Source organism: Cryptomeria japonica, chromosome 9, assembly GCF_030272615.1.
Source record: "Cryptomeria japonica chromosome 9, Sugi_1.0, whole genome shotgun sequence".
Taxonomy (NCBI): domain Eukaryota; kingdom Viridiplantae; phylum Streptophyta; class Pinopsida; order Cupressales; family Cupressaceae; genus Cryptomeria; species Cryptomeria japonica.
The window spans coordinates 400,764,707-400,836,795 of record NC_081413.1 but is presented as its reverse complement, the minus strand read 5'-3'; positions in this window follow the sequence as shown (position 1 = coordinate 400,836,795).

Below are 72,089 nucleotides of genomic sequence, written 5' to 3'. Positions count from 1 at the left end.
GGTGTATCAAACAATGTATGAACTTCAGGAACAAGATTTAAATGTGACTTACTTTCATGCTTGTGCTTAGGTTTTCATGATGAGGGAGTGGTTCTAGTTTCTACATTTATTTTTGTCCCATTTCTCTATGGATCTCCATGAAGCTCTTCCAACTTCTCTTTAGGATGCAGCCTCATGTAACCTCTGGTGTTCTTCGCTTTACTCATAGTGATAAAATCCTTCAAAATTTTGTTAGAATTATTCAAAAATATACACACCAACGTAGAGACCTCTGATTCGCCACTCAAATCACTTTGGAATACCAAATAATATTCTACTTGGTAATCTTTGAAAGAAATTTGTGAAGCGTTCTCACAAACAGGAATGTCTTTCTCACAAAAATGTAGAACACCTTTTACATAGAAAATCATGAGCCGGAAACACCAAACTATGGGCTCAACCGTCAAATCACAGAAACACCATGAAAATTCAATGCATTTTTTTCCAAATGGATGACAAGACTAACTGCAATTATGTGTTAGTTACAACTCAATTCTTTACCAAAGATTCTAGACAACTAGTCCCCAACAGAATCGCCATTTTTGTTGGTGCCCAAAAATAGGTTTACACTGCGGGAGGTAGAAACCATGATGATTCCTCAAAATACCTATGGAAAGCCACTTACAACTATCAATATCCTTCTTACTTGAAACAACTGTGACAAGGATCTGCAAATCCTTCTGCAAGACCCGGGGGGGTGATCCCTTAGCAAATTTGTGATCTCTATACCACACTCATGAATTATGCTAAAACAAATCAGATAACCTCATATATAGACTCAACAACATGGAGAATGCTTAAGAATGGTGAATTCTTCAGTGATCCTCAACCTTATCTGGAGCATGAGATAATAGGACACCTCAAACATATATAAAAACCTGGAAATATGTCTTGATTATAATGATTTATGACAAACCATAAGTGAAATAGATAAGAAATTGATAACCTAATGACCTTTGCTATCTTATACCAGTGTGTTACTCCATTAGGCTTTATGTTTTTGAAACATCACTAAAAACTTGATAGAAATTTATCCAATAGCTGATTTAATCTTAAATGATAATGCATTACAATATCATTTCATTTGCAATTTCTCATCCAAACTACTTATCAAATCCTAGTACAAGCTCTATCCCTCTGTAATTTCATTCAAGCATTTTAATTAACCCCTTGGATTATAGCATGAGATGAAAAACTAAATACATCATAACAATGCAACAAGAAAATGAAACCCTTGATCCCATTGACTCAAAAGAAGATAAAATCATACACAGGAGAGTAAAGATTTGAAATTATTTTTGTATTAATTCCAAAGCTACCTTCTATCAAATGACAGACTATATTTCATTTAGAAGATGACCCAACTGAAATCTGAAACTGGTCACTATCTTCTATTTTTCTGTACAAAATGAAATTACAATTCTTTGCTATTTTCTCATGACTTCTCAAAATTGGAACCTAATCCTGCAGACTAGACCTACACAAAGAGACCCTATTCAAAGATTTTGGAAACCTTTCTAACAACCCTAATTTCCCTTTTATAGAAAACAAGGGAGCAAACAAGCTTTAGTTCAATAGACACATGTCATCAGGATAATTAAACATACCTGAAGTTTGTTACAACAATATTCCATTCTTAGGAAAGTTATAACCAATATCAAAATCTATGGTTGCTTCTCTAAAATTCATGATGTATTTTACAGCCATCGTTGTTGTTTTGGTTCAAAAAGATATCTGCCACTAGAAGAGAAAAATAGTTATATCAAACTATTTATAACCCTTATTCATCATTCAAATACATCCTACTCCATCCATTGTACTCTTCATCTGATGGTCAACCATAACTCATGACTTCATCAGCTTTATCTCTATATGAAGTGTATTTAATAGCTACTTGACTTGCCTCTCTTTCAAAAGATTCAAAAAATGACCCCATGGCAATTATTTTTCTCATGCTATCCTCCAACATATTCATGTTCAACCCTTCACATATTAACTCTACTTGGGTACTAATGACTCTCTTTGGCTCCTCTTTCCAAAATTGTAGAGGCTTGATTGCCCCATTTTCATCATCAATATCTGGCAAATGAGTTTCACTCAACTCACTAAAATTTCTCATCAGCTCCCTTATCTTTCTTTCTATATTTTCTGGCAAAATTTGGGCCTCTTGCATTGATTTTACCAACAAATAAGTTGGTTGGAGTCTAGGTGGTCTCTCACCATGATATTTGGAAGCCATAGACAATATTCTAAGTTTGTTTCCCCCTTGTAACCATTTTGTGAACAAGGGAATTTCCATCTCTTTATCATCATCAAATTTCTGAATAGCATTAAATAATAAAGAATACAAGGCATGAATGTTGTTAAGTCTACTATTAACCTTTTCATTTAAATGAGTTAGAATTGAGCTAACTATATCCTTTTGTTGCCAGGATGATCAATCTTTTGATTCCTTCAACTTATTTTCTAATTCAATAATCTTCTCCAAGAGCTAAGATTGAGTTGGATCAGTAGATCTAGTGGCTTTGGGCTCATCGTCATCATCATATGGCACCAATGATATATTGGGGACATTAACCTTGATGTTAGATTGAACTACTTCTTCTTCATGGGTAACATGTGATGACCTGGATGTTGATGGTATTGATGTCCCCATAAATGCAGAAGAGGAGACTCTTATCTGTCCTTGCTCAAGGAGTTGCACTCTCATTTACAACTGTACACACCTCTATTGAACTGCATTGTAATCATTGAAAAGCTTGTCAAATTTTATCATTAACTCTGCCTTTTCCAAGGCTTCTCTCTTTGAAGTTTCATGAGCCAATTTGGCAACATCATCATTCAAATTTGTAGCCTCCACACTTGATGTGTCATATGCTCTCTTTACAATAAGGCCTCCCCTTAAGTTGGGATTTATGTCACTAATGTTAGGCTTTCTAGGTCATTCCTCTAATGCCCATATTGCCAAGGTTTCATAATCATCTAAAAAATTTGATCCTTGCAATGCCAACCTTGCTTCTTCCTCTGAACTAAATTGTCAACCCTTTGATTTCCTAATTGTATGAAAGACCACTGCATCTGCTATATCCCATTCTTGTAAAATTAGAACTCTAGCATGACTTCAAATCATCCTACCCTCATCTGCAGTGATTCTCTTGAACTCTTCCATAATCTCACTCTTAACTTCTTCCTGATTTTCATGTTCAGACCTATCTGGCCTTTGAGATTTTCTCTCTGTAGTTCTCTTATTAAATTCTTCAATTTTCATCTTCCACATTAATTGCAAAAAGTCTAGGCTTCTCATAAAAGCATCATCCTCAAGAAAATTATCACATGCCTCCTTCCTTACATCCCTGAAAGCTCTACCCTGAATATCTAAGGGAGTGAATTCCAACTCCAAACTAGGGGGAAAGGAGGAATACCAATTTGCATCTCTCCACTTGTTACTACAAGTGTACCTTCCTCTATTTGTTCTTCAACCTGCCTTAAAGGTGAAGAGGGAACAGGTGGTGGAAAAGGACTTCTATCTAAATCTTCTAGATCAATTATTTTGACTCCTTTAAAAGGTTTGACTTGTACCTTTGGGGAAGGCTCTGTCTTCATTATCCTTTTACCTTTTCTCCTCACCAATTCTCCAATGTTGTTGTTGCTCTCTTCTTCACCACTTATTTCTTCTCTTGCTCTCTTTTGAGAGGGCTCACAAATAGGTCTATATTCTCTTAGGTTATCTATTCTTTGAGGTAGAGGAGGTAGTGGGCCTATCTGTTGCATTCTTATTTGATGAATCAAAGATGATCCCTTCGGTATGATAGGCATTGGATGTCGTACACCTCTTCTTTCAACTTGTTGGCCATGGACTTCTTCAAGTTTGGCTCTCTTCTCCTTTAATGCAAGAATCAATTCATCAAAATTGACTTAAGAACAAAATGGAGTAAAATCTTTTGTTGGATTGTATTTTGGATCAATTTTTTGAATTATTGCCCATAACTTCCTAAAAACAATCCATTTCTCTTTCCTCCAATCTCAAGTCATGAAATTAAACTCATTTCTAATTATATCCTTAGGAAAATTATGCTCATGAGGCAATAGACCTCCTTTTATTCTTGTCTTGAATATGTTGTAAAACCCATCTAGGTCACTATGTCTGGTTGTGCTAACCCCTAAGTGGTATAGTGCAAAAAAATTGTCGAAATGTTCATGTCCTCCTTTCAAAATCACAAAATGGAATGACAGTTTAATCAGGGAAAATTGTTCTTTTTCCTTTTCCCTTTAATTCCTTATCATGGATGCACCATATCTGCCATATTACTTTAGCAAAACCTATTCTTAAAGGAACATTAAAAGACAATACATGTGGCTGACCATAAAAACCATAAATTATAATAACAGTGCTAATAAGATAAGGGATGAAATCCCCCAAATTATGCTCAATCTTCAGAAGTGGAAACCTCTCTTTAGGTCTTACAAAATCATGTAGCTCCTTGGGGATCCTTGGTGGGTTCACTGTCAATCTTTGTCTCAACCTAGAAGCAAAGTTGTTATCAAATCTCACAAAACTAGCCTCCTGTCTGTCCAAAGACATATCCATGCTCCAAAGTTGCACTGGATTTTCATTGTTTTCAATTGTTCTCTTGAGGTTCATAGTACCTTCAAAGTAATCTACATTTTGATATAAGAAAATGTGCATGAGAAAGGAATACCAATAGAAATGAGTGCCAACCACTTCATTTTCAATATCCTGCAATCGCTCATGGATCTTCTCTTCAAGGTATGGGGCAAAATAAAAAAATCACTGTATAATCTAGATGTTGAATTTGCATAGCCATATATATGAAATCAAGTGGCATAACTGTATTTGGATTGAAACCCAAGATCTGACATAGAGAGAAAACAATAGCCTAAAAATAAGGAGCAAAAGCACCAATGGGGAATGGCTCCTCTGAACTAGGGCCAATGTAGTATGTTGCCTCTCCTACTCTAGCCAAATGTATTGGAAGAAAACTAGTTCTAATGAAATATTTCATTCTATAAAACTGTAACTGGATTGAAACCCAAGATCTGACATAGAGAGAAAAAGTAGCCTGAAAATAAGGAGCAAAAGAACCAATGGGGAATGGCTCCTCTGAACTAGGGCCAATGTAGTATGTTGTCTCTCCTTCTCTAACCAAATGCATTGGAAGAAAAATAGTTCTAATGAAATCTTTCATTCTATAATAGTCTGCCTTTAACTCATTTAAATCTACTTGTACCAAGTTAGCAGATGGTTCATATAAGTCAAAAATCTCTTGGAATTGCTCTCTTCTGATTCTCAGCAGAGTCTCTCCTTAATTTCCCCTTATAACCCTCGAGACAGGGTCCTCTTTGTTTGCAACATCCTTAAGAAGGTCAACATCCATGAACACACTCGACACCACTAATTTACCCAAATCATATTGCCAGGGACTTGAGACTAGAGAATGTAAATTTCTCTGTCCATACCATAACCTGAACATATCTATCCTAGTCATCGGTACCCTAGCATCCGCCAAGTGGTATTCTTTATCTGTCAACCCTTCTCCCACGGTTTTACCATGAACAAATTTATGCCCTTGGTACTTATCATTTGTTGAGGGCTTTAATTGATCAAGAAAATTATCAAAAATATTTCTCTTCAAATATTCAGTTTGCCCTGAATATTTTTCGTAGGGGAGCCATCCTACCAGACTAGGGTTTCTATCACTAAACCACAAAAGGAAAAAGAAACTAGGATTCAACACAAAAACCTTAAGAGCATCACAGGAAAATGCGAATTCTTATCAAATTTTAAATCCTAGAATAATTTGTGAGATTTTTCCTACAATTACTAACACAATTCACAGTTTAACCATTCAGGGAACACAAAACGGGTGTTTATCAACTTATTGCTTCACAAATACCAGGTGAACTGCAATTCTGCACTATAAGAACCCATCTTAATCTTCTTTAGCTCAGGGGATACCTTCTGAAATGCTATGAATCACTTTATGAATTGAAAACAACTCTGAGAATGCTTTTATTATATCTCTGGAATGAAAAACCCCTGTCTCATCCACCATTACTACCCACACGAGTGGAAAAATGACTCAAAATTGCATTTGCAATTTTAAAATTGAATTGTCGATCTTCTTCCATAATGGCACATCTTACGATCATCTTTAGTCAGCCTAAAATCGACCGTTATATATGGCAAGCGGGTCCACCCAAAACATGACACAACATAGCCAACTCACCGCTTACTTCACCTCAGTCGGCGACCTCACCGTCGACTTTTATTGGCCCGCCTTTGATATGTGGCATCATCTCGCGATATCATAGTCCATAATCTCCTTGCATCTCTTGATCGCAGGGTTACAAGAGCCATTGGATTTGTTCTCTGTTTACTTTCCAGCCGCAATGATCACTTAACAATGGATGCTAACTCCCAAGCACTTCTTTGACCAGGATTAAAACATCATCGTTCAATACAAGAATGTGCAAATTGATGAACCATTAGTAACTCAGACTTTGTTAGGACCCGGAGGCAACTGAGAGGGGGGGGTGAATCAGTTGTTTATTAATTTCAACCCAAATAAGACTTAACCAAACTTAGTACATAATATCGGTAAACCAAACTTTATGTCGGTAGACAGTTTAACAATTAATTGCAATACCGGTAAAGATTAATGCATGAAACAGAAAGAGAAATAACATACACAACACAACATAGTTTTTTGTACGTGGAAACCTTGTAAGGGGAAAAACCATGGTGGGAAACCTTACCCACAATTAGATGATACTACTACAAATAGTATGTGTGTACAATATGGGGTCTGCACATGCAGAAAGGCCAACTGCCTAGAGCTCATTGCTCAATCACAAAATGAGAGTCACACTGACTACAATTGGATGGTTAAATCCAATGATAATGTACTGCTCAAAATAGCATCTTCATATGCTGGATTCAGTACCGGTTAAGCTCTGATTGCCTTCTTTATACCTTCCTTGAATCTTCAAATGATGTCTATGTGTATAGCTCTGCTTATATTCACATATACCTTATTACAATCCTTTTCGCACTCTACATAATCTCATAAATGAGATCTTACATATACCAAAACCTAAGACCAAATGTGTAGGTCAGCTTACAAAGAATATTACAATTAAATCAATTACAAATGAATCAATATGTGATGCATGATGTCATCTTAATGCATTTACAATAATAACAAATTATCTCCATAACGTGTCATGTTGATCTAGAATAGATAACGCTTGTCGGTCCATAACCTAGACCTATTTGCCGATAACAGTGAATATGCAAACTCGATTGTACCAATAATTAAATCACCAAAACCAAGTGTCCAAACAATGTCTTCGACATAACCAAGTAATCTCCAGATGATAACAAATCATCCTCAGTGTCGGTGAACAATATGACCTGTCAGTGAACCAGATACCGGTGATTGTGCATAAGTCACTGAACATGCTGGTCAACATAGCCAAAGATCTCCAGAAGGATAAGTGTTGACAAGTGTTGACATCAATGACAAAACCAATGCAACACATCCAAAATACCAACAATCTCTCCCTTTGGCATTGATGGCAACACAAGATGGAAAAACCATCTAAGTGCCAAAGCAGAAATGCCAAAAACCAAAAACCAACAATCTCCCAAAGAGATCATTATCCAGAAATCAAAATACAGATACAGAGAGTAATAGTCTCTCTCCCAATGAATAATCTCTCCCAAAAAGATAATATGTTTTTCCATATATATCTCTCCCCCTTTGCCATCAAATGCCAAAGGGGGAGATTGTTGGTATTTTGGATGTGTTGCATTGGTTTTGTCATTTATGTCAACACTTATCCTTCTGGAGATCTTTGGCTATGTTCACCGGCATGTTCAGTGACTGCATAGTCACTGAACATGCCAGTGAACATAGCCAAAGATCTCCAGAAGGATAAGTGTTGACAAGTGTTGACATCAATGACAAAACCAATGCAACACATCCAAAATACCAACAGACTTTACCTGCTGGGAATGGGTAACATCAAAGGTTTGAAAGGTCAAACCACTAGTGCACCTTACCCTCTTAGGACATGTGGTATCATCTCATGATGTCGTGATCCTTATCTTCCTTGAACCTTCGACTACAAGGAAGAATGGACTATCAAATCTGTTTTGTCTTTATCCACTGACCAAAGTATTAAAATTTTAGACTTAGAAAAAATTTATAAGCGCCAGGGCATGAATATTAAAAAGGGACTGAACATAAGGAAATATTTCGTGTAGACTAAGGAAAATATAAAGGGGCTAGCCGAAAACAACTTAATGCTTAGGAAATACAATGGCCCCATAAACAGTAACCGACCCTTGGCTTAAGTGAAAAAAGGTAATGACATAATATAACAGGCTTAGGGTTTTTCTTTTACAAGACAATAAAAAATTCATAAACCCTAAACCCTAAACCTTGAACCTTGATAAAGGGCAAAATAAATCCAGAATGACCAATATTTTGACTCAAGCATGGAAATTTTTGTGCAGTCATTTTTTAGGACTATCATGACCACCAAAAAAGAAAAAATATCAAAAATAAAAGAGAAATAATTTTCCCTATGTGAAAAATTAACAAATAAACACTTGGTAAGGACCATGGTAAAAACCTAGCAAATAGGCACCATGCAAAGAGATCATAGCTCCATCATTTATTAGGATTTTATTTGGTCATGCCTATCCATCTCCTATTCTCATCCTACCATCCACAATAAAACCTAGTAACATATCCGTCATGGCTTGAGGTTCATTGTCTTCGATGTCAAAAACCAACTACCTCACCGAGTTAGTCCAACTCCCCCATCATTGTGCTACATTTTCCTAGTCCTAATTGGGGGCAAAACCCATAATTGTTACGAAAAATCATGAAAATTAGATAATTTTCTAAAAAAATCCCTAAAAATCAAATAATAACTTGAAAATATCCATAAAAATCAAATAATGTCCTAAAAATATCATAAAAAAAAATGTCTTGAAAAAATTCCATAAAAATCAGATAATATCCTGAAAAAAATCCTTAAAAATCATATAAAGTTTTGAAGAAAGACTGAAAAATTATATAATTAAAAAATCAAAAGCAATAAACGATCCCTTGCAACAATAAATGTATAAGCAGATATGTAGCATGTCAAATCAATCAAATCAAACAACAACAAATGAATTATCAATCAAATCGATCATGTCTCTTCAATCAATTAATGGACCCCTATGAATCAATCATCACCTTGTCTTACATTGGGAAAGGTACACTAAAAAATAAACAGATTGGTCATGCATAGGTTATTATGTCTCTAGAACTAGACATCGCTATCTTCATCACAATCAATCATCATATCAATCAATCAACATTAACATAGATCAGTATGGTTGCTGGCTTGTTTGTCTGGTCAATCTTATATTTTATCAAATTGTCTCAAGTCATGCTCCTATGCTACTCAAGGATGTCCACAAGTGACTAGAGTAGTTAGGATGATTCATGATTATTTTTCTTTGTTTGCTATTTGTGTTGTGTTTCTATGAAGTTTTGGGGTATAATTATTTTGGGTGTCTATGTTGGTATGTTCATTCAACAAGTATCTTATTTAAAAAATTAAAGACAAAGTTAACTATGCTTGTGATAATCACACATACCTCGACCCTTACAACAACCCTAGAATGGATGGATTCACTCCTTGTTTTCTACATGTCTATTACTACAATGGGTAAGAGCCTACACCATGGTCTTTCATACCTTGGTGTACAAACTTCCATTGATTCATAATAAGGCTTGATGATAAAATTGTTGCACTACCTATAGAGAAAAATAATTCATGATAGTTCATCTCTACACATCAACTATTCTAACCATCAACCAATCCTATTCTTTCATCATTACTCATTTCATGTTAATCCATTTTCCTCACTAACAATTATAACATTAAAGTCCATGGTCATGTTGGCATAGTACTCTAGCATGCAAAAAAAATCATCATGCATCCATACACATGTTAGAGTATAAGCATATCATAATACCATCATAGCATAAAATTTGCATTGCATTCCATCACATCATCATATATAAATAGAAGAAAGACATATCATTTGTGCATATAATAATTTGTACCCATCATAAAAATCTAAGGCATCTACAATATAGGTTGCATATCGTATGAAAGCATGAGAGTAAAACATCATAGAATGCATACATTTTGTTGGATCTCAAATCAACGGATTGGATAGGTTCTAAGGAAATGCCAACTCCTATGATCAAACCTTCCAATTGACTTGGCCAACTTATAAAGTGAACCTATTCGGTTACTAACTCTCTCACTTTAGGCTCTGCAAGACCTAGGTGGGTATGCCTATTCACTAGTGGCTTTTGATGACTAATGCGTTTTATAGAAAATTCAGTATCTTGGTCTAAATTCTTCCTTGCCTCAGAATGGTGTGGCTTTCTGGGAGAGGTGATTTTAGATGAGTTCAAGATTGTTGTTGTAGAAGCTATTTGATCTTTATACTTGAAAGCTATGTGTATGTATACTATTTCTAAATGGTCTTGTGAATCCTACTCACTTATCCTATAATTTTAATACAAAGGTAATTAATATGGTAACGGTTGTGATTTGTGAATGACTAGTGTCTTATCTGTTATTTGGGATACAGAGTCTTATATTTCTTTAGGACTTAATGTATGATTTGTGAGATAGTTTTTAAACCTACCCCCTTTGGTAAATCTGTTAGTTACTGTTTCTTATTAGATCTCCTAAATGTTTATATCATAAACTGCTTGAATGAATTTAACCTTAACCTTAAAGGACCATTCAAGGAAGAACTACAAGGAACAATACAATTCGCAAGTAGATCCTTTTAATACAAGTTTATAACATAGAAACATAAAATTCACTGTAAGAATACAAATAACCTTATCTCCTTTAGATAATATCACAAACAACTGCCTACAGAAAATGAGATAATCCATAGCACATATGCAGAGAAAAATGGTTGATTCTATTAAAGCTTCAAAATGGTATAATAGTATGCCAGAGGCTATAGTATTTGTTTAGTATCTTATATTCTAATAATATCTTCATTTTACAAAATTTGCTCATATAAATAAGTGAGCAACACCTATTCTATGAGAAGCTATGTCCCTTCATCATTAACAACCTGATTACAATTGCTTAACAAAGTGAAAGATAAAGAGATTAAGCATGCCAAGATGATTTATATAACTGTCACTCTTATAACATCTAATGGCCACACTCTTTCTTTTCATATCTATCTCCAATGAAAAGAGATCAAACACTGCCTAGTTGACATGTGGGGCTACATCTTCATCCTGGTTAAATCTAGCCACGAATTTCTCCTTAATCTGTGCAAATTCCTTTTTCTATTGCTCTAATGGAGCCAATTCACCTTCCTTGTAGACAACTGGTATTGTTGCAACATAGTCCTCGTCCAATATTTGGAGATCTTTATTCAAAGTGTTTGTGTATTTGTCATGCTCCATCAGGTATTGGTCCCCTTGAACTCTTTCTTTTGCAATCATGGCCTCATTGTCCTTCAATACATCTTGCAATCTTGTCTTTAATCTCTCATGCTCTTTTAGAGCTTTCACAGTCCCTGTGTATACTTTCTAATATTGGTTAGCATGTGGCAACATAGCTTTGAACCTATGCTCAATGGCATCATTTTCCAATTTTTTCATCTTCCGTTGGGCATTGGTCAATTGCTTTTCCAACTTTTTCAGCCTTTATCCTCTAGTAGGCAGCATCTAAGACCCTTAGGTCAGGTTGAAAACCCATATCTAGTTCATATCCCCCCATAATAGGAGTCTTTTGTGACAACTATCATTGTGGCCTCTAGATTTCTTCAGTAGCCTTCTCATACAAGCCTCTGTAAGTGTTGTTCTCTTTGACCAAAAACTCTATTTGTTCTTGATTCAATTTTGCTACATCCACATTCAATTTGGTTGTGATCCTGGGATCAGTTTTTCAAACTTGCTGGATCATCAAGTGGCCAAAAACTTGATCTGTGTCAACAAGTACGGGTCTCTTCTTCTTTGAATACAAGGGCCATATTATGAGAGCCTTTTAATCTAGATCATAGCCTGAGCCCATAAAGATCTTGTCTATCTCCTCTGGTATGATCTGCTTGTTGGGATCTTGCTTCTTGAGGAAACCGTCAAACAGTCTTGCAGACCTCATGTCCCACCCTGAGTAGATTAGTACACAAGCATCCTTGAGTAACTACCTTCCTTTCTCAGGTGTCATTTCTTTCTTAGCAAGGTCCACCTCTTCTTGTAACCTTTGGGCTTGTTCCTCCTTTGTTTTCTCTTTCATAGTATTCCTATTTTGTATTCCTTTGTGTTGATATAAAAATGTATCAAACTCTTCAAAGGAAATGAAATCATCATCAGCAATGAACCTTCATGTTCAAACATCCTTATATCTCCAACATATTGAACATTGTATTGTCCCATCATCAGATCCATTTGCACACCACCCTCAAATCCAGGAGGATACTCTTCCCTAGGGGATTCAACTGGAAAAACATTAGAAATAGATGGAGGGGACAATTGGGCCAAGGGCTTTGTATCCCTGATAGTTTTGATGTGCTTCCCATAGACATAAGCAGGAACTCCCTCAAGCAACTCTAGATCATGCTCCATAAGTTTATTTTCTTGATCTAAGGGATCTTTGATGTTTTGAAGCATGTCCTCATTTATTCTCCCTCAAAAGAGCTTGCATTTGTAGGCTTCTAACACTCGCTCATACTTAGCTCTTTTTTCATTAGTTTCTTCCCTTCTTATGTTTCTGATGACATCATCAGGTATGAGTGATACATGCTCTCTAGCCTTAAGTTTCTAGGATAACCTCGCTGCCCCTATGTATCCCTCTGGATCAAAGTTTGGCCTAGGGTCTCCTTCTACCATCTTGTAATAATCCAATTTATTCTGCAACAAACCATAACTCTTTGAACTCTTGACAATAAAATCTGAAAAGACCAGTAATCTAGGCACGATGGATTGTTTTCCATGATCAATTAAGTGATGGGCGCTTACTATTGACAACTGCCTAATAATCTCTAGGCATGCCACTCTATTAGGAACAGTGATAGGCAATACATATGGTTTTCCCTCAAATCCATACACTCTTATTTGAGTGCAATCCAAAAAGCAGTCAAAATCTCCCCAGTTGTACTTAATTGTAGTGTCTTCGCCATAATCCTTTGGCCTTAAGAATCTCTAAATTTCAGGAGACAAAGCATGATCACATGAGTGTCCCAATAATCTGTGTAGTGTCTTAACAATGTATTCCTCAAAGTGCTAGTATTGGTTGTTGTTGTATCTTTGGTCCCATGAAGATATCCATAGTTGCACAGGCTTTCTTATCCCAACCTTATCATATGCCCTGATGTGTAATTCATCTGACCATAGCCCTTTGTCTTGTCCAACATACAACAACATGTGCATAAGAACATAATAGTACTTGTAATGCACATTAATCACATCTCCTTTTAGCTTTTCTAGTCCATGATTGATGGCATCAACAAGATAAGTAGAAAAATCAAATAACCGGGGATCTTTAGATTGCAAATCTGCATAGATGACCATGGCCACTACATCCATCAAGGGATGAGCCTCTATTCCTAGAACCTGAGAAATGCAGTAGTATGTATACTTGAAGTAGGGATGAAACAAATTGACATCATATAGAGCTTTGTCATCTTTACCAAATGGTACTAGCGATCCTGCAACCTTGGGTCTATGGATAGGGAGTCTCCACCTTTTATAGATGTCCTCTAGGTTGAAGTACTCTTGTGCCAATTTCTTAGTATCAATTTTCTCTTCGAATCCCCAATCCAAATCAAACACAGTGTCAATAATTTCCTTGGTAATTTATAGTATTGGTCTCCCCATATAATCATATATAGTCCTGGTCTTAGGGTCATAGTTGTTGGCTAGGGATTTCATGAGTTCAACATTCACAAAGACATTAGCCACTGCCAATTTCCCCAAATTCAACCTCCACAAGTTATTCACAGGCTCAGGTGCACTCCTTCACATATACCCCAAAATAAACAATTCATGACCCCTTATCTCTGTCCATGTATCTCCTAGGCCTTCAAATATATCCTCCAAACCTTCCTCATCTTTTTTAATTTTCTTAGACCTAAGGCTTGACGCAAGACATTGGTCAATTAGGTCTTGGGCCAAAGAGTGCCCTTCCTTTTTTTGCCTCTTAGGTTTGTCTTCTTGGGGTTGGGTCTCTTTAGATTTCCTATCCCTATTCCTTTTAGAAGATGACCCCTCCATTATCACTATAGAGCTCTGAGAGTGAAAAAACTTACTTGAACTCTAGGTATACCACTCATGAATTTGATCTCGAATCATCTTGAATCTCTGAGGCTCGTTGCGAATTCTTCAAGTATTGCTCAAAAGTGTTTCCTCTTTTGTCAATTTATCGAGCAATCATGGCGACTTTATCAGTTACCATTACCAATTGCACAACGGTCACAGAGGCATTTATTTGAATTTATGATGAAGTGACTTTATTAAGATTTGTATTGATCCTCACGGTAGAAAGTAATCATTCATCTAGAAGCACTTCATATTATCCATCGATGCTCATCAATTTTATGGATGCACCCTTTTTCGATGGAATCATGTACTTCGGTGGCTTAACATTATCTTCCCTCAAAATTTTATGTTTCATTGATGCCTCCTAATTTTTGATGAAACTACTGTCATCGTTAAGGAGCTTTGTGGCTTCATCGATCTCTTCATTTTCATCGAAGGGCTCTACCTCACGTCTTTATGTTGATGTAATCCTCCATTGACTCATTGAAGCCCTGTTTTTGGTGAGAATCCTTTCATCGCCATGTTTTGCAATTGTCTTATCATTTTTGAGTATGTCATTAACGGTCCCTCATTATCTGGCTTTTGTGCGGGTCATTGATGAACATTTTCTATGTCGGTGAAAGAAGAATATCCTCCTTCGACTTTTCATTTTTCGATGAAACTGTGATTGTCGGCCAATAACTTTTGTACCTCTTCAACACCTTCCTTTTCTCGAAAAGTCTTATCGATGAGAACTTCTCGTGGTTTCCTCTACATACCACCTATCGATGAAAATAATGTTTTTGATGAGCCCCTTTTGGAACTCATTGAGGCCCAAGTCTGTTCGATAAGTCATTTTGTCGATGAAACAGTGATAGATTTCTTCGATACAATAGGTGTACCATTTTGGTCAAGCTAGATATTTCGGTGAAGGATTAGTATGTATATCCAATGGTCTTGGTTTGAGCGATAATTTTTAGGATTCTAATGTCGATGGAAATGCCAAGTGTTCTATCAAAATTCTTAAGGGCATGCTTGATCTCAATTTTTTTAAGAAGACTTCTGTAGCTTCAATTGAAACCATAGAATTCTATTGATTTAAATTCAATGCTCAACACATCCATCATAAAGCATATAAGGCATCACATAACTATCTTAACTCATCTGTCGCATAATAAAAACCAAAAAGAGAGCAATGGTGCATATAGGAAATATTAAAAACATCATATAAAATAAACACAAAAACTACATCTCGTGCGTGCGCATGTGTGTGTGTGTGTGTGTGTGTGTGTGTGTGTGTGTGTGTGTGTGTGTGTGTGTGTGTGTGTGTGTGTGTGTGTGTGTGTGTGTGTGTGTGTGTGTGTGTGTGTACATGTACATGTATATGTTGTTGCAAATGTGAAGTTAATTGATGTATCAATATGGTTGTCATTGATGTCAATGTACTAATTGTGTCTTAGTGTTTGGTTTTTTCTTCAGATATTCTAAACTATTGCATATATATTCATGATAAGCTAACATGTTGTTGGAAGGTGGTCTTGAGATTCTTCTCTTGTGGTTTGGTGGTTTAGAATATGTGCTTTGGATGTCTATGCAGTAATGATAATGAATGTTTGAAAAAGTTTGTAGAGCTTTACATCTTCATTTCTCCTATTGCATTTTTGGATTTATGTTTCTCATGAATATATCTTTGTTATTCTAATTTGGCATGTGTTGATGTTCTTTGTAATTATTCTTTTGACCATGTTCTTACCTAGTCTAGTTAACCCCAGATGCTCTATCTTTTGGTTTGATGATTGTAGCATTTGGATAATGTGTATTTGCATTGTGGTTTGGTCAAATTCTCATTCCTTTCCATTGTGGGAATGCTTAGTGAAGACCTATTTCTAATTATGTTTTATTATCTCCTTGGCCGACTTGGAAAATCTATTTTGAAGATAAGTATATATAAGGAATGGTTGTAATGAAACAAGGGTAAGCAAGGAAGAATTCATAGAAGGGAGTTGATTGTAAAAAGAAGATTTATTATTGATGTGAAGTGGTCGATCAGTGTGCTTGTGTGTTGATGCTATTTGGTACCAGTGGTAGTGACCCTAAGGTTTCTTTTGACATTGCAATAGAGTGGTAGTTGTTCCTTTTTGGTGGATTCTTTCTTTCTTCCTCTGGGTAGTGAGTTGTCCTTTTTTTGGCGGTTTTAGCTAGGTAGTGAGCCCACCTACAGTTAGAAATTCTAGCAGTGAGCCATCTTGTAAAAATCACCTTAATCAATGTCACCCTAACAACTGTTTTCTTATTGAGAAGTAACATTCTCTGTGGTTTTCCCTTCTTGGGTTTTCCATGTCATATCCAGTGTTTTATGTGTGTATTCTTTCATGTTATTATCTATTCATCATTAAGTAATCTGAAGTTTAAAATATCGAATCTGTTGTCCCATGGAAAAGTAATATAATTTTTAATTTACAACTAATTCACCCCTCCTCTTAGTTGTTCGAAACATTCAACATATATATATATATATATATACATGTATATAAATATATACATATACATATACATACAGATATATATATATATATATATATATATGTATATGTATATGTATATATATTAAAAAGATGTGTTAGAATACGTCATAATACAATAAGGCCCATATGCTCAACCAAAATGTATAAATGTCTATAACAAATGAGTGACAACTAGTGCTCTCCCTATCCTCAGCATGTGTGGCCCTAACCTAACCATTTCTACCTACCTCTAGATGTCCTGAAGGTGGTGGAGGTCTAGGCGGTGGACCCATGATACCCCCACTATTGGAATTCACCCTTAATTGTGTCTAACTTTGTGACTAGATTTGAGATCAAAAAGCCCTATAACTTGGGGCCCTTTGATCTATGGGTACCACACTCTCATACAATCTCCTCCAATAGGATACCTCCTATGCAGACTCGTAGAAACGATCAACCACAACTCTTGTGCTAAGATTTGATCCATCTACAAGATTCCTTTGATAAGTATCGACGGTCTACTATGCTCTCACTACTGCAACATTTCACTATGCCATCAAGATGTTTCTCCCTACCCGCCACTCACTTTGCATATAAATCCATAAGGCCCTATAAATTGATCTTGTAAGGTCTGTAATTATGCCCTAACAACCTGAGGGTCTAGAATCTATGTGACATCGTTGCCCACATGAATGTCCTAGAATCCAACATCATACACCTATACATTTGATAGGACATCATCACCCTGATCTTGCTCATCCTCATCATCATCATTCAAATCAAAGCTGTTAGAACTAAAAGACCTTGAAGAAGTACCATCACTATTACCAGTGTCCTCCATTGTCTCCCATACCTCCTATATCTCAACATCCATCCCCTCATCACCTCCCAGTACTAGTTATGGGTCAATATATGGGGAAGACTATCCTCTTTCATCTCCACGTACATCTTTGCCTTTGTCTCTTCCTACACCCTCACCTCCTCCCACTACCTATGTCGACAATATCACAGGGGCAACCTAATCTCCATCTCTATCCTCATCATCATTGTCTCCCCTCCCTCTCCCTCTCCCTCTCCCTCTATTGCCCTAGCTTCGATCATCCCCATCAGATCTACCTTCATCTCCATCATGTCCCTCATCCTCCCCATCTCATCTCTACATCATTTGACAACCAATCCCACCAACAATAGGAAGTGTCAAGTTTGTCAATGGAGTAGGCCTATGAGTCATCCACCATAGATCATACTATGGTGTGGTGCCTACATCAATAATTGTCAACCCCCATCCCCCGTGCATTGGATGTAGATTGTCAAACTCGAGATAGGCAACTTGTGGGCTAATACAAGGCTCCCAATCTAAAACCTCTTTAGTAGATCGAGTAAAGAAATCTATGCTCTGTGGCACTCCATATACCTCCTCAAAATTCCTAATAACCCAATCTAGTAATTACACATAAATGATCCTCTGCAATCTAATGGTCCACCCTATCAAATACCTCTACTACCTGTAGTATGGAAGATGTTGAGCATCATCATCCCATCCAGGACAATCTCTGTACAACCTCCAGATAAAGTACTTAAGAATATCAATATCATGCCACTAGTATTTGGTGTGACCCATATGTCTCTCGTAGACAACACCTAAATACATGTATGTGTAAGGCTTCCCATCCTCTAACTGTGTGTATACAAAGCAAGTATGAATACTACTATATGCTCCCAAGGTCACACCTATAGGAGCGTAATACCAAAGCTTATCGATTGAGAGCCTATATATACTGTTGAATGCAACTAATAGTATAACATAGCCAATACACATGGTCCCCAAGCATAAACTCAACTACCAAACACTATGCTCTCTAGTACTCAGCCCCAACCGATAGGAAAACCATGATTCTATTTGTTCAGAACCAATGTACCAACAATAAAACTACATATAACAGTGATAAATGTGTCATATGATCTAATCATTGTGTGTGTGAAAAAGTGAAAAGAAGTTTGATAGCTACAGGCACAACACTTCAATTAAGTCATTACATGCATGGTTAGACATATATAATCATGAATAATAAAACCATAAGAAAGCGACTAATTGCCTTCTAAAAGATGCGAGTATAAGATTGCTCTCAGATTTTTATAAGCAATATCAATGACTAGACTATACCAAGACGAAGGATTTAATCTATATGAGCATGAGATTAAGCTATATGGATGCAAGATGGATGAATAATTCAAGCAATAATGATTCAAGCAATATGGATTCAAGCAAATGATGAATAAACTAAATATGCAAAAAGCTAAACTAAGATGCAATAATCTCAAAAAAAAGCAAGCACAATATCTTCAATGACTCCAGAGAAAAATAAGCATAATGATAATCTCCAAGGTGTTTCTCAAGTATCTCTGGGGTGATTTGAATGAGAGCTGAAGGCTGAATTTATAGAAATTCACAAGAGAGATCAAGAAAAAGCACAATTTAGAATTAATTGAAATAATTGAGAAATCAGGTTCAGTTAACCTTGAGATAGATTCCAATTATAGTTTAATTGAAATGCATTCAGATAAGAAGTTCAAGTTGCATTAGAAATAAGAATTAATTAATTCCATGCACTTTGTGATAAAAATAGGCAATTCTTTGATTTATTCAAGAAAAGAGTCTTTTCAATGCAACTAAACTTCTTTTTCTCAAAAGCTTTGAGTTCCAATTTTAGAGAAAGCAATTAATAATTCAATTTAATTACTTTTCTGATTTCAAGTTCTCAATTTAGAAAAAGAAATAATATCTCAAGTTTGATTTCTCTCTCAATTTAATTCTTTTATTTTATTTTCAATTTAACTCTTGCTTTATGATTAATTCCTCTTTTGTAATAAACTAATTCCTTTTTTGCATGATTAAATGGCAAATTTATTAATTAATTAAATATGCTAGGATATTTACTAAATTAAACAGGATAATTGACTAAAATGATATTCTTGAAATGATTTAATTAATTAAATAAATATTTAATTAATATTGAGTAATTTACTTGCCATGTAATATTTGATGATTAAAGAATTAATTAATGTGCTCAAGATTTATTTAATTGCCTTTGGTTAGGAGCTTGGTGATATTGTCGAGATTAGGGGCCCATGGTTTAGATGACCAATTTTAGGGTATTACAATCATATTTTCACAATTGATCTCATAAAGATCCTCTATGCCTAACTCATTTATGTTGCACTTGTATAATTTGGATAGTGCTACAATCCCTCAAGCGGTGATCAAATGCCACTCTCTCACCATGGATCAAAATATGTAAAATGCACCACATGTCCTCCAAAGTCACAAATGCCTCTCTAGTGGGTAAATGAATATAGCTCATCTTGGAATTTCATCTCTCCTTAAGTGTAGTAATCAGGCCTATGTTGGTTGTAACCTTGGGCATGTAATAAATTAGATACAAGCCAATGTTGCAAAGATAATCTCTCTCCTCCTCATCTAGATGGTGGAATCATGCAAGGCCCTTAGGCGTATTGGCCTAAGCCCCAAGGACTGGAAGTATGGCTTGCAAATCCCTCTTACTCTTAGCCTAAATATATCATAAGAACCTAATTGACCAATTCAAATGCCAAATAAAAATCACAAATGAAAAAAATCCCTAATCTCACAATTGCAAAAATCTAAATTAGCAAATGTGAAACATTTAGACAATTGCAAAACTCTATAATCAAATGCAAAATACAATCAACAATTGCAAAGCCAATTAAACAAATGCGATAAATTTAAACATCAAATGCAAAAATTAGCAATAACATGTGGAACAATTAACAATTGTGAAAGGTAAATAACAAAAGTGAAAATTAACAATAAATGCAAAAAAATTATAGTAAAAATGCAAAACACTTAAAAACATGACTTTGGGTAATAAATTTTTAATGAGAAAAATTGATAAGGTGGTACGATGTACTTTCATATTAGTTTGATCTCACTAGTCTGTCAAATGATCTGACTTTCTTTGACATGTGTTGCCTCTACTTGATGCTTGCCATAGCTCCTCAAATGCTCAAACTAAGCTCCAAATCCGCTTTGAAATATCCAAGCTCCAAGAGTGCAAATGATCAAAATGAAGCCCTAAAATCCTATTTAGAATCAAAATGGATCCCTAATTAGGATTTCCTAACCTATTGGTTGTGGTCATTTTTTACTTCAAATGCCTTGTAGGTCATCCATATGAGCCCAAAACTTTTCCAAACTACATATTTGTGATTCTAACCACACGATCATCAAATTGGTCTTCACATCATAATTTTTTTTGACCAATTTCTCAAGGGGGCATCATTACACCCTATTGTCACTAGAGCATATTGGGCAAAGATTTTCTTGATTATTCTTTGAAACAATGCGTTAAAATGCATTGTCTTAAAGAGGGGCAAAATGTAGACACTTAGAATTGTTTCACACCTACAAACGCCAAATTTACTAATTATTCCTCTTTCTTAATTAAATAATTTTAATTATTTAATTAATATCATTTTATTCTTTTGAATTAATATTCCCCTTTTATTTTAATTCAATTATTCAATTTCCCTCTTAAAAATTTATTCAATTGACCATTCCCCCTTTAGATTAATTGAATAACTTTATTAATCTCAATTATTCACTTTAATTAAATTATCTTTATTGTTTAATTAAAATCAATTTCTACCTTCCTATAATTAAATAATTTCTTTAAATTATTTAATTATCTAATAATGTCTTCTCATTAAATAAATTTCATAAATTTATTTAATCACATATGATCTTTATTTCAAATAAATCTAATTTCCCTCCAAATTCAATTCAAATTAATTTCCCTCTCATTTTAATTTCATTTGACATTTTTGAAAACCCAAATTCAATCCAAATTATATTTGATCCTAAATTTCTTATATCACATGTGGAAATTGCTAACTAGGGCTGAGACTTAGTTCTAACCAGTGACTCAACAATCAATTTTTCTAACTAGTCAGTTACTCCCCCCTTTTTCGAAATCAACTTTTTCTAACTACTCAATCAATTCAATTCCACTCCTAATCATGTCTCTTGACTAGCTAGTCAAGTGAGTTAATCTCTCAATCATATCCAGTCAGAATGAGTAATTGTCTCTCACTAACCTGTCTCATTGAATCTCAACCATCTATTGATTTAATCTTCAAATCAATCCCAGCCATCAAATCAAGCCTCTGAAAATCTATAAATAGAACAACAATATTCCTTTTTCAACAACCATAATCTTCATAATTATTGTGCTTATATCTTGCATGTATTTCCAAATTGCAACTTTGAGAGCCAACTTTCCCCACAAGAAGGACAATGGAGAACAAGCTTATTGAAGTGATGTTGGTAAATAGATTTGTCACTGTGGTCGTTTATCTGAAACTAACCCTGTTTGCCTGATGAGTAGTGACAAACGTTCCAACAGTTGGAGAGATTGGAGTAAAATCACAATCTTCCTCTGTGTTGGAGAGGGGCAACTCCCTCGTATGATAGGGGTACTTAGGATTTTTGTGTACTTTTAACCTAAAAGTACATAAAGGAGAAAATATAGAACTTAAACAAGATTAATAACATAAACCCTACTAGAAGACATACAAATACCAAGTAGGATTCCATAAATGATAAGAATCACAAAAGGGGTTACCACCAAATAGGTTAGTCATACAACAATGATGAAAGTAGTACAATAAACCTCGACACACGAAGAGATAGGTTGCACTAGCACATGCTAGTTAAGATACCATGAAATGATGTGTTTCATCAACCGATTTGGCTAATACATAAAGGGATTACTAATTCAACATACGAGAAATTAGTAACGATAACTCATGAATACATTCAAGACACATGAACTCAATGCATTCTTCATTATTCTTTTTGAAAATATACAAGTTCAAAAACCCCCTAGTACAAAGGTATGAACATTAAAAGTTCTCATTTAGTTCCTCTATAAAATTCTGCAGAGTTTTCCCCCTCTGTAAGAGTCCCCCCTTTTACAATGCAAAAGCCTTGTATTTATAGGCCTGTAGGATAACTGCCTTATAACCAACTTCAATCCTGGGTTAATAACTAACTCTTTTCTACATAAATTTCAATGAGTTAATAACTTACACTTTCATGCATAGAAGAAGTCAACTTTCTAACCTTTGGTTACAATAAGTGACATAAGTCACTTTTTACAAAAAGAATTTCAAACCCATTACATTGAAGAAATAACTCGTTGTCGATTTTGTCGAGGTGGCCTCCATGACTTCATCTGCATCTTTATCTTTGTAACTATTTCATCATCAACTCTCTGCTTACACTGCAGAGTGTAGCTACATGCGGGAAAATGTTAGACAATCATAGCTTTACACTCATTATCTACACATTTGCATGAAATCTTTTGGACCTCCTTTCATCGAATTTTGTAGTCATCCTTTCATGTTTTGATGGAAAACAATTCTTCACTTTAGCATGAGCTCTGAGGATGTTGACATAGGTTGTAGAATGAGCTTTACGCTTACCAATTTTGCTTCCATGAAGGTTTTTAAAGCTTTTTCAACATTTTAGTTGATATTCATGTAAAATCTGCATTCACCAAGAGAGAACATCTACACATACATTGCATTCAAATTCATCTTAATTCGAGCATCTCTTGCAATCATCTATGATCATCTCGCCAATTTTGTGATTATTCTATAGTTATCCATTTTATTGAAAGTTTGTAAAGAATTTCCAAACAATCTGTTTTGTACAAATGCTAAAAATGGTAACATACCAAGAGGCCATGTGTCATTGAGGCACTTTGTCAAACAGTTATATACCTTCTCCATGCTTTGGAATTTGCAATAATAATATCTGACAAAATTTCCCCACCCATTATGTTTTGATGCACATCCATCAGACACTTCAAATCTCCCATTCTAGGTGAGAATGCTAGTAGAGGTTTTGAGATAAATACATTTTTTTTTTGCATTCATCTCTAGGGTATGTTGTCTTAGTTCTGGCAAAGCATATAAAAGGATAGCTCGGTCAATAGTAACAGATAGATTTGAGGAAAATAAATAAATTTGAAACACGATCTTCACGGGCATGCAGGTGAGTACACTTCGGCATCACTCTACTCACAGTTCCCAGGTCCAACTCGCTATCCATCCCCATCATCAGCAAAGATAACCTTGGAATGGCGAGTTAGTTAAACATGTCAGCAATATGGACTGCTAAGACTTTAGAGCTATGTTTGAAAAAAAAAAAAGAATCTTTGAGGTTCTCCACATCCTGGACTTTGTTGGATTGAAGCTTAAGGATGGCCCTTAGAATAGTAGGGGATTAGGTAGCCAAAGGTTGCAGAGGCTTTCATTACACCTGCCAACTACAATCACTTGAAAGCTTATAAAGTCTATTCAATAAATACATTATGTGTGTTCTGCAATTATTGCATCCGTGAGATGAAATCTCTTTTTGAGGCTCCCACGATTTGCTTTCATGTCTATTAGAGCAGTTGTGACTACAACATCTGATGCAATTCCTCTATCCTTTACGCTTTGATAAATGCCCATACCACGTAAGGAACTGGCAAAGGTTGTGGCATTCAAATCTACACCTGCCATTACATCTCTTTGAAGCATTCTGTCAGACAGTTCACTTGCCTTGTCTAAGCTTCTGTGATTTGCAACACTTCAAACACTTTACGTGTATTGTCTATGCCTCCATGATCTGTAGCTGCTTCATCCTATCAAACATTCATGACATTGGCTAAGTTTCCACAATTTGTATTTATGTCGCCAGACAATTTGCAGTGTTGGTTTGCAGTTATGTTTTACAAAGCTATCCTAAACTCTATTATGAAACTATGGTTTGCACCATTACAAAGTAACTGGAAACTTTATCATGTGTGTACGGTTTGCACCCCATCTTCCAGACCAGTTGCAATGACAATATCTGGCAAAATTTCTCTTTCTTTTATGCTTTGATGAATGTCCATTTGCTAATCAAAGGCTCCCATTTAAAGGTTGCAGAATTTGACCTTACATCTGTGCTTGATAATTTCTTTACAATCGTTGCACTGCAAGATGACATTTATCCAATGCATTCTGTCAAACAATTAGAATGCATGCATTATATCAAATAGTTCACATGCATTGTCTGTAGTTCACTAATTTGCTTTCTTCATATTTCCATGATTTGTTGTGCATTTTGTTCAACAAGTATCAAGTGTTGATGCTTTTTACCAAACCTCCCATATCCACGACATGCATATCAACTTGTCAAAGTGTTAACGACATGGAAGTCGATTTTACATCTGCCAATTGCAGCATATACATCCTGTAATCAATCCTCATGATATTCTCAGGTTTGGCAGTCACGTCTTCTAGAGCAACTGCAGCGACAACATCGATGAAATCCCTCTATCCTTTTAAGCTTTGATGAATGTCCATAACCTGTTCATAAGATCTCGACTTTGCATGGATGGAATGGAAGGATGACAAACTTGCATTGCAGATTTGCATTGTTACTCATTTTGTCTTCGCTTACAAAAATCCATAAGACTGCATATTATTTGTACATTTTTTCCTTTTTTGTTTTACTCTTATGGAGAAGGTTAAGAATGCTCTAAAACAGAGCATTTCTAACCTTTCTTGACAAAGAGGGTCCACACAAGGTTAGGAAATAAGGTTAGAGATGCTCCATTTTGAAGCATTCTTAACCTTTTTCTTTTTGAGGTTATGGATATGGGTTAAAAATGCTCGAAAACGGAGCATCTTTAACCATTTCTTTCAAAGACTATGATCTTGACCTCTGGAAACCATTGACTACGAAGAAGAATAAAGGAGAAATGAAAATTATGATGTTTTTAGACAACTTTTTCCATCAAATGACCAAAATATAAGATAATTTAAAATATTAAATTATTTTTGAAAAATAATTTAAATAATTTAAATTTAATGCTCAAACTTAGGAAAAATGGCCATATCTTCCAAATAGTAGGGAGTTAGGCTTTGAAATTTGAAACAAACGTAAATGATAGGGAAATGAGCTAACATCATCATTTATTCCTCATGGTGATAGCTATGATGAGAGATTTTAATTATTTTTGGGCGAGGGACATCAAAATTTGAAAGTTTAATACATGGTAAAATATGAACTGGGTTCAGGTGAAAATTGGGTACATGACACAAAATGATGCTAAGAACATGTCTATCAAATGATCTCCCTCAATTCTTAGTAATTTTCAAAACTCATCCATTTTTTATATTTTGACTGATATCAACCTTGAGTCACATGCTCACTGCTTACGCATAAACACCTATTGGATCTTCACTCAACATTGAGACCGATTTGAAGTTCAAATTTTGGGTATATCAAATATAGGGCAACAAGTGAATGTGGGTTTTATTGTTGATTTCAATTATATTTCTTTGTTTAATTGTGATTAAATTGGTTAGTTAGATTTTATTTGTCGTTGCCTCTTGGTCTAATTGACATGCAGATTTTCCCTTTTAGTCCCTTTTCCATTAATTTACTCTGGAAGCATCATTTTTCATGTTGCATAATTATGTGGAGTTATAAGTGGAAATTTAGGAGAACCCATAATTGTACTAAAAAAAAAAAAAGTTGATTTGGCACTTTATACTTAGTGTGTACAAGAGGCAGAGGCCACTTGCAAACCAAGGTAAAGTGGACTTCTAATTCCATTGTTTGCAATTGTCTTAAATAGGCTATCACATACTCAAATGACTTATGCAAAAGCCTTGACTGAGATCTAAGCATTACATATGCTAAAAAGTGCCAAGTTTTGAAAGTGATATTTCTACTCGCAATGATAAAAATTTGATAACACCAAAGCAAAGTAGACAAAAAATCATGCATTGTAAAAAAATTGGCGCACGACAATGAGGTCATGTGAGCTTAAACAGAGACCTAGAAGTTGCAGAAATAAGGATTGAACAACAATAGTTGTAAAAAGAAAAAAATTCTAAAAACTATTTCCACCAAAATTAGAAAATAACCATGCCATTGTAGAGTACACACAAAAAAATAGACCAAATAAAAAAATTGCATTGGAAAAGGCCTCAAAATGACCAAGCTATGAGCTTTTAGAGTTAGACTATGAAATAGAAGAACTCAATTGAGAGGGGGTCAAATTTTTTAAAAAGTGTTGATATCAGCAATTCAATGGCTAAAATTTGATGACTATATGACTGTCATGACAAAAAATCTCCCTACTTGTGTGGATGTTTGTATAGTACCAATTATTGATGTAGTGTTGAGTCAACAAGTGACATGGCAGGTACAAATGTTGACTGTGCAATGAGGTGGTTTGTATGGATTTTCCGAGTGGTGATCATATGATGACATGGCCTAACCATATTATGCCACATGTTATTGGTTGATGATGTGTACACCCACATGGAATGCTATTTGTGGCAACTGAAGTGTCAAATGACTATGCAACATGTTTTTGTACGTCTTCCCTGTGTGTCTGATGATGTGACGTATGAAAGACACAATTGTTAGATGATGTTAGCATAGGTTATGAGGAAAGGAGGATGACATTACAGTTATATCTTGTCCCCAACTGGGTGCTGATGTGTGCTTTACCCTTTGCTGACAAGACAGGGTTGCACCCTTTGCTGACAAGACAGGGTTGCATGGAGTATGACCCAAATCGATCAAATGAGGGCCTACCATATGGCATGGCCTAATTGGTTCTTGTGGTAGGAAATGCAGATTGTGTTCCATGTAGTGTTGAGTCAGTAGGTTGTTGAGTGTGATTCTGGACAATGCAGGAGAAGCACAAAATGATCATTGCGAAGTGGCGATGCAAACTTTGCCTAGAAAAATGCCAATGGGAAATCTAGCTGGTGGAGCAAAAGCAATATGTAGAAAGTGCATGGTGGAGGGTACACGTGTGAAGGGGGAAATTAGTTTGTGTAGTTCACGGTGTGGGCTCCTTACATGTGGTGAGCGCAACTCGCGCAAGCTGTGCATGGTGTGCAAAGCGAGCTACAAGTGCGTGCGGGGTGCACAAACGAAGACAAGCGCGTGGACTATGTGGGCTGCACTAAAGGGTTGTGTATAGGCTACACAGGAAGTGCTAAGGAAAGAATGTCAGAGTATGGTTTCATAGGGTGCCTACCAATGTCGAAAGTCCGCTGGAGTCTGAATAAGAAACAAAGTCATCGGGCAAAAATTAGAGAAAGTCGGGAATGCTGAGGTCACCAATGAATGAAAGACGAAGTTGTATGCCAGAGAGGGCAGTGAGTCAAAATCAGTCGCAGGTCAGACCTATGGCAAACACGTACTGGTATGAGGGAGGGGGTGGTCAAATATGCCTACGTCCCCCCTCCCCCCGTGAATACAAAAAGGCCTTTTTTTTATTGATTTGACTTTAAAAAAACCTTTTATAATTTCCTCCAAAGTAAAAAAATTATTTTGCAAATGTGAATTTGTGGAATAATATGCAAAATAAAAAATATGTACATATTTTTTAAAAATAATTTTGCATAAATTACCCAATAAGGGATTAAAATAAAATAAAATCATACTCTAGAATCTTCAAATTGTAATATATCGAGCCTTTGATGTCAAATTTGAGTGAAATGAAAACCAATTTCAGTTAGAAACAATCTCTCAAATCTCAAAATTACCTCAAATCTAGCCTAGGAAGCTCCAAAATTTTGTTACACCACAAATCTCACAAGATGCACCTTGAAATGCACTAAGATCTCTCCAAAAATACTATCAAAGGAACCCTATAGTCTTTGATACCATGTAAGAATTGGCTTTGGAGGTAGCCACACAATATCTAGAGGCCTATTAAATAGCACAATAACAAGAGAGAACAATGGAGATACGAACAAATTGTATTATCATCAATGATGCAATGAACTATTCAAATATACATAAGAGATCCCTTGGTTATATAGACAAGGTGAGTGAAGGAAACAATGACTAGTGTTGTCTTATGACATGATTAGTCGAGCAAAAGTCTATCATCCCACCTAAAGTGGAAAAGTGATCACATGATAACACCACTAAAGATGGATACCGAACAAAGGTGAAAAAGTGCAACCATGAAAAGTGGATATAATGATGTGATAAAGTGATAATTCCACCTAAAGTGGAGATGCTCCAACTAGTCCTATGCAATTCTCTAAGTAAGCTTAAGTAAATTGTAATTAGGACTTAGGAAAAAATAAACCAAGGTAAAATACCTTAACAACACCAACAAAGAGAACCTGCATCAAAACGCCTTGAAAACCTTCATGATTATCAAACCAATTCATTAATTGCAATCCAAAATCACTAAAAACTCTAACTGTAGAACAAAACCAACTAGGGTGGATCTTTCACCACTGAAACTAGGCTAATTGATGAGGGATTTCATCTTCAACAATATTTAGAAGAACTCCAAGTTCATTCTAGGAGAATTTTTGTATCTTCACAATATTCATTATATGCAAATGAGAACCAAAACTCTCTTTTTATGAAGTCTCAATAAGAAATTAGGGTAACACAGGTTAGGGCAACTCAAAAAGTAACAAAATAATATCATTGGCCCTTTTATAAATTTATTTTCCTTTTTCCCAAGTAGGTGTCCACCTCTTGGCAATAGAATATCACTTGTTAATCTTTATTTATATTTTCCCAAATCCCATGTCCACTTTAGAAGGCCTCATAAAATAATGTTAAAATAATATTTAGCCTTCTTAGACTTGACGTCCATCTATCATTTTGAAAAAAAATTAAGTTGTTCACTTCCCTATGTGTGGTCCAATGGGAGCATTTTGAACACTTTAGTTTACTTAGAAATAAACAAAATAATATTTCCCAACCTTAGGAAATTCACCAAGTCCTAAAATTGAAGACTCTACACTTTGAAGTTGAGCGAAAGTTGAGACTGGGAATAGTTACTAGAAATAACACTCAATATAAATAATAATATGCTAAAAATTGAAAGTCAACTAAAACTCATTGAATTCATATGGTCTAGTTCTCCAGTAGAATTGAATATCCTAACATCTCCAATTAGCCTATGAAACCCAAGGAATAGGCTAATGGCTAGTCAAAGTGACTAGGGATGAAAAAGGGACATTACATCTTGTGTGAACATGCCAAGTTTGGATGGTTGTATATACTTTTTAGGTTAGCATTGGATTGAATATTTTTCGAGTGGGACATTAGAGTAATTGTAGAAGTTTGTTGTAAATTGAGACTTTGTACAAGGTATGTTTGTATTGAATCTTTGATTCTAAATAATATAACTGTAAACATCTTTTGATGGTGGATTTTCACCCAAAGAGTTTCCTACATAAATCTTCGAGTCTTGTTTAATCTTGAATATGTATACTATTGTAATTTCTCAAGTGAAAGATGGATTTCGTAAATATTATTGACTATTTTTTTAATTACATAATCTTAAGTTTTTTAATCCCATTTTATTAGTCATTTACAATAAGGATACGAATCCCTCACAAATTGCACCTATTTCATATTTTTCTTCTAGTATTCGTTATTTACAAATATAAATTATATGTATCATTTATAGAAGTCAAAGTAGTGAGATAGTTTATGAAAGATAATAATTATTTTCTTCTACAATTGATTGTACAAGTTATTTGTAACATTAGTTAGTTGATGAATAATAATAGCCAAGTTTAATCATTGTCACTAATTACTACATTAAACTACATAGAATCAATAAATATAAATATCAATCTTATATAAATTTAGAATCAATCAAAATCATGCAAAAAAATATAAATGTTTTTTTATTAAAAAAAAGGTGGGACCGGGGGGGTGGAGGAGGTGGGTGGTTTAAATTTGACTTTCTTAAACCCTTCCTTCCAAGAAATACTAGACAATGGAAGACATACAAGTTACCGAACCATGCTATATTAACTTTGAGAGGGATATTATAGTTTGGCTAAAAAATCATTACAATCCAAGACCAAAGGTCATGACCATACTATCATACTTTGTTAGCTATGGTTATGCATGACAACAACAAAAAACATAAGACTTCATGAACCAAAAGCCCATGATAGCTTGAAAGGAGCTAGTATAGTATCATTATTATGGTAGCAAGAGTTTGTATCAATCTCATGTTGATGCTTGTAAGAGTAGAATATTTGTAAATAATTATCATTAAAAAAGAGCCTGTGATAGAATGTATTTAAGTCAACCTTGATATAGAAATTTTGAGATAGCATTCAAACATAAAGGCAAAGAACTTATAGATATTTAGGGCACTAACTATATCCACAACCTACTCTTCCTCCAAATCTTGTGTGGATATTAATATCATAAAATTTCAAGCACTTTAATGTATCCTCTTTTAAGAGTAATACAAAATGTAATGACATAAAACCTTTCTTCAAAGTACCAAAAATTTCAAAACTTAACTAAAAACGTAGAAGACTAGTTTATGAATAACGCTTACAATATTTATATGTACAGAGTTTGTTTTGTGGGTTTCAACGTGGAATTGAATTTAAACTAATCGACCACATATGTATTTTCTTTTTGTATGAATAAAATAATTATTAGTTCACATACACACATGCTAAAGAATATGAACAAATTAACCTATTACAATTCAAACACACTTTTCTAGCTAAATTGTGAAAACTCGAAAGCATATGAGTGTAAGAATTGGATTAAATATTTGGATCATACACAAGAGGGGAGTTACAAGTTAAAGTACTTTGATATTAATATGCAGAACTACAAACATTCATATTCATAATAATTACAATACAATGCTCATGATTATTGATGATGTATGATCAATATGTGATCACTCACAAGATGCTATGAATTAAGCATGCACATGACAAAAGTACATAAACCATAACATTTTTCTCACAAACTTAAAGGTCTTGAATGATAAACTTATGCACAATAATTAAATTTACCATTATTGGCACAAGACATTGACAATAAATTTCACACTTAATTTTCATCACAAGCACATAGGCCTTGAACAATAAACTTCTACACAAAGTATAAATTACCATTATTGATAGAGGAATTGAACAATACATTTTACAATGAGTATAACAAAAAATACTATTTATTTGTTTTAAATACAATTCTTATATAGGGTTCCAAAGTAATACTTTGCATAATTGTCTTCAATCTTTTAAATATAAACTTATAGTGGAAATAAAAGTAACATGAATTAAACAATTTTTTTATAAAGATTATCCTTATCTCCAAAAACTTGTATTCTAAAGTTATGAGCACATACTTTATGAATAGTTGATTCTTTTTTTTTTACATCCTTTAAAAATTGTATTATATATTCTTTTTTAATATAACCATCAACAAGATGACTATTTGATTTTCTCTAATGATGATTGTGGTAGTCAGTGAAAATGACTTAGCAAAAAAAATTTATGCCTTCGAGAAAATGCTGATTTTTTTGGATCAATTTTAGTTTCTGTCACATGTTTCAGGCTTAGGGTTTTGGGTTTTGTGTATTTTTGTTATAAACTTGCATTACTTTTTCACTTAAGTCTAAGGGTTCTAGTAATGTTGGCGGGGCCCTTTTATGTCCTAGGCACTATTTTGTTTGGCAATTCTTTTATTTTCTCAAGTCTGTGCTTTGATTTTCCTAGGTGGGTCCCATTTAAGTATTTCGTTGGCTTTGAATATTTCCAAAGTCCATCCTTAATTTTTTTGCCGATGTATTTGTGATAACAGTCAGACTACTAATGTTTCCCATTATTTGTACATGTGTTAATGGATGGAGATTTTTTAATCGTGATCAAAAAAATGTTTGGTTGTTAAACGACTAGAGAAGGCGCACACCATGGTTAGCAATATAAAGTTCAGACAAATCTGACGGTTCTCTCTAACCCACTGTAGAATGTCCTCGGAGGTTAATGATCACAGAATCATGTGATGATGCCACATGTTTAGGGCAGGCCAAGACATGCCAAATGGTGGGGGTCGCTGACAACAATGAAGAGGATGATGAGTTGGAGATGTCATGTCATGGTTTTGACGTGTCCACTTGCCACATGAGATGGTCCATGTCAGATTGACTAGTGTGGATTGTTCGATGTGCCATCATGGAAATAATCAACGATCCATTTTTAAACTTGCTTCAAATACGAATTCGAGTCATTTTCCACTTGCGCGAGTAGTAATGGAGGACAAGACAGTGATGCTTGATTCCAGGATTGAAATAAAAGACTTTTTAGAATTATTTTGATTCACAAAGTGATTCAGAAGTAACCAGAAGGTGATGCTAGGACTGAAGAAAATCTAAGCGAGCTCCTACAATGCAGAATTGAGTTTCACCCAGTGCATATAAAGCAATAAGTTGTCAAATTCCCCTTCTGTGTTTTCAAAGCATTTGAAAGCTGTGAATTGCGTGAGATTGTGGTGAAAGGGTTGTGAATTATTGTAGGGTTAAAAATCTTGGTAGAAAAGGGGTGAGATTTTTTGTTTTTCTATGTCAAGATTCTTAAATCTTGGGTTAAGCCCTAGTTTCCTCCTCCATTTGTCAGTAATTGTAGAACAGGCCCTAATCTGATAAGATGGTTCCCTCACATAACCACTCAGGACAGGAAGAGTATTTGAAAAGGAATTTATTTGATGACTTTCTTGACCAATTGAAACCCTCAATGAATGATAAGTACCAGGGGCAGAGGTTCATTCAAGGAAAAACCATAGGGAAGGATTGGTTGATAAAGAATATACTATTTTGGATGCTAGGGTACCCATGACTAGGGTGGATTTGTTTAAATTATGGTATAGGTAGAGGAATTTACAGTCTTCATTCTCAAGTGCATGACAATATGATTTGGCAAAGTTAGTGGTGCCCAATGTATTCATGAATGTCTACCTTCTTAAGGAAGTTGCAAACATATATGACACTATTTCAAGAGTAAAAAGGGGGAATGATGCAGAAGTTTTATTGACAGTCTGAAGGGAGGAGTTCCAAGAAATTTTTGATTTATATGAACCCTCTGCCACCCTGTTTCAAGTGAATTTGAATGAAATAAAAGCTAAGTACTACAAAATGAAAGGTTTTATTAGATCCAACCTTCTCTTGACCCATTTGGCGAAAGCAGGAGAAACAACATACCACATTGGCCCAAGTTTAGTGGAGCCTTTTCCAATTGGTGCTTTTGCCAAGTATTTAAAAGCCACTTTTTTTTTTCTGTGCCAAGTTTCTGGTTTTAACCCTATCACAATAAATAATGCCACTAGATTTCATGTATATGGCTATTCAGATTCAACATCCTGATTTTGTAATGGTTTTTGATTTTGCACCATATCTTGAAGATAAGATTCATGAGGGACTATTGGATATTAAGAATAATGTATTAAGAACTAACTTCTATTGGTACTGATTGTTGATGCATATGTTCTTATATAGAAATGCAGATTATTTTGAAGGTACCATGAATCTCAGAAGAATAGTTGATAGTGTTGAGATATCGGTGTAGCTATGGAGTATGGATATGTCATGGGATAGGCAAGAGGCCAGTTTTGTAAGATTTGATAATGGTTTTTCTTCCAAGATTCATAGTGAATCCAGCAAGGATTCCTACAAAGCTGCATGATTTTCTGAGACCAAAGGAGAGGCTGCCAATCATAAAAATCGAGCATAATTGGGGGGTTATTATCCCCTATCTAGTTAGCATAGTCATTAGAGTTTATGGTTTCCCTCGTCAGCAATATGTGCTACCTTTTAATGTCCCTTTGAGATTAGATTTTGTGAAAGAAATATGGAAAATAGGTTGTATTCATGATAGGGAATTGAAAGGTAAGAGCAAGGGAACTATCTTGCCTGATTATATTGTTATTCCATACTTTGCAATCATAAAACGGGGATGTGTGTATTTTGATAAACTCTTTGCACCATATCACCTAGGGGTTAGCATAATTAGGCGCAGTGACCCAGAGGAATTCTACAATATTTTTAGGCAAAGAATAAAGGGAGTTGCATTGCCTCATGAACACAATTTTCTTGGAGATATAATTAGAAATGAATTTGATCTCACTACTCATGATTGGAGGAAGGAAAAGTGGATAGATTTTAGGAAGCTATGGACAATGGTATAGAAAATGGATCTTAATTATGACCCATTAAGAAACTTCTCTCCATTTTGTGGCAAAATTGATTTTGTTATGAACAATTTTGATGAGTCAATCCTTGCTTTGAAAGAGAAGAAAAATAGACTTGAGGAAACCCACGACCATGAAGTTGAGAGAAGAAGAACACAACAACCTACACTTATTGTACTTGAAGAAGCAACCCTATTTTGCCAAATGAGAATGAAACAGCTAGGCTCATCTCCTCCTCTACCTCATAGGATAGCTGGGCTAGAAGAAACTAGATCTAGTTATGTGACTCCTCCAAGGGGTAGAATTGTGATAAAAATAATAAGGGATGAGGAAAGTAGTGAAGAAGAGAGTGGCAGCGGTAGTGACAGTGGGAATATGGTGAGGAGAAAAGGAAAGAAAATAATAAAACTAGAGCCCACCTCAAAGGTGTAGATTAGACCTTCAAAAGGAATCAAGATTATTGATCTTGAAGATTCAAACATGAGTCCCTCACCACCAGATTTGCCTCTCTCACCTCTAGGGAAAGTTGAAGAGTAGGGAGAGGAGCAATATATGCAGGAACAACAAGATGAGGATACCATTGAAATTACAAATGCAGAAATACAAATTGGTATTCCTCCTATGCCACCCACTCTGAAATTTGACATCACTCCTCTCGATATTCAGGGAAGATCTTTTAGGGATGCTAGGAAGGAGGCATGTGATAAATTCCTTGAGGATGAAGCTTTTGTGCAAAGCACAGACTTTTCTCAAATGGCATGGAAGATGAAAATAGATGAATACAAGAAGAGAAATGCTGAGAGAATGGCCCAAAGGCAAGATAGGTCTGACCAAGAAAATCAAGAAGATAAGACTAAAATGATGGAGGAGTTTAAATAAATCACTGCAGATGAAGGTAGGATGATTACAAATCAGGTCGGTGTTTTAATTCTGCCAGAGTGGAACATAGTTGATGTAGTGGAGTTTGATACGATCAGGAAATCAAGAGACCAACAGTTTAATTCAGAAGAAGCAAGGTTGGTATTAAAAAGATCAGATTTTATAGATGATTATGCAACCTTGGCGATATGGTCACTAGAACAGGGGCCTAGGAGGCCTGATATAAATGATATAAATCCAAACTTGAAATGAAGCCTCATTGTAAATAGAGCCTCTGATACATCAAATGTCGAGGCCTCAAAGTTAGTTGTAGATATGGCCAAATTGGCCCATGAAACTGCAAAAAGGGAGGCTAAAGAGAAGCAGGAATTAATGAAGAAATTTGAGAACTTTTTAATGATTATAATGTAGTTCAAAAAAAATTTGTGGAGCTGCAGACTAAAGTTCATCTCCTTGAACACAGATAACTAGTAACACCTTCTTCAGTTCTTGCCATTGCATCAGTCCCATCAAAATCCAAGTCTCCACCAGTCTCACATATAGATGCATTAGTTTAGTTTGATAGTGAGACTAATACTCCAATAACACTGCTAGTACCATATGTTGATGATGAATGTGAGCCCACTAGATCTACTGACCCAACAAGAGCTCAAATTTTGGGAAAAATTAATGAGTTGGAACAAATGCTAAAGGAGTTAGAAGATCAATCTTCCAGTAAGCAAAGGGAGATAGTCAACTTTGTGTTGACTCATTTAAATGAGAAAGTAGACAGTAGACTGAATAGTATTTATTATTTGTATTCTTTCTTGTTTAATGCTATTCAAAGTTTTGATAAAGATAAAGAGGTAGCAATCCCTTTATTCACAAAGTGGCTATAGAGGGGAAACGAGCTCAGGATAATGTAAATGGCTTCAAAGTACCATGTTGAGAGGCAACCTACACTTCAACCAACTTATTTGTTGGTAAAATAAATGTAGGAAGCCCAAATGCTGCCAGACAATATAGAAAGAAAAATAAGAGAGTTGATGAGGACTTTTGGTGAGTTGAATGAGACGCTTATGTGTGATATTGAGAATAAAAATGGGGCAATTAAGCCCTTATAGCTATGAAAAGAAGAGGTAAAAAGAGTCATCAACACATAGGTGGACATGGTTTGTAATGATTTAGATACTACCACGTTGGAGGACAACATGGTAAAGATAATATGCATGAGAACATTTTTTGAAACTTTTGAAAGGGAGTCAAATCAAGTGGCAATTAAGTATACTCCCTATAAGGCAAAAGCTGACGAGGTTATGAATTTCAAATGGTCATCAGATGAGAAATATGCTGAATGGAGTAATACTTATTTGAAGGATAAATGAGGACATCAACTAGTTAGTTAGCTAACTATGTGATGTGGAAGTCTGGCAAACAGTTTTGATTCCTTGTAGCAGCCACTTTTTGGACGTGGGCAACAAGAAAGGTGGGGCCCGTTCCAAATATTCATCGACAACAACAAAAGGGAAAAAGGGTGCATAAAGTGTTATGATGAATCAGTTGCAGATATGTGGTCTTGGTTGTGAAATTCCTTAAATGTAATCTTTTGTAACTGAATTATGGGTAGCCGGACATTTTTGAATGAATGGTGTCTCCTCTGGCCTGTAGCTTGTTTTTGTCCCTTATTTTTATAAAAGGGAATTCAAGACCAAGAGACATGGTTCCAAATTTTGTCTCTGTACTTAGTAATTTTAAAAAATTTCAGAGTCATAAGGTTTGTGTAGCAAGTTTTAGGTAGAAATGAGCAATTGTAAGGATTTTACAAAGCAATAGATAATAGCATTATGTCTAGTTTCTTGTAGGTTCTTGAAGGAGTTATATGTAAATGCCTTTATTACAGAAATAGCAATTTAATTAAAAAGGAAATATAATTCTAATCTTTTTCTCTCTATTGTGTAATTCTATCATCTTTTGAATGGAATGTAATCAATGATTTCTTTCATTCAGTGCACTATTGTGGTGTATGTGTTTTTTGTTCATCGTTTGATCTAAGGGGCCAATTAAAATTCTTGAGTAGAATTAGAGAGTGATAGGGCTTGTTGAGGGATTTGATAAGTAGTCTAGGTTAGGATTGTAGATATAAAATATTGTAAGGCAACATTTTCTCAAGATCTGAATGCTATTAGATTAATTTTGTTGTAATTCATTTATATCTTTTGATTTCAAGCGCCCAATGGGAGAAGGCACTGGTCATAGTTGGTTGTAAATCCTTAGTCAATTTTCTATTGTGTTCATCTATGTTGTTACATAATTGATTATTATCATAATACTTTTCATTTTATGTATTTTGGTATATGTTTTGACCATCTCAAGCTCCATTTAGGTTGAGGATCACTGGGGTATTTGCCATCCTTGAGAATTCTCCCTATTGTTGAGTCTACATTTGATATTTTTTGCTTAATTTTGGTGAAAGTATAAGTATGGCATAGACATTATAAGTTCATCAAGGGATTACCCTCCCGGGTTTTGCAGAGCCCAAAGTGTAGAAGGATTAGCAGAATCCTTCTCATATGTTGGTCCAAGTTCTTAGAGATTTTGATAGTTGTATTTGGCTTCTCCTCAGATAAATCTGAAGAATCAACTTGGTTTTTGCCTGCTTGTAGTGTAAAATCCATTCTGGGGCACCAACAAAAATGATGACTTTGTTGGTGGCTTTTTCAGTTTCTCTGGTAAATAATTGAGCTATAATTGGTTTCCACATTGACCCATCCGAGTCACCAACAAAAATGGCGACTCTGCTGGGGAACAATGCATAGTTGTAGTCAGTTGTGTTGTCCATTTGGGAAATTGAGTTGAAGTTAAATTTTGTTTATGTGATTTATCGGTTGAGTCCATATTTTTATGTTTCTGGTTTATGTTATCTGATTTAAGGAGTGTTCTGCATTTTCTTGAGAAAAGGCATTTTATTTTGTGAACAAGGCTTACAAATCTCTTTGAAAGATTACTAAATACTATTTCATTTGGTATCCCAGAGTAATTTGGGTGGTGACTCTGAAGTGTATGTGCCAGTGCGTATATTTGAAGATTTCTAATAAGTTTTTGAAAGATTTTGTCAACATGAGTGATCCTAAGAACACCAGAGGTTACATGAGGCTGCATCCTGAAGAAAGATTGGAAGAGCTTCTTGTAGCCCCATAGAGGAGTGGAATAAGGAGAAACACAGATAAAATCCCTTCTCTCTTGTCATGGAAACCAAAGCATAAGAACACAAGTAAGTCATCTTTGCATCCTGTTCCTAAAATTCATGAATCTTATTCTAAAAGTTCTAAGTTAGATAGCTTGGGATTTTTTGATTCTTTATTTGACACACCTGTACAAGAAGAAGTACAACAACAAAATAAGGAAGTTACTCAAGTTCAATATTGAGAAAGGAGAAGAGGTCGAAGTAGAAGTAGAAGTCATCAGAGTGGTATTGTTGGTGTAACTCCTCCTCTTGACCCTACAACAGAATTTTCTTATAATTTTGAGTCAACTCAGGAATGAGGAGATGGAAACCTAATAGATTTAGGTTATACTTCTGGGTCTGAAATAACTTTGTCAGATCCTGAAGAGGTTTTTGGAGACAAGCATAGTAAGGAAATAACTCCAAGAACAAATTTATTTGAGAAAGAGAAAATAAAAGGAGAAGGAATCAGAAGTTATGAATGTTGTGATTGAGAGGGATAGCTTAATGAGGCAATTGGCTACACTCAAGGCTTTGAATCATGAACAAATTAAGCCTAATGTTGAGGACCTCATTCGAGAAGTCTTAGATAGGAAGTCTGAGCATACTATAAAAGAAAATCCTAGGAGCCATGCTGATAGCCAAAAGTTAGTAGACCCCAATCAACTAAATGCTCAGATTCCCAAATCAGACCAGGACAAGGGAAAACAAAAGATGTCCGGTGTCAAAATAAATGATCAAAAATCTTCCACTATCTTGGATACGAGCCATGAGTTATCTCAAGTAGACATTGAATTGGAGAAGGCTAGGATAGAAAGTGAAACTCTTGCAAAAGAGTTGAAAAGAATTGAGATGGAATATTCAATAGAAGAAATGAAGAGAAAAAATGATTTCCTGAAAAATGTCATCATTGAATAATGCTTCATTCACTGTTGGCCCATCTAATACCCAAGCTATCCCTATTTTAGCCCCCACAACTGGACAAAATGTCAATACAAGTACTCCTGTTCAAAATGTTCAGGGTACCCAAAGTACTGGAGTTACAACCACTGGACATGGGGGTCAAATGATTACTCAAAATGTTCAAGACTCTAAAATACCTATTGGGGCTAATGGTGGAACAAAAATGACTGGAAATAGTGCAATTAATAATGTTGCAGGACAAGCTGTTGCTGGGGAGTTCTAGAGAAGACCTATCCATTTAGAAAGGTATAGGCAATTGTGTTTCGATGGGATACCATGGTATCCTAGCACAGTCCCAAATGAGTTGAGGGACAAGATAAATAAGTTTGCAAGAAATAATGCTATCACGGGTGAGGAAAATTTGAGATCCTTCACATATAAATTAAATGACTATGAAGTAGAGCATGAACATGTTGTTATGAAAATTTTTGTACAATCTTTGATTGAAGATGCTAGGGATTGGTACAAAGGATTACCAACTACAAGCATTAATTATTGGGAAGAATTTGAAAGGAGCTTCAAGGAGAAATATGGTGACAAAACTAATGCAAGTTTCATGTTGAAAGAGTTCAACAACATCAAGAAGTTACCAAATGAAGTTGTCACTGATTTCAAAATCAGAATTCAAAAGGCTATGCATAAGTTATTTCAGGTTCTAAGGTTAGATGATAATGTTTATCTAACTACATATATAAATGCATTTGATGCTAAAATGACATAGTTCCTAAGGGATAAAGATCCTCAGAATTTGAGAGATGCATTCAAGATAGCCATAAATGTTGAAGGAAACAAGAGAGCTTCAGGAAAGCTTGGGAGAAGAGAAGATCCTAGATTCTCCAATATTGAAAATGATAAAATGGAAAAAACTTTGGGATCAAAGCCAAAGGAAGAAGACAAGTGGGAAAAGGTGCTCAGTACCTTGAAGGATCTTAAATTGACTATTGCAAACAATAATAATGGTGTTGCACCAGAAAGGCAACCATTCAACAAATTTAGCAGACCTCCAAGGCTACAGGAGCATCCTTACAACACAAATTGGAAGGATGGAAAGCCGGTTCAACAACAACAAAGGAATAAATGGGAGCAACAAACTCCTGATCCATTGCAAAAAACTACAATGAATGTTGTTGAGGATACACCTGGGTGTATTTCTTGTCAATCACCTCATTCGCTTGAGTATTTATTTCTGCCAAGGACGGGATACAAGAAGAAGAAGAAGAAACTTGTGAGGATGACAATATTGATTGTCTTATGGCTACTTCTTGCCTTGGAGGAGTGGAATACTTTTCTGATACTGAGACTCTGGACTTGGATGTAGCTTACCAAAGACAAATAAGTGAGTTAGACCACCAACAAGTTTTCTCTGATAATGAGTTATGTGTTGATGACCAAATGTATAATGCTAATCAAAGAAAGGATGATATATCCTTAAGAAGACCTTTAGATAGAGAGATTTCCAGGATAACAGTTGCCATGGTGGCACAAGTCAAAAGTAATTAACAATTGAGAAACAAAACAATTGGTGAAGATCAAGGAAAGCTTGCTGGCCTATTTATCAAATAAGTGAAGAATAAAGGTAAGGAGGTCAAAGAAGACAAACCAAAGAAGGACGCAATCAAGATCAATGAGGTCAAGAAAAAAATGGGCTAAGAAGGCTGAAATTATAAATCCCAATGAGGACACTGCTTCACCTAAAGTAAAGACAAAGATGGTTGAAAAATCTACCATGCTTGTGGGAGAAGACTTGAAGCGGAAACAAAACATTGAAAGCAACAAGCTGAAGAAAAATGAAGAGAAATCAAGTATGTCTCTTGAATTGCCAAATTCCACACCTGTTGATATGCTTCAGTTGCTTTCTCAGATTACAGTTAAAGTTCCTTTACAAGAAATGTTAAGAATAGATGAACCTAAGGAGAAAGCTATGACTTGGGTTAGGGGTGTTTCTTCTAACATGGAACATAAGGGTGTCTCTCATGATGTAAAGCAAAAGGTAAATAAAAATGAAACAAAGGATAAGGAATTAGAAGGATTGGTTTCTCAGATTCCTCAAATCTACTTGGAAGACACAATAGATGAGAGATTGGAGAATGTAGATCCTTTCTTTTTAAGTGTTATCATAAATAGAGGGGTGTTAAAGAATTGCATGATTGATTCTGGAGCTTCAAATAATGTCATGCCAGTAAGAATACTGAAACATATGGGCTTACATGTAGATACCCCTCAGGGCAGATGTTGTGCTATGGATTCAAGGGAGGTACCTGTGATAGGTACTATAAGGGAATTTCCCTATAGACTTGCAGCTTACTTAGAGAAGGATTTAACCATGAGTGTCTTATTTGTAGATATCCCACCTCATTATGGGATGTCACTGTCAAGAAAGTGGAGTGCTTCTATGGGAGGAAGTTTGCAATGTGGTCTATCTTATGCAACCTTTTGTATTGATTGTAAGAATGTGAAAATTGATAGAGAATCAAGAGTACCATATATTATGGTGCATGAGAAGAACCCTGATGAAGACATGACATGTTTCATAGATACGAACATAAATGCATTTAGGGTTGAAAATCTTCCAATAGAAAAGAGAGAGCAACTTGCACTACTGGAAAGGGAGGTAGAAGAATTATCAGGTGATGATAACTTATGGACAATGTATTTTGATGGAGCTAGCTCTAAGGAAGGGTCCGACGCATGACTATTATTCATCTCACCTAATGGAAAGACTTTTATGTTTTCTTTTACTTTATCTTTTGCATGTACAAATAATATGTCAGAGTATGAGTTATTATTATTAGGTTTGAGACTAGTTGAGAAACATGGGATAAAGAATATCAAGGTCATTGGAGATTCTAATTTAGTCATATCCCAAATCAGATCAAAATATGCATCAAAAAATAAAAGGTTGAAACAGTATGGAATGTTGTGTGGGATAAGATTGAAAGTTTTGATGCATTTAGCATTGACTGGAAAGAGAGAAGCCATAACAGGATGACAAACTTGCTGGCTAACATTGCTTTAATGCCAGAGGACATAAATTTTGCAGGAGTTTTAAAAATTGAGGTTCAAACCAGGCCTTCAGTCTCTGACAACATTGAAAACTGATAGGTTTTCAATGACGATGTTGATATTCTAAGATTTTTAACTTGCATAGAACAATATGAGGGTCAAGAGATTGATTTTGGTGCCTTTGTACAAACAGAGGATGAGAAGGAAACAGTCTTTGGGAATGAAGTAATCCAATTAAAGACAAATACGATTCCCAAAGGCTTGGTTGTATTGGAGAGGGTGTTTGATAATTATGATAAAGCAAAGATTGCTACTACTTCCCCACACCCTGAATATTTAAAAGAAATTAATCTTAGGACAAAAGGAGCCCCAAAGAAGGTGTACATTGGAAATAAGATGTCACCAAAGGTAAGAAAGATGCTGATTGATTTATTAAGAAAATATAGGAATGTCTTTTCTTGGTCATATGATGATCTAAAAGCTTATAGGGAAGACTTGTTTCAACATGAAATCCCTTTGAATGAGGGTGGTAAGCCTTTCCGACAAAAGAAAAGGCCAATTAATTCAACCTTGGCACCCAAGATGCAAGAAGAATTGGTTAAGCTAAGGGACGTTGGAATCATAAAGCCTATCAAGAATTCATCATGGGTGTCTAACTTGGTGCCTATGAGAAAGAAGAATGGATATATCAGATTATGTGTTAATTTTAAGAACTTGAATATATCTTCATTGAAAGATAACTACCCATTACCCAATATGGAAGTAATGTTGCAAAGGGTCACATGTTGTGAACTCTTGTCTATGATGGATGGATTTTCAGGTTACAACTAGGCAATGGTTAAAGAGTTAGAGAAGTTCAAAACAACATTTACCACACCTTGGGGAACCTATGTTTATGTAAGAATGTTGTTTGGATTGACAAACACAGGAGCAAAATTCCAAAGAGCTATGGATGTTGCATTTTATGATATTATAAATGTGTTCTTGGTTGTGTATCAAGATGATTTAACAACATATTCTAAGAAGGAAGGTGATCACTATGATCACCTTGAAAAAATTTCAACAGAGCTATCGAGTATGGGATATCTTTTAACCTAAATAAATGTGCGTTTGGGGTGACACAGGGTAAACTGTCAGGCCACATCATTTCAAAAGATGATGTGATAATTGACCCTAAAAGACTAGCAACAATTGATAAGGTTCCTCAGCCCAAGAATGTAAAAGGTATCCAATCCTTTTTTGGGTAGATTAGTTTCCTCAAAAGGTTTGTTACTAACTTTGCAAAGATCAATAAACACATATCCAAATTGTTAAAAAAGGGTGCAAAGTTAGAATGGGAAGGAGAGCCAACCAAGGCATTCCAAGAGATCAAACAAGCTATTAAGAATGCACCTATTTTGAAAACACCTGATTACAACAAACCTATGCAAACATTTTCATTTGCATCTTTTCATACTATTGTTGCAGTACTATTACAAAAGAACTCAGAGGGTTTTGAGCAACCCATAACATTTTTCAGCAAATCTTTGCAAGCTGCAGAGCTAAAGTATGACATAAATGAAAAACATGCTTATGCACTAGTGAAGGCAGTAAAAGATTTTAGGAGTTACCTAATGGGAGAAATGGTGGTTTTATATGTGCCTAGTGTTGTAGTCAAAGACATCTTCACATAGTAGGAAGTATCTAGGAGAAGATGCAAATGGATCAACAAGATCCAAGAATTCAACATTGACATCCAGATTACCAAGTTAGTAAGAGGACAAGGATTGGCAAAATTAATGGCTCAAAGTAATTTAGATGCCAATCAAATTAATGTTACAAAAGAGGAGCAAAGGGCTTATCTTTGTGACATGGATAGTTGTGAATGGTATGTAGACATAATATATTACTTACAAAAGATGAAGTGTCCTAAAGGTATGAATGACAACAAAAGGAGGACATTGAAGTTGCATGCCATAAAATATGTCATTGTAAGTGGAAATCTCTGGTGGAAAAATAATGATGGTGTCATGTTGAAGTGTGTGAAACAGGATCAAGCTCGAAAATTGCTGGCAAAAATGCATAATGGGGTTTGTGGAGGGTATTATATGGCCAAAACAACTGCACACAAAATATTGAGAGTTGGGTTTTGGTGGCCAACAATTTTTAAAGATGCACATTGGTTGGTTAGAAAATGTGATCCATGCAAGAGGTTTTCTGGGAAGTTGAAATTTTCAGGAAATTTGCCATTGAAACTTGTAAATGTGCAGGCTCTATTTCAATAGTGGGGTATAGAATTTATTAAGGAAATATAATATAAATCTAGTGGTGGTCACTCTTGGATCTTAGTAGCCACAGATTATTTCACTAAGTGGGTTGAAGCTATACCAACTAGGAGGGCAACAAGCAAGGTGGTGATTGATTTTATCATTGATAATATATTGACTAGATTTGGGTGTCTATAGAGAATAGTTTCTGACAATGCTATGAGTTTTAGGTCAGAGGATTATGAAGATTTCTGCAATAAATATGGTATCCAAATCTCATATTCATAACCTTACCAACCCCAAGGAAATGGACAAGCTGAATTAAGTAATAAGAGCTTGATGAAAATCATCAAAAGAATCTTAGACAAAAACAAGAAAGCTTGGGATTCAAAGCTGAAATTGGCAGTTTGGGCAGATAGGGTGACTGTTAAAAAGGCAATAGGATGTGCCCCTTTTGACCTAGCATATGGCATACATGTAAGGTTGCCCTAAAATAATCTAATGAAGATGTATAAGTTTGCCCATACTTATGATGATGATATAGATGATGATATGCAACTAAGGGTTGAAGCTTTGATTGAGCTAGATGAAACTAGAAGAGAAGCTAATGCCAAAAATGCAAAATTGCAAATGCAAGTAAAGAATTTATATGATAAAAGAACTGATGTGAGAAATTTCCGGATTGATGACTTGGTTCTGATGTGGAATTCTAGGATAGAAGATAAAGGAAAACATGGAAAGTTTGATGCCATCTGGCTCAGTCCATTTTTTATCCTGAGTAAGTGGGGAGAAGATTTATATTTTCTCCAACATATAAATTATGAAGTTCTTGAATTGCCTGTTCACGAAAAATTCTTGAAACTCTACTTTTCCTAAAGTAGTTATTTTCCATAAGCATTAGGTTAGGTTTTGTATATAAGTAGAATAGATTTATTTCTTGTTTGAGCTGCCCTGTCCAAGTAGTTTCCTTTTTACTCTACTTTGTAGCTGGTCTGCTCCACCTGAGATTTTGAATCCTCATATCATCCCAGAGTGATGATCATCCCCAACCAGAGCCACTAGTAGTCAGTGAAAATGACCTAGTGGAAATTTTCATGCCTTAGACAAAATGCTGATTTTTCTAGATCAATTTTAGTTTCTGTCACATGTTTCAAGCTTAGGGTTTTGGGTTTTGTGTATTTTTGTCTAAGTCTTGGTAAGAGCCCCTAAACTTGTATTAATTTTTTACTTAAGTCTGAGGGTTCTAGTAACATTGGCAGGGCCCTTTTAAGTCCCAGGCATTATTTTGTTTGGCAATTCTTTTATTTTCTCAAGTCTGCGCTTTGATTTTCCTAGGCAGGTCCCCTTTAAGTATTTCGTCGGCTTCAAAAAATTTCCTAGGTCTATCCTTAAGTATTTTGCTGACATATTTGTGATAATAGTTGGGATACTAATGTTTCCCATTATTTGCACATGTGTTAATGGATGAAGATATTTTAATCGTGATCAAAAAAATACTCGGTCATTAAACGGCTAGAGAAGGTGCACAACATGACTAGCAGTATAAAGTTCAGACAGATTTGATGGTTCTCACTACCCCGTGGTAGAATATGCTCAGAGGTTAATGATCATGGCATCATGAGATGATGCCATGTGCTAAGGGTGGGTCGAGACAAGCCAAATGGTGGGGGTCATTGACAATAATGAAGAGGATGATGAGTTGGAGATGTCGTGTCATGGTTTTGACGTGTCCTCTTACCACAGGAGATGGTCAATGTCAGATTGACTAGTGTGGATTTTTTGATGTGTCGTCATGGAAATAGTCAATAGTCTAGTTTTAAACTTGCTTCAAATAGGAATTCGAGTCATTTTCCACTCATGCGAGTAGTAATGGCGGACAAGACGGTGACACTTGATTCCAGGATTGTAATAAAAGACTTTTCGGAATTATTTTGATTCACAAAGTGATTAAGAAGTAACTAGAAGGTGATACTAGGATCGAAGAAGATCTAAGCAAGCTCCTGCAATGCAAAATTGAGGTTCACCCAATGCATATAAAGTAGTAATTTGTCAAATTCCCCTACTGTGTTTTCAAAGCCTTTGAAAGCTGTGAATTGCGTGAGATTGTGGGGAAAGGGTTGTAAATTGTTGTAGGGTTAAAAATCTTGGTATAAAAGAGGTGAGATTTTTTGTTTTTATGTGTCAAGATTCTTAAATCTTGGGCTAAGCCCTAGTTTCCTCCTCTGTCAATCGATAATTCTATAAAAGGCCCTAATCTGATAAGATGGCTCCCTCATGGAACCACTAAAGACAGACAAAGTATTTGAAAAATAATTTGTTTGATGACTTTCTTCACCAATTGAAATGCTCAACAAATGACAAGTACCAGGGGTAGAGGTTCATTCAAGGCAAAACCATAGGGGAAGGATTGGTTGATAAAGCATACACCATTTCAGATGCTAGGGTACCCATGACTGGGGTGGATATGTTTAAATTATGGTATGGGCAGAGGAATTTGTAGACTTCATTCTCAAGTGCATGACAATATGATTTGGGAAACTTAGTGGTGCTCAATGTATTCATGGACGTCAACCTTCTCAAGGCAGTTGCAGACAGATATGACCTTGTTTCAAGAGTAATAAGGGGGAATGATAGAGAAGTTTTGTTAATAGTCTGAAGGGAGGAGTTCCAATTTTTTTTTGATTTATATGAACCCTCTGCCACCCTATTTCTAGTGGATTTGACAAAAATAAAGGTTGAGTACTATAGAATGAAAGGTTTTATCAGATCCAACCTTCTCCCGACCCATTTGGCGAAAGTAGGAGAAACAAAATACAATGTTTGCCCAAGTTCAGTGGAGCCTTTTCCAATTGGTTCTTTTGCCAAGTATTTATAGGCCACTTTCTTTTCTCTGTGCCAGGTTTTAGGTTTAACCCTATCACAGTAATACCACCAAATTCTATGTATATGGCTATTCAGATTCAACATCCTGATTTTGTAATGGTTTTTGATTTTGCACCATATCTTGAAGATAAGATTCATGAGGGACTGTTGGATATTAAGAATAATGTATTAAGCACTAACTTCAATTGGTACTCATTGCTTATGCATATGTTCTTATATAGAAATGCAAATTATTTTAAAGGTACCATGAATCTCAAAAGAATAGTTGATAGTGTTGAGATACGGGTGTAGCTATGGAGTATGGATATGTCATGGGATAGGCAAGAGGACAATTCTGTAAGATTTGATAATGGCTTTGCTTCTAGATTAAGACAAAGATTGGTAGTGAATACACCAAGTATTCCTACGCAATTGCATGATTTTATGAGACCAAAGGAGAGGCTGCCAGTCATGAAAATTAAGCATAATTGGGGGGATATTATCCCCTATCTAGTCAACATAGCCATTAGAGTTTATCATTTCACTCGTCATCCACATGTGTTACCTTTTAATGTGCCTTTGAGATTAGGTTTTGCTGAAGCAATCTGGCAAATAGGTTGTATTCATGATAGTGAATTGAAAGGTAAGAGAAAGGGAACTATCTTGCCTGATTATACTGTTATTCCATACTTTGCAATCATGAAAGGGGGATATGTGTATTTTGATAAACTCTTTGCATCATATCACCTGGGGGTTAGCATAGTTAGGCACAGTAACCCAGAGGGATTCTACAATATTTTCATGCAAAGAATAAAGGGAATTGGATTGCCTCATGAACACAATTTTCCTAAAGATATAATTATAAATTAATTTGATATCACTACTCATGATTGGAGGAAGGAAAAGTGGATATCTTGTAGGAAGCTATGGACAATGGTACAGAAAATGGGTCCTAATTATGATCCATTAAGAAACTTCTCTCCATTCTTTGCCAAAATTGATTTTGTTATGAACAATTTTGATGAGTTAATCCTCGCTTTGAAAGAGAAGAAAACCAAACTTTAGGAAACCCACAGCCACCAAGTTGAGAGAAGAAGAACACAATAGCCTACACCTATTACACCTGAAGATGTAGCCCTAATTTTCTAAATGTGAATGAAACAACTAGGCTCACCTTCTCCTCTATCTCATAGAATAGATGGGCTATAAGAAACTAGACCTAGTTATGTGCCCCGTCCAAGGGGTAGTATTGTGATAAAAATAATAAGGGATTAGGAGAGTAGTGAAGAAGAGAGTGGTAGAGCTAGTGATAGTGGGAAGTTGGTGAGGAGGAAAGGAAAGAAAATAATGAAAGTAGAGACAACCCCAAAGGTGTAGGTTAGACCTTCAAAAACAAATCAAGATTATTGATCTTGAAGATTCATATAGGAGTCCGTCACCACCAGATGTGCCTCTCTCACCTCCAGGGAAAGTTGAAGAGAAGGGAGAGGAGAAATATATGCATGAACAAAAAGATGAGGATACCATTATAATTACAAATGCGGAAATGCAAATTGGTATTCCTCCTATGCCACCTACTTTGGATTTGACATCTCTCCTCTAGATATTCAGGGAAGAGCTTATAGGGATGCTAGGAAGGAGGCATGTGATAAATTCCTTGAGGATGAAGCTTTTGTGAAAATCCTGACCTTCTTTCAATTGACATGGAAGGCAAAAAATAGGTGAGTACAAGAAGAGAAGTGCTAAGAGAATGGCCTAAAGGCCAGACATGTCTGACCAAGAAAATCAAGAAGTCAAGACTAAAATTATGGAGGAGTTTAAAGAAATCACTGTAGATGAAGGTAGGATGATTGCAAATCAGGCTGGTGTTTTAATTCTGCCAGAGTTGAACATAGTTGATGCAGTGGCCTTTGATGCGATCAAGAAATCAAGAGACCAACAATTCAGTTCACAAGAAGAAGTAAGGTTGGTATTAAAAGGATTGGATTTTATAGATGATTATGCAACCTTGGCGATATGGTCACTAGAACAGGGGCCTAAGAGGCTCAATATAAATGATATAAATCCAAACCTAAAAGGAAGCCTCAATTTAAAAAGAGACTCTGATACATAAAATATCGAGGCCTCAAAGTTAGCTGTCGATGCAACCAAATTGGCCCACAAAACTACGAAAAGGGAGGCTAAAGAGAAGTAGGAATTAATGAAGAAATTTGAAAAGATTTTTAATGATTATAATGTAGCTCAACAGAAATGTGTGGAGTTGCAGACTAAAGTTCTACTCCTTGAAAAGAGAGAACTAGGAGCACCTTCTTCAGTTCTTTCCATTGCATCGGTCCCATCAACATCCAGGTCTCCACTAGTCTTACATATAGATGCATCAGTTCAATTTGACAATGAGATTGATACTCCATTAACACCGCTAGTACCATATGTTGATGATGAACCTGAGCCCACTAGATCTACTGACCCAACAAGAGCTTGAATTTTGGAAAAAATTAATGATTTGGAACCAAAGGTAAAGGAGTTAGAAGATCGATCTTCCAACAAGCAAAGGGGGATAGTCAGCTCTGTGTTGACTCATTTAAATGAGAAAGTAGACAGTAGACCGAATATTATTCATTCTTTGTATTCTTTATTATTTAATGCTATTCAAAGTTTTGATAAAGATAAAGAGGTAGCAATTCCTTTATTCACAAAATGGTTACAGAGGGGAAATGAGCTCAGGATAATGTCAATGGCTTCAAAGTACCATGATGAGAGACCACCTACACTTCAACCAGCTTATTTATTGGTAAAATTAATACAAGAAGCCCAAATGCTGCCAAACAATATGGAAAGAAAAATAAGAGAGTTTATGAGGACTTTTGGTGAGTTGAATGAGACACTTTTGCCTCATATTGAGAATGAAAATGGGGCAATTAAGCCCTTATAGTTATGGAAAGAAGAGGCAGAAAGAGTCATCAACACACAGGTTGACATTATTTGTGATGATTTAGATACTGCTATGTTGGAGGACAACATGGATAAGAAAATATCCATGGGAACATTTTTTGAAAATTTTGAAAGAGAGGCAAATTAAGTGGCAATTAAGTACACTCCCTATAGGGAAAAAGATGACAAGGTTATTAATTTCAAATGGTCGTCAAATGAGGAATATGCTAAATGGAGTAATACTTATTTGAAGGATGAATGATGACATCAACTAGTTAGTTAGCTTACTATGTGATGTGGAAGTCTGGAAGAGAGCTTTGATTCCTTGTAGTGGTCACTTTTTGGATGTGAGCAACAAGAGAGGTGGGCCCTTCCCAAAAATTCATCGACAACAACAAAAGGGAAAAAGGGTACATAAAGTGTTATGTTGAATCAATTGTAGATATTTGCTCTTGGTTGTGGCATTCCTTAAATGTAATCTTTTGTAACTGAGTATGGGTAACCGGTCATTTTTGAATGACAGGTGTCTCCTCTGGCCTGTAGCTTGTTTTGGTCCCTTATTTGTATAAAAAGGAATTCAAGTCGAAGAGATAGGGTTCCGAATTTGGTCTCTGCACTTAGTAATTTTGAATTTTTTAAATCATAAGGTTCTTGTAGAAATTTTTAGGTGGAAATGATCAATTGTAAGGATTTTGCAAAGTAATAGATAAAAGTATTATGTCTAGTTTCTTGCAAGTTCTTGAACGAGTTATATGTAAATGGCTTTATGATAGAAATAGCAAGTTAATTCAAAAGGAAATATAATTCTGATCTTTTTCTCTCCATTGTGCAATTCTATCGAGTAAAAGCACAAAATTGTGTCACGTTTCAGGCTAACTTATCATTCTAACTAAAAATTAATTTTAATCAAACATATGGTCTATATAGATTCATTATAGCTAAGTTATATATGGACCACAACTTTTACAATTGGAAGTGTCTACTAAATGTATATCTTATAGCACTTTGGGTCTAATTGCCAGAATAAAATAAAAAATAAAAAAACTTGATATTTCAATAACTCCTCTTCTTATAAATAATATTTTTTTTGAAATGTAAAAATACCCTTTTATAGATCTATAAGTGAATTTTCCTAAATATATATCTTTTAATTATTTAATTAGTTTTTATATTTTATATTTTATTTTTATTGAAAGTATGTCATCAGTACTAAAATATAAGGTTGATTATCTTGTCAAGGAAAAATACTAAAATTTATTTAAAATTTTTAAAAAAATTATGATGTAGTAGAGAAAGGAATCTATGTCAAGATGATATAATTCTTTTATAATTTGGATAAATAATCAAGAAAAAAGCTGGTGGGAATTGGAAAGAGTTATATTTCAACACACATAACTTTTCAATTTTATTTAAAAATATATATTTATAAAAAATAGTAAAAAATATATCCATGCACTAAAGTTTCAAGATATCAATATATACAAAAAAATTGATGAAAAAAAGTAAAATTTACTAATTAAAGTGTGGTGGCTTGTGTAACTTCAATTTCAACATTTTATCAGCAATTAAATTATAGTGTTTACTTTATAAAAAACTACATTCAAATAATTTTTTAAAATTTTGTTAAAATTACAAACATAAAATAGACAAAAGAATATAAATTTTATTAGTTTACATCATTTCAAAATTCAAAACATATATTTTTCAGTTTCTATTGATTTACTTTAAAATTTTGAATCAACATTGACCATTTCTTTTATAAAAGTGTGACAGAGCTTTATACTTTTACCCTATCATCTTTTAAATGGAAGATAATCAAGGATTTCTTTCATTCAATGCACTGTTGTGGTGTATGTGTCTTCTGTTCATGCTTTGATCTAAGGGGTCAATTAAAATGCTTGAGTAGAATTATAGAGTGATAGGGCTTGTTCAAGGATTTGATAAGTAGTCTAGGTTAGGATCGTAGATAGAAAATATTGTAAGGCAATATTTTCTCAAGATATGAATGATATTAGATTAATTCTGTTGTAATTCATTTATATCTTTTGATTTCAAATGCCCAATGGAAGAATACATTGGTCATAGTTGGTTATAAATCCTTAAAGTCAATTTTCTGCTATGTTCATCTATGTTGTTACACAATTGATTATTATCATTCTTTTCATTTTATGTATGTTTTTATATGTTTTGACCATCTCAAGCTCCATTTAGGTTGAGGATCATTGGAGGATTTGCCATCATTGAGAATTCTCCCTATTGTTGAGCCTATATTTGAGATTTTCTACTTAATTTTAGTGAAAGTATAAGTATGGCGTAAAGATTATAAGTTCATCAAGGGATTACTCTCCCGGGTTTTGCAGAGCCCAAAGTGTAGAAGGATTAGCAGAACCCTTGTCATATATTGGTCCAAGTTCTTGGAGATTTCGATAGTTGGAATTGGCTTCTCCTTAGATAAATTTGACGAATCAACTTGGTATCTGCCTGCTTGCAGTGTAAACCCCATTTTGGGGCACCAACAAATTGATTTATACTTGTTCCTTTCTTCAAATTGTATGTTCTTGACATTTTCATCATCAATTGACTTCTTCTAAAAGGTGTATTGGTCTTAAATTCTTTTAGTAAAATATAAGAGCTCTTTTGCATCATGAATTAAGGAGTGTCAACCTTAGTCATTTCTAACATTGTATTTATTTATTTGATGCCTAAAATATAATTTCTTGCTCATCATATTTTGTCACCTAGTCTAACATGGCATAGTGAGTTGTCTTCATGCTAATAGGTGGCATGGAAGATGACAAAGATGTAATTTGTCCCTACATGAGAAAGTAGGTATCCCACTATGGTAGAGGTATTTTAACATGTGTCGGCATCTTCGAAACTTGTGTAAGTCATTATTGTATGAGAGATTCTTATGACAAGTTATGACAAATTTTTATGATAGGTTGGAAAAGTGTTAGAAGGCATGTTGCCTGGAGAAAATGGGCACTTAAGTTTGGGGGTGTGTAAGAGGGGTTATAAAATGATATGCAAGTGTCATTCACATGCTTAGAGGTGGCTGAAAAATGTGCCACATGGTTTTGGATGCCCAACTCTTTCGGCTTTGTCTAGAAGTCACCTTATAATCGTATATATATATATATATATATTATTTCTTTTATGTGGGTTTTATGAGAGGAGTGAAGAAAATATTTCTTTGCAAGGTTATGCTATCAAATTTCCTCCAAAAGAGCAAGATGTAAACTCCATGTAAATTATTAGAGCCTGCAAGTGTATTCTAACAATTTGTTGTAGATTAATACATTAGTTTGATGTTTTGAAGTGTGGGATTTTTTATACATAATGGTTTTCGCCACATATAATAGTGTTTCATCTCTTTTATCCATCTCATAAAATGAGACTCAGATTCAATGCGGGTTTTGTGAGGGTGACTTGACTCAAGATTTGGGACTCAACAAAGAAACTCAGTAAGTGAAAAACCCAAGAAATTGAAATATTTTTAAGGATTTAAAACTTGTTTCATGCACCCTTTATTAAATAAACCTGAAAGATACAATAACATCATTGAGTTTTATCTAATTTGATCATATACACAAGTTACATGATTATATATGCAAATTATAGTTGATGGAAATAACGCACTTAGATATATAGATATTATCAAATGTATATAAAACTCAGGGAATATGCAATCCATGACATCAGTTGTTCCAATCAAATATCAAAACAATAATTTATGGATCAAAGGATCCTGTATCCTCCTATGAAGGAATCTAAGGTAGGTTCCACTAACTAGTAGGGGTTTGGGAGTGGAGTTGCTAATGGGTTTGGGGGGTAGAAATGATAAAATGCACAAGGTGTTAGTTGTGATAAAAACCCAATGATAGAAGATGTTAGTAATGATATGGCTTGATATCTGACGCAGAATTGAGAGGGGGGCGGGGAATTAGCTGTCTCACAAACTTACAAATTAAACTTATTCTTAGATCTGATAATTAAGCATGAAACCATAAATCAACAACACATTAATAACACACATAACACCAAGATTTTTGATGTGGAAAACCTGGTCAAGGGAAAAAAAATGGTGGGTACCTACCCATAATATGATGATACTTTGTTAGAAGTATATTACAATGGGGAATGCACTTGCATTTAGACACACTGCCTAGAGATCAATGCTCAAAAATAGCAAGGGCTATAGCCTTGGGAAGACTCACTGTCTTATAGACACATTTCGATTACATCCAGAAGATCATGAACTGAAGAAATAGAATCTCCTAATGCCTAGTTATAGTTCCGGTTAAGCACATAACTTCTTCTCACACTTCTTCTCTACCTCTGAAAGATGTATACATTCAACACACATACATTCTTGATTCTCATTCATACACTTCTTAGTACACTCAATTTTGAATATATTACACTTATTTATACATGACATCAACCTCAACAAGGTCGACTCAATACTCATCACCTAATTACAAAAATATAACCATACACACTATAAAATCAAATGCGGACCAAGCAATGTTGACTAAGACATAACACATAACCATATCACATACCTCAAATATGAAACACCTCCAAGAATTACACCTTGATCATCTACAACACACTACAAGCATTTGGTTGGCCAAAATAATAAAGAACACTATCACATCAGAGAAAAATCAATTACACGCACAACGATCAATGCGGACCACCAAAATGAAAGGAACATGATCCAAGAACATCCACAAGCATCATGAAACACCACCGCAACAACTCAAGTTACTAGAATCACATCATCATTATATTGAACTTCAAGAACACTAACTGGAATGACTATCAATCTAAAAATTAACTTGTGGAGCTCCAAAACACGAACTGACTAAATTGAAGATACACATCAACATCCCAAACATTCCTCCAAATCCATAAAATAAGATATAATAATGAGGACAAATACATATCAAAATACTAAACACTGCCATCACTGAACAATAGAAAACCCAGCCACAACAGATAACCATAACTCACTCAAATATTCATGCGAACCTCTAAAAACTATACTGAATCATCTATACACAATCCTCTAAAAACCCTTTAATTTAAAAATTCTTATCATCAATGAGCACAATGAATCAACACACTGAACTCATTGCAACAATGTCACATACAGAGAAATATGTTGACATCAATTACAACACATCTCTTTGATATCATCAAAGCACATATTTGCAGCAATCTCACCAAACATCCAACAATTTCCCCCTTTGGCATTGATGGCGACATATGATGTAAAAAACAATCAATGACAAAGAAAAGGAAAATATGTTCCCCAAAATATCTTATCTCTACTCTCTCCACCTGAACTCTGCATAGTTTTTCACATGACTCTCTCTTAACACCATTTTTTACATGGTTCTCTCCCCCTTTTACATCAATGGAAAAGGTACATATTTTCACCACAAAACACAAAATATGACTCACTAACTACTCCCCCTGAGTAGGAGCCTCCACTCGTCAATCTGGATCACAAGATATAGTTGTGAAATGCATTGGACTAATGCATACCAATGCATCTTAATTATGACTAGGAGGGGAAATTACCCCTAGTTTCTCTCTAAGAGACTCAAAATTATCTTTTGGAAAAGGCTTCATGAAAATGTCCGCAATCTGTTCCTTTGTAGGCACATACTCCAAGTTGACTTCCTTCTCATTTACTTTATCCCTCAAAAAGTGAAACTTTATTGATATATGCTTAGTCTTAGAATGCAACACCAGATTTTTAGAATGTTAATTGCACTTTAATTGTCACAATAGATAGCAATAGTCTTGCCATACAGTACTCTGATATCTTTCAACATTTTCTTCATCCACACAACCCGAGTACAATTGTTAGCAATAACAATATACTTTGCCTTTGCATTAGATAAAGAAATGGAATTGTGATTTTTACTCAACCAAGAAACCAATCTCTTTCCCAAGAAAAATGCACCACCACTAGTACTCTTTCAATCATCAATTTCACTTGCCCAATCATCATCAGTAAAAGAACTCAAATTAAAATCATCATCTTTAGGGTACCATAAACCAGAATCAACAGTTCCTTTCAAATATCTAAAATTTCTTTTAATAGCTACAACATGAGATTCCTTAGGATCATCTTTAAATCTTGCAACAAGACAAACAACATTCATGATATTAGGCCTAGTCTGAGTCAAATATAGCAATCCACCAATCATAGATCTGTATCTAGTTTGATTTGCTTTAGGGGAATCATCATCCTTAGTCAACTTATATTCGGTCACCATAGGGGTTCCAACTGGCTTTGTATCATCCAAATCGAACTTCTTCAATAATTCTTTCACATACTTGGATTGAGATATAAAGATCCCCTTTTCTATCCGAGTAATTTGAAATCTCAAAAATAATTTCATCTCTCCAATCATTGACATCTGAAATTCATTCTACATTTCATTAGCAAACTCTTTGCACAAATTATCATTTCCTCCAAAAATGATATCATCAACAAAAACTTCAATAACTAGAATGTTATCATGATCAATTTTGAAATACAAATTACTATCAGCAATACCCTTGTTAAATCCTATCTTTTAGAAAATACTTATCTAATTTGGCATACCATTCTCTTGGCGCTTTCTTCAATCCATACAATTCTTCTTCAACTGACACACAATATTGCTCAACTGAAATCCATGTGGTTTACATATGTACTCTTGTTCATCCAATTCACCATTAAGGAATGTTGGCTTGACATCCTTCTGATAAACTTTGAAATCTTTGTAAGCAACATAAGCAAGAAACACTCTAACAACTTCAATTCTTACTATCGGAGAAAAAGTCTCTTCAAAATCAATTCCTTCCATTTGAGAATATCCTTTTCAAACAAGTCTTTCTTTGTTTCTAACAACTTCACCTTGCCCATTCAATTTGTTCTAGAAGATCTATTTGGTTCCAATTACATTTTTGTTCTTAGGTCTAGGAACAAGAATCCATGTATTGTTCTTCTCAATCTAACTCAATTCTTCTTCCATTTCTTTTACCCAATGTTCATCTTTATATGCTTCACTCACATCCCTAGTTTCAATCTTAGAAATCAAACAATACTCAACTTGATCTTCTACAATTCTTCTCCTAGTTTGAACACCTTTATTCCTATCTCCTATGATATGATTTTCTAAATGATTCAATCTTACATAACTGGGAGTTAGGATTTTCTTGAACTCCAAACTCTTGATTTCTTTCTTTTGCACTTGCACTAGTTTCTTCATCTTGATTCACTAAATTCAGCGGAACATCTGAACTTGATTCTAGGTTTGTGGTTGCTTTCCTTTATTTGCATTTTCACTCTAATCATCTAAATCATATCCACAATATCTATACTAACTCTCATTGTCTTCATCAACCCTGACATTAGCACTCTCGACTATCTTTTTCAATCTTTTGTTATAACACCGATAGGCCTTTCTTTTATTAGAATAACCAAGAAATATTCCTTCATCACATCTAGCATCAAACTTCCCTAAATCTTCATCTCTTTTGATATAACATATACTTCCAAAAATTCTAAAATATTTAATAGTAGGAGCATGAACAAACCATAATTCATAAGGGGTCTAACCAGTATCACCTTTTATATGCACCCGGTTAAGAGTGTAAACAACAATACTCATAGCTTTTCCTTCAATCATCATTGTCCTAGCAACTTCTTGAATAGTTTTGTTCTTTCTTTCCACTACTCCATTTTTCTGAGGGGTTCTCGGACCAAACAACTGTCTTCTTATCCCATGCTCTTCACAAAATGAATTAAACTCACTGGAAATTAATTCACCACCTCTGTTGGATCTTAGATGCTTTAGCTTCAAACCTATCTCAGTTTCAACCATAGCTTTGAAAATCTTGAACATCTCTAGAGCTTCAGACTTCTCCCTCAAGAAAGTAACCCACATCATCCTTGAATAAACATCAATCAACAACATGGAATATATGTTTCCTTCCAAACTTATAACTCTAGAAGTTCCACACAAGTTAGTATGCACAAGATCTAACAATCCATTTAAAAAATGCTTCTTACTCTTGAAAGATATTCTGATTTGTTTCCCTAACTGACATTCCTTGCATATAGGGTTTGCAGGTTTCATCAACTTAGGAAGATCTCTCACAACCCATAACTTATCTTAACAATGTTATCAAAATTCACATGACACATCCTTCTATGCCAAAACCAACTTTCATCAATTTGAGCAATCAAACATCTTTTACCGACATTATTCAAGTGAAAGATATTACCTTTAGTCTTTGTACCTGATGCAATCTCTAGTCCAGAGCTACCCAATATTCTATACTTGCCACTCTTTAATTGAAGATCATATCCCTTATCAACCATCTATCCAATACTCAAAATATTATTCTTTAGGCCTTCCACATACAAGACATCATTAGTATTATGCTTACCATCAAGAGAAATATAACCTCTTCCATGGATTATACCAGCTTTATCATCTCCAAACTTTAGAAGCCCACCTTCATACTTTTCCAAGCTCACAAACTTACTCTTATTACTTGTCATATTATGATAGAATCCGTTGTCAATCACCCATTCATCTTTCTCCTTAACTTGTACAACCAAAGCTCTTTCCACATTCATGTAGCTAGTAGAATCAGTAGGTATTGGATTATCTTTCTTGATAGAAATAAACACCCATTCCTTATCACTTATATTTCTTTTATCTAATTCATCATTTGGCACACCTTCATTAGCAACATAATAACATCTCTTTTTAAATTTAGGCTTGAAAGTATTTCTAGGAACTCTTTCCAAACACCTTGAGGCAAAATTTCCTATCTTATTACATGCAAAACATTTAAGAAGCAACTTTCCTTCATACTTACCGACTCCTCTAGGTAATCTCCTAGAAATTAGTTCTTCAAGCTTCTCAATATCCCACCCTTCTTCTTCCATTTCCTTCACCTCTTTCTCATATCTTGATATCCTCCTTGAATAAATTTCTCTCAGATTATATCTCTGCTTATCCTTTCCAAAAATAGTAGCTTTGAATGAAGATTTTGTCTTAGGAAGAGAGTCACCAAACTCACTTAATTCAGAGGTTGAAAGCTTACCAATCAACATGTCTTTAGTCACATCAGTCATTGTTTGGATCTCCTCAATAGAAGTAACTTTATGTTTGTAGGATGCAGGCAAGGATTTGAGAACTTTAGCAACAATCTCTGATTCTTCCAACTTTCCACTGCCACATCTAATATTGAAAACTAGTTCATTCACCTTCTACATAAAATAAGTAATGTTCTCATCTTCACCCATCTTCAACATCTCATACTTCCCTTTAAGCTCTGCAACTTAGCAATCTTCACATAACTATCTCTTTCATACAAGGTTTCCAACTTCTTCCAGATCTCATGAGAAGTCTGCAATTCCGTATCTTTTGTCATCTTAGAATCAGTCAAGACACTCAACAATGCTTCCTTATTTTTAATATTACATTTAGCTTCTTTTAGCTCATCCAGAGTTGAAGTTCCATTAGCAAGAACAATATACTTGTTCTTTGTAATAGTCCAGTAAGCTTCGCCAATGCATCTCAAATGACACTCCATGCGGTTCTTCCAAAGAGAGTATTTAGCTCCATCAAATCTCAAACTGTCCTTGTAAATTTCCATCCCAGATCACCTCAAGTGGTTAAGCTTCTTTGTAGGAACTTTCTCTGATACCAATTGTTGAGATGACTTGATACCCAATAGACAATTGAGAGGGAGGTGAATTAGCTATCTCACAAACTTACACAAACTAAACTTATTCTCAGATCTGATAATTAAGCATGAAACCATAAATCAACAACAGATTAAGAACACACATAACACCAAGATTTTTGACGTGGAAAACTCAGTCAAGGGAAAAACCACGGTGGAAACCTACCCACAATATGATGATACTCTATTATAAGTATATGAAATGTTATAATGAGGAATGCACATGCATTCAAGAACACTACCTAGAGATCACTACTCAAAAACACCAAGGGATACAACCTTGGAAAGACTCACTATCTTACAGACACATCCACAAGATCATGAACTGAAGAAACAACATCTAATGCCTGGTTACAGTTCCAGTTAAGCACATAACTTCTCCTCACACTTCTTCTCTGCCTCTAAAAGATGTATACATTTAGCGCACACATATTCTTGATTCTCATTCATACACTTCTTAGCATACTCAATTAAAAAGATATTATACTTATTTATACATGACATCACCCTCAACAAGGTTAGCTCAACACTCATCACCTAATTGCAAAAATATAACCATACACACTGTAAAATCAAATACAGACCAAAAATAGTAGAATAAGACATAGCACAGACCCATATCACACATATCAAATATGAAACACCTCCAATAATTACACTTTGATCATTCACAACACACTACAAGCATCTGGTCAGCCAAAACTGTTAGACAACTCAGATAACCAGATGACAACTGAGAGGGGGGGTGAATCAATTGTCAGCAAATTATATAACTTTAAGCATTCAAATCCTTATTACCGGAATACATAAACTCAATTCTAGAATGCATAAACCAAATACCGGAATAACTAATATAGCAATTAAATATAAACATAAATCAAAAAATAGTTACCATCCATCTAGAACACATGACATGAAGATTTGTATGTGGAAAACCCGGTAAAGGGAAAAACCACAGTGGGAAGCCTACCCATATTCAGATAATACTTCTACAGTAAGTATGTGATTACAATATGAGGGGCTTGCAAATGCAGGAAGGCCAATAGCCTAGAGCTCACTGCTCATAAAAAAAAAATGAGCCTCACTGACTACAAAATAAATCTAGACTACAATCCGGAAAGAAGAGTGAATTGCAAAGGTAGCATCTCCTATGCTTGAGAACAGTTCTGGTTAAGCTTAGTATCAAAGGTCTTAAACCTCTCTTACCAATCCAATTCGATCACCTATGATCAACCAAAAATTCTACATATGATTACATCATTATTCGCACATAGATAGTCCTATATCCCATAAAACCATATGCCCATACCATAACCATGATCTATAAAGATATTTTACATCATATTTATACCAACCTGGGACCTAAACAAATAGGTCAGCCACCTACAAGATAATACAATGAATTCATAACATAAACCCACAATCCAATGATCAACCAAGTCATCTTAGGCCAAAAACAATGTAAACCAATCATTAAAACCCGTCGATAATGCATCAAGAACATCCTCCAACATGTTACATAAACCGGTCCATAACCTAGATAGCATTAGACCCAAAATAGGTCACCATAAGCCAAATCCAACACCACCAGTAAACTGGAACATGGACATGATAACCATCAACATCTTGGAAGCCATCTAGAAGCTACACCAACACTTATCATGTGCATCAAAAGATCTTCAACAAAGCTCTGTCAGTAAAACCCTTACCAGTAACCAAAAGGCTTACTAGAACAAATGATAGTATCTGAGTTATCATATCCTAAACCAATTGATCGTGATACACATCTGAATAGCATGAATGACAAATCCAAATCAATTCCATAAACCAAAACATACTGGATCATACCAAATTAATATCATAATCCAACCACTCTACTGGAACCAACAAGAAACCAGTAAACAACCAAAACAATCGGTGTTGCCATCAATGACAAAAATCAATGCAACACATAATCAATTCCTCCAAATTATCAACAATATCCCCCTTTGGCATTGATGACAACACTAGATATGAAAAACATCTAAGTGCCATGAAATGCCAAACAAGTCCCCCCCTATGGAAGACAACCAACAATCTCCCACAAAATGATATAGCAATGAAGCTCAAAACCAAACTCCCCTAGTGAATATATCTCTCCCTTATATTTTTCACCAAAATAAATCTCCCCCTTTGACATCAATGCCAAAGATCGGACATAAATATCAAAGAAAACTCATAAATCCTCTGATTCACACAACTGAATACTGCCCTCGAGTAGTAGCACCACCACATCAATCTGGAATGGGTAATATCTCTGATAATGCATACTGGACTGATGCCAATCAACATCACTTAGATCTCTACTAGAGGGGCAGAAACCCCCAATCTGTCTCTAAAGTACTCAAATGATTTGTTAGGCAAAGGTTTAGTGAAGATGTCTGCAATCTTGTCTTTAGTGTTAACATAAACCAGTCTGAATTCATTTGCTTTCACCTTATACTTGATAGATATGTTCTTTGTCTTAGATTGAAATACCAGATTCTTTGATATATTAATAATAGTAGAGTTATCATAGTGAATAAATACCAGTTCATTACAATCCACCTTTATATCCTTCAACATTTGCTTCATCCATAGGACTTGTGTACAGTTAGTAGCAACAACAACATACTCAGCTTCAACAGTAGATAAAGAAGTGCATGACTACTTTTTGTTGATCCATGAAACAAGTTTATTTCCAAGAAAGAAAGCTCCACCGGATGTTCTCTTCTAGTCATCGACATCTCTAGCCCAATTTGCATCTGTATATGCACATAATGTAAAGTCATCATTTTTAGGATACCACAAGCCATATCCAATTGCTCCTTGCAAATACCTAAAAAATCCTTTTCACTACACTCATAATTTTCTCTAGGATCACTCTGATATCTTGATACAATATAGACTACATTAATTATATCTAGTCTACTTTGAGTTAGATATAACAAACCTCCAATCATAGACTTGTAACTTGTAGGACTTACCGGTGCAGATGCATCTTTCTTTGTCAATTTATCACTTGTAACCATTGGAGTCCTAACCGGCTTAGAATTTTCCAACCCAAATTTCTTCAACAGCTCTCTAGCATACTTAGTTTGATAGATGAAAATACCTTTATTAGTTTGATTAATCTACAAACCTAAGAAAAATTTCATCTCCCCAATCATAGACATCTCAAATTCATTCTTCATTTTGTTAGAGAATTCCATACACAAGTTATCTTCACCTCCAAAAATGATATCATCAACAAAGACTTCAATAATCAATATGCCATCATCAGTGATCTTATAATATAAATTACTGTCAGCATTACCTTTAGTGAAATCAAGCTTAAAAAGATATTTATCCAGTCTTGGATACCAAGCTCTAGGGGCTTGTTTCAATCCATATAAAGCTTTCTTTAACCTACAAACCATGTTTTTGTCATCTGAAAGTGAAAATCCATCAAGTTGTTCAATATATTCTCCTCTTCAAGATCTCTATTCAGAAATGCATACTTAAAATCCATATGATAAACCTTGTAGTTCTTATGTACAACATAAGAAAGAAATAATCTCATAGCTTCAACCCTAGCTACTGGTGCAAAGGTTTCACCATAATCAATTCCTTCCTTCTGAGAATATCCTTTACAAACCAGTCTAGCTTTATTCCTCACAACTTTTCCATCTTCATTCAACTTATTCTTACAAACCCATTTAGTTCCAATAACATTCTAATTTTTAGGCCGGGGAACTAAAGTTCACATGTTATTATTTTCTATCTGATCTTATTCTTCTTCCATAGCTTTCATCCAACATTCATCTTTACAAGATTCAATTACTGATGCCAGTTCAACTTGAGAAATAAAACATACCTCATTAGCTGCCAACCTTCTTCTTGTCATCACTCCTCTTTTTTGTCTCCAATGATCTGATCTTCTAAATGACTCATCCTTACATACCTAGGAGTCTTATGATTTTATGTTCCTCTGTTCTGATCTTCAGTCATTGTTGAATTTTTTGATACTACCAGAGTAACTGGTTCAACATTTTGTTTCGATGTAGGTGCTATCGGTTTAATTATGATCATTTCCACTACTGGTTCTCTCTCATAAGTTTTGATTTGATTTTTGTTCTACTCATCCACCTTTACATTTGTGCTCTCCATAATTCTCTAAAATCTTTTTTCATAACATCTATATGCTTTGATTTTATTAGAATAACCAAGAAATATTCCTTCATCACATCTAGGATCAAAATTTCCAATAGAATCATCTCTTTTGATATAGAATTTACTACCAAAGATTTTGAAATACTTAACTATCAGTGTATGACCAAACCATAACTCATAAGGTGTCTTACCGATATCTCCTTTGATATGAACTCTGTTGAATGTGTATACTGCCGTGCTTATAGCTTCTCTCCAGTAGACATGAGGAAATTTAGCTTGCATCATCATGGTTCTAACTACATCCAAGATAGATATGTTCTTCCTTTTCACAACTCCATTCTGCTGAGGTGTCTAGGGTGCAGACAACTGTCTCCTTATCCCATTATTCTCACAATAGTTGTTAAATTCACCGGATGTGAATTCTCCACCTTGATCTGACCTTAAGCATTTAATCTTCAATCCTATCTCAACTTTGGCTTTAAAGATTTTAAACTTTTCAAATGCTTCAGACTTCTCTCTTAGAAAATTAACCCACATCATTCTTGAATAGTCATCAATGATTAGCATGAAATATCTATCACCCTGAAATTTTTTGATTCTAGCAGAAGCACACAAATCAGTATGAATAAGATCAAGAACATCATTAGATTTATCTTGTATACTCTTAAAATAAGTTCTGACTTTCTTTCCCATTTGACATTCCTTACATACAAGATTATAGGGCTTTACAATCTTAGGTATATCTCTAACTACCTTTGTAGAACTAATATTCATAATGCAATCAAAATTCACATGACACAACCTCTTATGCCATAGCCAACTCTCATCAATTTGTGAAATCAAACATGTCTTCTCACCGAAGTTCAAATGAAAGATATTACCTTTAGTCTATGTACCAGTTGCAATCTCCAATCTAGATATGTTGATAATCTTGCATTTTCCATCCTTGAACTGTAACTAAGATCCCTTATCCACCAATAGTCCTACACTCAAAATATTATGCCTTAAACCTTCAACATAATAAACATTATCAGTGTTATGCTTACCATCCAATGATATTGTTCCTCTTCCCTTGATCATGCATGCTTTGTCATCTCCAAATCTAACCAAACCACCATCAAATTCTTGCATAGATAAGAACTTCCTTTTATCTCAAGTCATATAATGTGAACATCCACTGTCAATTACCCATTCATCCTTGTCTTCAATTTTAGCAGCAAGGGCCTTCTCTTCAGGTACCGAATCATCTTCCTTGATAGCCAAAAATACCCTTCTTTTCCAATGTTGGATCCACTAGCTGAATCTTGTGTCGGTTCATCATTAGAATCAGTCACACCTTCCTCATCTGTGAAGTAGCATGATTTGTCTTTGTTCCTCCTGTACTTATGCTTGTTCTGATAATTATGGTTAGGCCTAAAAGATCTTCTAACTCTTTCTTCAAATCTTGAATTCCTTTTAAGACATCTAGATGCAAAATGACCTATCTTATTACATGCAAAGCATTTAAAAGGTGATTTTCCTTCATACTTACTTCCTGTCAGTCGTTTAGGTGCTCTTCTAGAAAATAAGGCTTCAAGTTGCTCAAACTCTTCATCTTCTTTCTTGATATCCTCTAGTTCCTTTGCATATAAAGCTTTCCAATTATTCTTGTTGGTAGATGATGTAGATACATGAAAAGAAAGTTCAAATTTTATAGCTCTAGAAGGTTTGAATTCGTCAAGCTCAAAAGCAGATAATTTCCCAACCAAGGTATCTCGATTAACAGAAGTGTTTACCATAGTTCTTAGTTCATTAATTGTAGTAGCCTTCATCTTATAAGATGATGGAAAAGATCTCAGTACTTTAGAAACTATTTCATCTTTGCTCAGAGATCCACCACAACATTGAATTCCCAAAACAATCTCATTAACTCTCTCCATAAATGCAATAATCCTTTCATCTTATTCCATCATTAGGTTCTCATACCTCACCCAATAACCATCAATTTTAGCAATTCTAATAGTAGGCTCACCTTCATTCAGAGTCTCCAATTTGTCCCATGTAGCCTTTGTAGTTGATTTGTCAGTTAGTCCCATTATTTGCTGATTAGAATGTGCACACAAAATGGCTTCTCTAGCTCTACAATCATTCTCAACCTCCTTATCTAGACCTACCGAAGGAGGATTACCAGATGTCAAATTAAAAGATGTTACACCTTTCTCAGTGATCTCCCAAATTTCCTATCGAATACATCTTAGATGAGTCTCCATCTGAATCTTCCATACCCTATAATTTGTTCCATCAAGCCTAGGAATTTTTCTTTAAAAAATGGTTGTAGATGTATTTGATGAACTTGAACTGCTAGATGCCATAGGATCTCCCTCAAGTAGTTAAGATTCTACAGAGAGGACCAAGCTCTGATACCAATTGTTAGACATCTCAGATAACTGGAGGACAACTAAGAGGGAGCGGGTGGTGGGGGGTGAATTAGTTGTCAGCAGATTATAGAACTTTAAGCATTCAAATCCTTATTACTGGAACACATAAACTAAATACCAGAATGCATAAACCAAATACTAAAATAACGAATATAGCAATTAAGCATAAACATAAATCACAGAACAATTACCATCCATCCTAGAAAAACATGACACCAAGATTTGTACACGGAAAACCTGGTAAAGGGAAAACCCACCAGGGGAAGCCTACTAACAATCAGATAATACTTTTGCAGTAAGTATGTGATTACAATATGAGGGGCCTACACATGTAGGAAGGCCAACAGCCTAGAGCACACTGCTCATCACAAAAAGGAGCCTCACTGACTACAATCTGCAAAGAAGAGTGAACTGCAAAGGTAGCATCTCCTATGCCTGAGATCTTAAATCTCTCTTACCAATCCAATTCAATCACCTATGATCAACCAAAACTTCTGCATATTATTACAACATTATTCACACACAGATAGTCCTATATCCCATAAACCCATACGCCCATACCATAACCATGATCTACAAAGAGATCTTACATCATATTTATACCAACCCGGGACCTAAACAATTAGGTTGGCAACCTAAAAGATAATAGAATGAATTCATAACATAAACCCGCAATCCAATGATCAACAAAGTCATCTTAGGCTGAAAAAAATGTAAACCAATCATTAAATCTAGTCGTTAATGCATTAGGAGCATCCTCCAACACGTTACATAAACAAGTCCATAACCTAGATAGCATCGGACTCAAAATAGGTCACCATAAACCAAATCCAACACCACCGATGAATTGGAACATGAAAATGATAACCATCAGCATCCTGAAATCCATCTAGAAGCTGCACCAACACTACTTATCATGTGCATCAAAAGATATTCAACAAAGCTCTGTCGATAAAACCCTTACCGATGACCAAAAGTCTTACTAGAATAAATGATAGTATCTGAGTCATCAAATCCCAAACCAACTGATTGTGATACGCATCTGAATAGCATGAATGATAGATCTAAATCAATTCCACAAACCAAACCATAATGGAGCATACTAGATCAATATCATAATCCTACCACTCTACGGGAACCAAAAAAAAATCGGTAAACAACCAAAACAGCCAGTGTTGCCATTAATGACAAAACATCAATGCAACACATAATCAATTCCTCCAAATTGCCAACAAAAAAATGAAGATCCTTATGTCATCTCCTAGCATGAGGGGTGGTTCCTATTTGGTTCCACATGGTCAGGTGGTTTGATGCCTTCTTCCATTGGGATATTCTTCTTCTTGGATGTTAGCATGTGTGGATTGGATTCTTGGATTCTTCGTTATGTGGATATTATTTGGATCTTATTTCTATGTACATGGAATATAAAACATAGTATCATGATAATTTGTATTTGTAGAAGAGATTATGTGCCCCTATGTTATGTATCTTCATGTATTTATTGATGTAATTGAAAAGGGAATATGATGTAGTAGTTTAGGAGGATTTCTCATTGTCCATTCATTTATGTATTGGGTATTCAATATGTAGTGCTAGATTATGAGTTATATGTGGAAAAGGTAGAGTTAGTATTTATAAATTTGTATTCTATTAAAATTGTAAGATATAATTGTATGTATAATCTTATGGAAATTAAGTTGGAAGAATAGTGGTGTAAAGTGGAAAATTGAACCCTAGTAATTCCCCACCTAGGAGAGAGAAAGGAAATCACTAGGATGATTTTCACTTGGGAGATACTTTACATTCAAAAGAGGGGTTGAATTCACTAGATCCAAACCCTAGAGTGAATAAAGATCTAAATACTAAGTGAATTTCAAGGGCGCAATGCAATTTACCTTTTGTAAGTAGAAGAGATGACTTGTTGACTATGTATAAAATGAAGACAAAATGGGTGAAATAAGGAGCTACCAATTCGGGATCGCACTGTAACTTTGGATTTGAGGCATTTAGACTGATATGGAATTGCCTTGCAAATTTTGATAAAATTCCTCGGAACTGTGCACAAGTTATGCACGGTCCTCTTAAAAATCCATGAGTCAAAAAGGTTTTTTTTTGTCTCTGCAAATGAATCCTAAATCTGCAATTATAGTCGTGCACTTGCAACCTGCACATAGAAAAGAAGGGAATAAGCATTGTGGATAGGGGTTTGCCTTAGTCAAACCCCTCTTGAGCAATCAACCTTGAAAGAAAGTAATTGCAACTTCTTAAATATAAATAATGGAAATGTATACCCTGTAGATCTGCAATTTGTTGATGATGGTTTCTTTGCTTCTTCAATGTAATCACAAGTGTTGCATGCAATGGAATGTAACATGACAAAACCCTAACACACACACATGCTTGTAAATGAAAGGTGTAATGTTTCTCCAATGGATGAATGAAGAAGACACGTGAAGAAGAAAAATTGATGGATGCTTTAATACTTAAACACTTCAATGCTTGATGACGATAATAGAGACCTTTTACTTGTTTCCCTAATTTTTTTTTATCCAAATGAGAGGCCTAGATCCCCTTTTATACTTTCCTTGGAAGGTTAATTATCCATTCACCAAAGGCCAACATGGGGGGTAATTTAATTCCTGAAAGATAATTTAGGTCTAAGGATCAGATGGACCCATTTTGGGGCCACACAAAGAGGGAGGACAAGGGTGCCACACCTCTTTCCTAAGGGGATAGGGGTGCCACACCATAGTCCTTCCCATTTTCGGGAACTAAAATAGGGTCTAAACAAGTTGTAAAGTGTGGAAATGAGGCCCAATTCCATGGTGGAGGCATAGATGGATCCCGATCAACTATGGGAGATGATATCGCCAAGGTAAGGGGCCTAAAACATGGTCAAAATTGTAAGGGGTGCAATTTTATGACACTAGATTTATCCCCCACTTTAGCAACAATATTGCTTATGCCAATACTTTCGATAAAGTAGAATAAAGAGAGATGAAGATGAGAAATGCAGAGAAAGATCACAAGGAGTATAAAATGTCACTAATCTTGAGGAACCAAGCCCCCGAATCTTAGGATCTTAACTTAGTAAAAAATATGCAAGTGCACATAAAAAGGCACACAACAAAAGCTAATATCTTAAGACCTCAAGTCAATTAGCCAAAGAGACCTCGATATGAAAAATGTCTCAATCAAATAATATCATTCTTGAAACATAAAATGCCATCTTATGAACACATCTAATCACATAAAATAACAAAGATGACATCATCCATGAACCATCAATAGTAAAAATTTGAGTTCATTAGAGGAAGAAGATAAAGAACATGAATACACACTTTGGTGATCCATGAGAAGAAAGGCAAACAAAAGGAACCATGGACATCTCGCCCTTAGAACTAGGTGATCCATGGAGAAAAAAAGGACATGGAAAACTAACCCCTGGATTTTGTCAAGGTGATCCATGTAAGGGAGGAGAGCAAGAACACCATAGTCCTTCCCATTTTCAAGGCCTGAAATAGGGTCTAAATAAACTACTAACACAAAGAGGGAGGACAAGGGTTCCACACCCCTATCCTAAGGGGATAGGGGTGCCACACCATAGTCCTGCCCATTTTTGGGGCCTGAAACATGGTCTAAACAAGTTGTAAAGTATGGAAATGAGGCCCAATTCCATGGTGGAGGAATAGATAGATCCCAATAAAGTGTGGGAGATGATATCGCCAATGTAAGGGGCCTAAAATGCTGTCAAAATTGCAAGGGGTGCAATTTTATGACACTACATTTAGCCACAACTTTAGCGGGAGTATCGCTTACACCAATACTAATGATAAAGTAGAAAGAGAGATGAAGATGAGAGATGTAGAAACAGATCACAAGGATTATAAGATGCCACTAATATTCAGGAACCAAGCCCCCCAATCTTAGGATCTTAACTCAATCAAACATATGCAAGTGCACATAAAAAGGCATACAACAAAAGCTAATATCTTAAGACCTCAAGTCAACTAGCCAAAGAGACCTCGATATGAAAAATGTCTCAATCAAATAATATCATTCTTGAAACATAAAATGCCATCTTATGAACACATATAATCACATAAAATAACAAATATGACATCATCCATGAACCATCAATAGTAAAACTTTGAGTTCATTAGAGGAAGAAGATAAAGAACATGAATACACACTTTGGTGATCCATGAGAAGAAAGGCGAACAAAAGGAACCATGGACATCTCACCCCTAGAACTAGGTGATCCATGGAGAAAAAAAGGACATGGAAAACTATCCCCTAGATTTTGTCTAGGTGATCCATGTAAGGGAGGAGAGTAAGAACACCGTTAGCTCCACTCAATCTCATGTGTGTGTGTGCAAGTGAGGTTTGAAGCACCTCATAGGAGTCTATGCCCAAGTATGCTACAACCTATATAAGATGTATAATACAAATGTCAAGAAAGGCATGACATCTCTGTCTAAGAGACTATGCTCTGGTTCCGATAATAAGAACCCTACATAAGAGAAAAGTGGCAACATCTTGCTCTAAGAGGCTAAACTCTAGTTCAGAGAATGAGCCACTATATAAGAGAAAAGTGGTGACATATTTCTCTAAGAGGCTGCCCTTTGGTTCCAAGAATGAC